The 72,089-nt window shown below is 46.9% G+C and overlaps 1 protein-coding gene across 1 annotated transcript; it reads right to left on the bottom strand.

Moving 5' to 3' along the window:
* Window positions 1-28,336: 28,336 nt before the first annotated feature.
* On the bottom strand, window positions 28,337-54,683 carry KDELR1 (KDEL endoplasmic reticulum protein retention receptor 1). The gene is made up of 5 exons (XM_069741887.1): window positions 54,496-54,683; window positions 40,434-40,534; window positions 40,144-40,302; window positions 30,475-30,727; window positions 28,337-29,058 (listed from the first exon to the last, which is right to left on the bottom strand). The coding sequence occupies exons 1-5, from the start codon at window positions 54,584-54,586 to the stop codon at window positions 29,024-29,026; spliced, it is 639 nt and encodes a 212-aa protein (XP_069597988.1). The 5' UTR covers window positions 54,587-54,683; the 3' UTR covers window positions 28,337-29,023.
* Window positions 54,684-72,089: the final 17,406 nt, after the last annotated feature.

The following is a 72,089-nucleotide window of genomic DNA, read 5'->3' as shown; positions in this document are numbered from 1 at the left end:
GGATTGGTGGACCCATGGATGTCCGGGTTCAACTGAGCTTTATAATAAAGTTTGGGTAGCAGAGCGGTACTGAACTTGATCCTGAACCCCATTCAAGAGAATAGAGGGCCCGAATATCTGGCGGTTCCCACGCATTCCTCTGTGTGACAGAGTGAGAAACACCGGTTCTAACCAGTATTAACCTTAATGAAGTCACCGCCGGTCATAGCCACTGGGTATTTCTCATGCTGTGAGGGGTGACATCATTAAGGCTATCGCAGTTCATCGACTGTGAACGGCGATAACCTTCCTGACGTCAGGAATTCACACAGCTACTTTCATTGTGTTCCAGCTGTTGTACTGAACGATCACATTTCTGATGTCACCGCTCTGCACTGTATATGGAAATAGCAGAGTCGGAGATCGTCATGGGATGGATTTCTGACGACTTTGGATTATTTTATTTTTTAAAAGTAATATATGGGGAAAAGAGGATAATTGTCGGGGAGTGCTTTTTACAATTACAGCACTTTTCTCTGTGTTTTTTTTTAAACTTTTGACTACAGGGTTAGTAATGAGGGTGTCTTAGGCCACATTCACACGTTCCTTTTTATTCTGCGGGTTCTCCCGCAGCGGATTTGATAAATCTGCAGGGCAAACCCGCTGCGGTTATCCCTGCAGATTTATCGCGGTTTGTCCTGCGGGTTCCGCTGCGGGATTTTACCCCTACTATTGATGCTGCATATGCAGCAATATGCAGCATCAATAGTAGTGTTAAAAATAATAAAATCATGGTATACTCACCCTTTGACGTCCCGATCTCCAGGGTGCTGCAGGCGGCAGTCCGGTTCCAAAGATGCTGTGCGACCAGGACCTTCGGTGACGTCACGGTCATGTGACCGCGACGTCACCGAAGGTCCTGGTCGTATAGCAAACCTGAGACCGGACGGCCGCGTGCAGCACTGAGACTTCAGAGGTGAGTATATCATGATTTTTTATTTTAATTCTTTTTTTTAATACAAATATGGTTCCCGGGGCCTGGAGGAGAGTCTCCTCTCCTCCACCCCGGGTATAACCCGCACATTATCCGCATTACTTCCCGCATGGTGGGCACAGCCCCATGCGGGAAGTAAGCGGATCAATGCATTTCTCTGGGTGCAGAATCGCTGCGATTCTGCATAAAGAAGTGACATGGTCCTTCTTTTTTTCCGCAGCAATTCAGCGCGTTTTTTTTCGGGTTTTTCCGCATCATGTGCACTGCGGTTTCTTTTTTCCATAGGGTAACATTGTACTGTACCCTGCATGGAAAACAGCTGCGGACCCGCAGCGGCAAAATCGCCGCGGTTCCGCAGTAAAAACCGCATAGTGTGAACATGGCCTTATAAATGCCTCTCCATTACTAATCACTGGGCTTGGTGTCAGCAGACATTACACAACTGACATCAACCCCAAAATTACACCGCTTGACAATGCACCAGGGCGAGTGGGAAGAACCAGGCAAAGCCCCAGAATTGGCACATCTAATTGATGTTCCTTTTCTGGAGTGGTTGCGGGCTGCTATTTTTAGGCTGGAAAGGGTAAAATATCCATGGACCATCCCAGCCTGAGAATACCAAAACCAGCTGTGTGCTTAACCTTGGCTGGTTATCAAAAATAAGAGGGACCCTCAACATTTTTTTTTTATTATTTATTAAAATAATACAAACTGTGTGGAGGCCCCTGTATTTTTGATAACCAGCCAAGATAAAAAAAAGTCAGCTGTCTGCTTTACCTGCGTTTGTTATGAAAAAGCGAGGGGACCCCACACCTTTTTTTGTTATTATTTATTTACATTTTTTTTTAAACATACTGTGCTGGCCAATCATAGCCATGCCAATACTTGGCATGGCTCTGATGGGACCAGAAGGGCACATACCAGAGAAGCTTTTCGATTGGCTGTGCAGCAGCCTTTCAACAAGCTTTATTCCGGCTGCCAAACTCCATGCTCGAGGTTCGTGCATGGACATTGTTACCGACTCCGAACTTTGCTGTTCAGGTTCACCCATCAGTAATCCTATGTCTTATCGCAAGGCTTGTTAAAAGGTTGGCATTGACTTTTAGGATTGCTGCTTCTAATAGGTGGCATTAGAGTTCTAGTCCTCTTCCTCTTTGCATATTAAATTCTGAGGTAAAAAAAAAATCACCAAATACTCAATGTGTCACGTGGTCTAAATGTGTTTTTTGTTATATGTTGCAGGAAATTACGGCGCCTGCAACATATAAAAAAGTGATGAAAATAATTATATTTTAACTTCTCATTTTGCAAGTACAAACTATATTTGCAGAAAAAAATGCATATTTGGGTCCATTTTATATTATTGCAAAAATGTTGTTTAAATATTGTTTAAAGTGTAAATAATATTTTGTTAATGTAAGTATTATTAATGTTAGCATTCTATCACTAGTTATTGGGACTACCCTTTGGTTCTTTGGATTCTGCTTCCTGGCACATCAGTGGGCTTTGTCAATACCTGATGTCTATCCAGTGGGGGCTGGGAGCGGCCAAACCGCTATCGTCTTCTCCTTTTTTTCTATTCCTTGCTGGGTAAGTTACTTTCATATGTTGCCATGTCTTAATTCCTCACCATCAAATCCCAATTCAGTGCATCTAAATCAGCTTTCTTTTGTTGAAAAAAAGAAGTATTTGGGGGTAAATTGACTTAAATTGTGCCCCAAAAAATCAGTGAGTTTGATTTTAAAGTTACACACTAGCATCAAGTACTTGGTTGGTATGTAAAGTGACCCAGGCGGTAGCCACGACCAAGCTCCTGCTTCACATCAAACCTGCACTTTACAGGAAAATCGAGTCCCAGTCCCCATGTGCTGCCCAGTGTGGGGGAGCATTACACTCATGTGTAGACCGCAGGACTCCGTTGCTTCCAGGCATCCATTTTCCATAGCCGCCGCACATAACTCCGGGTACACACAGTTCATATTAACCAATAAACGTCTACTGGACAGTTCAAGTTCATCAGATTGGAGAACAGAAACCTGCAGTTCCAGCAAAGGTAATCGGTTTTTGACAACTATGAGAGACAATTACCTTTCACAACTGGTTCAGGACCCAACAAGAAGGGGGGCACTGCTAGACCAAATATTAACCCACAGGCCAGATCGCATAGCAAATATAAAGGTTGGGGGTCACTTGGGAAATAGTGATCACAAAATAATAAGTTTTCATGTATCCTTTAATAAAATTTGTGGTAGAGGGCTTACAAGGACACTAAATTTCAGGAGGGCAAATTTCCAACGGATGAGAGAGGATCTTGGTGCAATTAACTGGGACGATATCCTGATACACAAAAATACACAAAGAAAATGGGAGACGTTTATTAGCATCCTGGATAGGACCTGTGCACAGTATATACCGTATGGCAATAAACATACTAGAAATAGGAGGAAACCAATATGGCTAAATAGAGCTGTAAGGGGCGCAATAAGTGACAAAAAGAAAGCATTTAGAGAATTAAAGGAAGTCGGTAGTGAGGAGACATTAAATAAATACAAAAAATTAAATAAATTCTGTAAAAAGCAAATCAAGGCAGCAAAGATTGAGACAGAGAGACTCATTGCCAGAGAGAGTAAAAATAATCCTAAAATATTCTTTAACTACATAAATAGTAAGAAACTAAAAAATGATAGTGTTGGCCCCCTTAAAAATAGTCTGGGTGAAATGGTGGATGAGGATGAGGAAAAAGCCAATATGCTAAATGACTTTTTTTCATCAGTATTTACATAAGAAAATCCCATGGCAGACAAAATGACTAGTGATAAATATTCCCAATTAAATGTCACCGGCTTAACCCAGCAGGAAGTGCGGCGACGTCTAATAATCACTAAAACTGACAAATCTCCGTGCCCGGATGGGATACACCCTCGAGTACTGCAGGAATTAAGTCCAGTTATTGATAGACCATTATTTTTAATCTTTAGAGACTCTATAATAACAGGGTCTGTATCACAGGACTGGCGTATAGCAAATGTGGTGCCAATATTCAAAAAGGGAACAAAAACTGAACTCGGAAATTATCGGCCAGTAAGCTTAACCTCTACTGTGGGTAAAATCCTGGAGGGCATTCTAAGGGACGCTATACTGGAGTATCTGAAGAGGAATAACCTCATGACCCAGTATCAGCACGGGTTTACTAGGGACCGTTCATGTCAGACTAATCTGATCAGCTTCTATGAAGAGGTAAGTTCCGGACTGGACCAAGGGAACCCAGTGGATGTAGTGTATATGGACATTTCAAAAGCTTTTGATACGGTGCCACACAAAAGGTTGATACATAAAATGAGAATAATGGGGATAGGGGAAAATATGTGTAAGTGGGTTGAGAGCTGGCTCAGGGATAGGAAACAAAGGGTGGTTATTAATGGAGCACACTCGGACTGGGTAGCGGTTAGCAGTGGGGTACCACAGGGGTCAGTATTGGGCCCTCTTCTTTTTAACATATTTATTAATGACCTTGTAGGGGGCATTCAGAGTAGAATTTCAATATTTGCAGATGACACTAAACTCTGCAGGGTAATCAATACAGGGGAGGACAATTTTATATTACAGGATGATTTATGTAAACTAGAAGCTTGGGCTGATAAATGGCAAATGAGCTTTAATGGGGATAAATGTAAGGTCATGCACTTGGGTAGAAGTAATAAGATGTATAATTATGTGCTTAATTCTAAAACTCTGGGCAAAACCGTCAATGAAAAAGACCTGGGTGTATGGGTGGATGACAAACTCATATTCAGTGGCCAGTGTCAGGCAGCTGCTACAAAGGCAAATAAAATAATGGGATGCATTAAAAGAGGCATAGATGCTCATAAGGAGAACATAATATTACCTCTATACAAGTCACTTGTTCGACCACACTTAGAATACTGTGCACAGTTCTGGTCTCCGGTGTTTAAGAAAGACATAGCTGAACTGGAGCGGGTGCAGAGAAGAGCGACCAAGGTTATTAGAGGACTGGGGGGTCTGCAATACCAAGATAGGTTATTACACTTGGGGCTATTTAGTTTGGAAAAACGAAGACTAAGGGGTGATCTTATGTTAATGTATAAATATATGAGGGGACAGTACAAAGACCTTTCTGATGATCTTTTTAATCATAGACCTGAAACAGGGACAAGGAGGCATCCTCTGCGTTTGGAGGAAAAAAGGTTTAAGCATAATAACAGACGCGGATTCTTTACTGTAAGAGCAGTGAGACTATGGAACTCTCTGCCGTATGATGTTGTAATGAGTGATTCATTACTTAAATTTAAGAGGGGACTGGATACCTTTCTGGAAAAGTATAATGTTACAGGTTATATATACTAGATTCCTTGATAGGGCGTTGATCCAGGGAACTAGTCTGATTGCCGTATGTGGAGTCGGGAAGGAATTTTTTTCCCCAATGTGGAGCTTACTCTTTGCCACATGGTTTTTTTTTGCCTTCCTCTGGATCAACATGTTAGGGCATGTTAGGGCAATCAGTAGATTTGGCTTCCAGTACCATCTCTATGCTGACGACACCCAACTATACACTTCTTCTCCTGATCTCACGCCTGCCTTATTAGAAAACACCAGTGATTGTCTTACCGCTGTCTCTAGCATCATGTCCTCCCTCTATCTGAAACTAAACCTGTCAAAAACTGAACTCCTCGTGTTTTCTCCCTCTACTAACCTACCTTTGCCTGACATTGCCATCTCCGTTTGCGGTTCCACCATTACTCCAAAGCAACATGCCCGCTGCCTTGGGGTCATCCTTGATTCTGACCTTTCATTCACCCCCCACATCCGATCACTGGCTCGCTCTTCTTACCTGCATCTCAAAAACATTTCTAGAATTCGCCCTTTTCTTACTTTCGACTCTGCAAAAACTCTTACTGTTTCACTTATTCATTCTCGTCTGGACTATTGTAACTCTCTACTAATCGGCCTCCCTCTTACCAAACTCTCCCCGCTCCAATCTGTCCTGAATGCTGCTGCCAGGATCATATTCCTCACCAACCGTTACACCGATGCCTCTACCTTGTGCCAGTCATTACACTGGTTACCCATCCACTCAAGAATCCAGTACAAAACTACTACCCTCATCCACAAAGCACTCCATGGCTCAGCACCACCCTACATCTCCTCTCTGGTCTCAGTCTACCACCCTACCCGTGCCCTCCGCTCCGCTGATGACCTCAGGTTAGCATCCTCAATAATCAGAACCTCCCACTCCCGCCTCCAAGACTTTACACGTGCTGCGCCGATTCTTTGGAATGCACTACCTAGGATAATACGATTAATCCCCAATCCCCACAGTTTTAAGCGTGCCCTAAAAACTCATTTGTTCAGACTGGCCTACCGCCTCAATGCATTAACCTAACGATCCCTGTGTGGCCTATATTAAAAAAAAAAAAAAATTAATTAACTGGTTCATGCAGCTTTACATGAACACCCAAGCCTTACACTATGGCTGGTCCGAATAACTATAGCAATTGTTACCATCCACCTCTCGTGTCTCCCCTTTTCCTCATAGTTTGTAAGCTTACGAGCAGGGCCCTCACTCCTCTTGGTATCTGTTTTGAACTGTATTTCTGTTATGCTGTAATGTCTATTGTATGTACAAGTCCCCTCTATAATTTGTAAAGCGCTGCGGAATATGTTGGCGCTATATAAATAAAAATTATTATTATTATTATTATTATTATTATGTTAGGTTAGGCTATGGGTTGAACTAGATGGACTTATAGTCTTCCTTCGACCTTAATAACTATGTAACTATGTAAGATTGTAACGGGCAGAACACTTTTCGTTCTTTGTTTCTTTAACACAATACGTTTCCTCAACACAGTCCGTTTTTGCCATTTCTACCTGTTCCTCCTAGACTATCCCTATGTTGGCTATTCTTGCTAGTCACCGGGATTTACCATCCAGTCCCACAGGGCACCCGGGATCCGTTACCTTCCCTCCTCACGGTTCCCTTTTCATCGTCCTCTATACGTCAGTGGATAGGTAACTCCTTTTAGTACAGATACTGAGCCCTGAGCTCTGGACATTGCAGAAATATGTGCAAAGGATTCTAGTAAGGCCTCCCACTGCCATGAACAATTGTTCCCCTCTCACTGTGGACTAGTCTCAAACATTAACTGTATCTTATCCCATACCTTCAGCTAACTACAGTTACTGTCCTATAAGAGTATGTACTAAACTTGTCATCCTTATTCCATGTCCTAGATCCTAGTCTGTACTACACTACATAGTTCACATGACACACGCACACACATACACACACACACATATATATATATGTATATATATATATATATACTATATAATTGTCTATGGGTCACTTCCGTCTGTCCTTCTGTCCGTCTGTCACGGATATTCATTTGTCACGGCCTCTGTCTGTCATGGAAGTCCAGCTCGCTGATTGGTCGTGGCGAAACGCCCACGACCATTGCCACGACCAATCAGCGACGGGCACAGACCGGCGGCAACATGGCCGCTCCTTCCTCCCCACAGTCAGTGACCGCTCCATGCTCCCCTCTAGTCAGCCCTCACACAGGGTTAATGGCAGCGTTAATGGACCGCGTTATGCCGCGGTGTAACGCACACCATTAACGCAGCTATTAACCCTGTGTGACCAACTTTTTACTGTTGATGCTGATTATGCAGCATCAATAGTTAAAAGATCTAATGTTACAAATAATAAAAAAAAAAGGTTATTCTCACCCTCTGACGTGCCTGCTGTCCTCGGCAGTGCAAGCGGCGGGTTCCGGTGCCAAGGAGGCTATGCGAGAAGGACCTGCCATGACGTCACGGTCATGTGACCGCGATGTCATCACAGGTCCTGCGCTCATACCAACCCTGGGACCGGAAGCTGCCGCGTGCACCGCACACAGGCACCAGGACTACAAGGGGCCTGCGGAAGGTGAGTATATGTTTATTTTTTATTTTAAGTCTTTTTTAACCACGCATATAGTGCCCACATTGCTATATACTATGTGGGCTGCGTTATATACTACATGGCTGCTATATGCTATGTGGGCAGTGTTATATACTATGTGGGCAATGTTATATACTACGTGGGCTGCGTTATATACTACATGGCTGCTATATACTATGTGGGCAGTGTTATATACTATGTGGGCAATGTTATATACTGCGTGGGCTGCGTTATATACTACATGGCTGCTATATACTATGTGGGCATTGTTATATACTATGTGGGAAATGTTATGTACTGCGTGGGCTGCTATATACTTTGTGGGCATTGTTATATACTATGTGGGCAATGTTATATACTGCGTGGGCTGCATTATATACTACATGGCTGCTATGTACTACGTGGGCAGTGTTATACACTGTGTGGGCAGTGTTATATACTGTGTGGGCAGTGTTATATACTGTGTGGGCTGCGTTATATACTACATGGCTGCTATATACTACGTGGGCAGTGTTATATACTGTGTGGGCTGCGTTATATACTGCATGGCTGCTATATACTACGTGGGCAGTGTTATATACTATGTGGGCAGTGTTATATACTGTGTGGGCTGCGTTATATACTGCATGGCTGCTATACACTACGTGGCCAGTGTTATATACTACTAGATGGTGGCCCGATTCTAACGCATCAGGTATTCTAGAATATGCATATCCACGTAGTATATTGCCCAGCCACGTAGTATATTGCCCAGTCACGTAGTATATTGCCCAGCCACATAGTATGTTGCCCAGCCACGTAGTATATTGCCCAGCGACGTAGTATATTGCCCTGCCACGTAGTATATTGCCCAGCCACGTAGTATATTGCCCAGTCACGTAGTATATTGCCCAGCCACATAGTATATTGCCCAGCGACGTAGTATATTGCCCAGCGACGTAGTATATTGCCCAGCCACGTAGTATATTGCCCAGCCACGTAGTATATTGCCCAGCCACGTAGTATATTGCCCAGCGACGTATATTGCCCAGCGACGTAGTATATTGCCCAGCCACGTAGTATATTGCACAGCCCACGTAGTATATTGCCCAGTCATGTAGTATATTGCACAGCCCACGTAGTATATTGTCCAGCCACGTAGTATATTGCACAGCCCACGTAGTATATTGCCCAGCCACGTAGTATATTGCCCAGCCACGTAGTATATTGCCCAGCCACGTAGTATATTGCCCAGCCACGTAGTATATTGCCCAGCCACGTAGTATATTGCACAGCGACGTAGTATATTGCCCAGCCACGTAGTATATTGCCCAGCCACGTAGTATATTGCCCAGCCACGTAGTATATTGCACAGCCACGTAGTATATTGCCCAGTCATGTAGTATATTGGCCAGCCTTGTAGTATACAGCACAGAGCCATGTAGTATATTGCACAGCGACGTAGTATATTGCACAGCCTTGTAGTATACAGCACAGAGCCATGTAGTATATTGCCCAGTGACGTAGTATATTGCCCAGTCACATAGTATATTGCCCAGCCTTGTAGTATACAGCACAGAGCCACGTAGTATATTGCACAGCGACGTACTATATTACCGAGCCAAGTATGTCACAGGTATAAAAAATAAACATACTCACCTAACGATCCGGGGGCCCTTTGTAGTTGAACATACTCACCATTCTCGTCGCTGCTCCTCAGCGTGCCGTCTCTCCGCTTCCTGGGATCCGCTGTGCAGATGGGCGCGCGGCTGCCGCCATCTTGCGTTCCCCGGATGCTTTGCGAAATTACCCATATGACTTAGCGGTCTCGCGAGACCGCTAGGTGTTTTGGGTAATTTCGCAAAGCATCGCTGGGAAAGGAAGATGGCGGCAGGCGCGAGTGGCTGAGCGGACAACGGAGGGTGAGTATAGCAGGTTTTTTGTTTTTTTTACTATTTTTAACATTACTTTCTTTTACTATTGATGCCGCATAGGCAGCATCAACAGTAAAAGGTTGTGGACACACAGGGTTAATAGCGGCGGTAACGGAGTGCGTTACCCATGCCGCGGTCCGTTACCGCTGGCATTAACCCTGTGTTAGCGGTGACCAGAGGGGAGTATGGAGCGGGCGCCGGGGACACAGACTGCGGGGAGCGGAGCTCTGGGGACACTGACTGCAGGGAGCGGAGCGCTGGGGACACTGACTGCGGGGAGCGGAGCGCCGGGGACACTGACTGCGGGGAGCGGAGCGCTGGGGACACTGACTGCGGGGAGCAGAGCGTCGGGGACACTGACTGCGGGGAGCGGAGAGGCCATTTTCTTCCGGACTGTGCCCGTCGCTGATTGGTCGTGGCTGTTTTGCGGCTGTCAGCGACTTGGATTTCCATGATAGACAGAGGCCACAACCGATGAATATCCGTGACAGAAGGACAGACAGACAGACGGAAGTACCCCTTAGACAATTATGTATATAGATGTGGGCAATGTTATATACTGCATGGGCTGTGTTATATACTGTTTGGCCTGTGTTATATACTGCGTGGCCACTGTTATATACTGCTTGGCCTGTATTAACGCATCGGGTATTCAAGAATATGTCGTGGCCTGTGCTATATACTATGTGGCTGCTATATACATACATATTCTAGAATACCCGATGCGTTAGAATCGGGCCACCATCTAGTCTAATATATAAAGCTGAATGTGTGTATGTGTGTGTGTGTGTGTGTGTGTGTGTGTATGTCCGGGATTGGCATCTGCACTGTCGCAGCTACAGCCACAAAATTTTGCACAGTCACACGTCTGGACCCTGAGAGCGTCATAGGCTATGTTGTGAGGCGAAATTTTAACCCTGCGCGTTCCAATTCACCAAACAATTTTGCCCCTATCTACATAATGGGGAAAAAGTGAAAGGAAAAGTGTTGGAGGCGTCGCAGCTACAGCCACAAAATTTTGCACAGTCGCACGTCTGGACCCCGAGAGCGTCATAGGCTATGTTGTGAGGTGAAATTTTAACCCCGCGCTTTCCAATTCACCAAACAATTTTGCCCCTATCTACATAATGGGGAAAAAGCGAAAGGAAAAGTGTTGGAGGCAAATTGACAGCTGCCAGATGTGGACAAGGGGGACTTAAAGAGTGAAAGCGATGGCGCCAAAGGGTATATACCGTACAGTTGCTAAGGTGGGGCCCCGACATGGGATACTCTCCACACACGGGGATATGAACACACACACAAAATGCGCCACACACTACCACGTGCTTGAACACATATGCCACCCTCAGCACACATTTCACCACACATACACCAACCTCACCACATAAAATTCGAAACAGAAAAGTCGCCGCTCAAAACTCGCCACGCGCAAAACTCGCCACATGCAAAACTAGGCTCACGCAAAACTCGCCACACGTGCAAAACTCACTTCATGGAAAACTCGCCACAGGCAAAACTTGCACACGTGGAACAATTGCCACATGCACAAAAGTTGCCTCACACAAAACTTGCACATACTCAAAACGTACCACACATAAAACTCGCCACGCGCAAAACTCGCCATGCGCAAAACTTGCTGCACACAACTTGCTACACTAACCTGTCACATGCAACTCGACACACAAAAAGTTGCTACACGCATGTCGCCACACAAAACTCATCTCACAAAAGTCGCTACATGCATGTCGCCACACAAAACTCATCTCACATATACTATATATAGGAGGAGATGACATACAGGTATATAGTATATTCAGAAGAGATGACATACAGGTATATAATATATACAGGAGGAGATGACACATGGGTATATACAATATACAGGAGGAGATGACATACAGCAGGTACTGTATATACTATTTACAGGGGAGATGACATACAGGTATAAACTATATACAAGAGAAGACATACAGGTGTATACTATATATAAGGGAGATGACAAACATGTATATACTGAGGTGAAAATGAGGGGTGTGAGGTGAAAATGAAAAGGTGTGAGTGCAAAATGAGGGGAGTGAGGGAAAATAGTGTAGTGATTGGAAAATTACAGATGTGAGGTCGAAATGACAAGTGTTAGTGGGGAATGAGAGGAATGAGGGAGAAAATGAAAGATGTGATTGGGAAAATGAGAGGCGTGATGGGAAAATAAGAGACGTGAGGTGCTATAACTAACCACAGATATTTACTATGCCCTGGCAACGCCGGGCTCTTCAGCTAGTATTATATATAATGCATGACATTATCTACATGACATAACCGGAGTCCTCAGGTCTAGGAATACTGTAGTACTGTCCACCACTCTTTACAGGTACTCCAGGCCATGGCTGGGCACAATTGAGCAGCTGTTTCTTGTGGTCTATCTAGTCACGGCTTTCTTCTTTCACAAAATCTTGACAGGTTATGTCTTTTTTTTCTTGACTGTCTTGTATCAGTTGCAATTCATGAGCGCCTTTGTAATCAGTCTTGCATTTATGGCTCCTTCGGTTAGTTGATTAAAGCCATCCACTCTGACAAAGCCATTTCTGATGGTGATATATGTGACTACTAGATTTTTAGACTAGAGCTGTTCATATTTTATCTGGTTTAAATTACTTTTATAGCTTATTTGATCACCAGTTTTCTATGTTGATAGAATGTGGAAGACATTAATAATGGAGATTTATCAAGCTTAACCCCTTAGTGACCACCATTACGTCTTTTTACTGACCCTAGAGAGACTAAGAGATTCTAAGAGACTAGCTCCCACCGACAGGCACCAGTCCAGGAGCTGAAAGCTGTACACTACAGCTGACAACTTCCTGCATCAGCCAGATCAGTGTTGGTACTGACTATAGTCGTTTAACCCCTTAAATGCTGCTGTCAATAATGACTACAGCATATAGATGGCTAACAAAATGTGGGGGCTTCATCTTTAAACCCATAGTCACACTGAGCTCCTGATCGTGAGGTCCTGATGTCTGCCATGGCACTTCATGGCCAAATAATGGCCTCAAAGTCTGCCTGTTCAGGAGTTATTAACATTTAGATGGTAAAACTATATGGCTATGTGCACACGTTGCAGATTGGGGTGCAGAATTTTCGGCACAAAATCCGCATCTCCTGGCAGAATACACAGGTGTGGATTTTGTGCGTTTTTGTTGCAGATTTTCTGTGTTTTCTACCCCTGCGGATTTCTATAATGGAAGGGTTCAGAAATGCTGCATTTCCGCACAAAAGGCGTGACATGCTACTTCTTGTGATCCGCAGCAGTTTTCATGTGGATTTTTCTGCACCATTAGCACAGCATTTTTTTTTTCTGTTGATTTACATTGTACTGTAAATCACTTTGTGGAACTGCAGCGTTTCTGCGCGGAAAAAAACGCTGCGGATCTGCACTAAATCCGCATCGTGTGCACACAGCCTATATCTTCATTCCTGTTAGGCCACTTTGCATTGATTCCTAAAAACCACCTGAAGGGTTAAGAAACTACTTGATATAAATTTTGAATACATTGAGGAGTGCTGTTTTTAAAATGCTATCACTCTTGGGGTTTTTTCAATATATCGGTCTCCCAAAGTCCCTAAAAAAATAATTTTGTAAATTTCCTTGGAAAAAATTAAAAATTACTGACACTGTTTTAAACCTTCTAAAATGTTAATAAAATAAAACAACATTTTACAAATGATAGGAATGTAAAGCAGACATGAGGGAAATGTTATTTATTAAATATTTTTGTGTGATATGATTACCTGGATTAAAGGGAAAATCATTAAGGCTATGTGCACACCTTGCGGATTTCTGTGCGGATTTTTTCGCTTAGTTTTCGAAAAAATCCGCAGGTAAAACGCAGTGCGTTTACCGCGGATTTCCAGCATTTTTTGTGCGGATTTCACCTGCGTTTTACCCCCTCCAGATTCCTATAAAGGAACAGGTGTAAAACGCTGCGGAATCCGCACAAAGAATTGACATGCTGCAGAAAATCCAACGCAGAGTTTCCGCGCGGTATGTTCTGCACCATGTGCACTGTGGATTTTGTTTTCCATAGGTTTACATGGTACTGTAAACCGGATGGAAAACTGCTGCGAATCCACAGGCAAATCCGCAACGTGTGCCCATACCCTTAAAGTTCAAAAATGGCAAATTATTTGAAAATTTTGTAACATTTCTGATATTTTTATAAATAAACGCAGACAATATAGACATCATAAAGCACAATCTGTCACGGAAAAAAACAATCTCAAAATCAATTGGATACGTTGAAGCGTTCCAGAGTTATTACCACATAAAGTGACACCGGTCAGATTTAAAAAATGTGGCTCAGTCACTAAGGGGTTAATTCTCTGGTATTCTGCATAATTTATGCGAAATTCAGTCTTTCATGACCTAAACCATATTTATTATGTGATTTATACACTTTCTGTGCCCTGTCTGAACAAGGGTGCTTGTGCTCACTAAAAAAAGTGACTTACTGAAAAATGGACGTTTCCTAATGTGTGACATCATGCAACAAACAATGTGACAGAGTAAACAGCGCACATTTCTGGTATTTCTGCGATGTGCCTTAAATGACCAATGAATGGCAATATATTTGGTGGCCAGCGGGCTTCTAACAATGTTTGAACAGATAAACTTCTTTTCAGATGTCCACTGAACGATCATTGTTCTCCACAGTGCGAGAAATGTTTACACAGGACGATGTGCTGTCGAGAACGATGATCTTTTGTGCAGCACAACAGCTAATCAGTTCTTTGCAGACTCTTTAGACTGCAAGATTATCATGAAATGATGCTAGGAACACTCGTTCACGATAACCTTGCAGTGTAAATGCACCTTTAGACTAGACAGTCATAAAATACGCCAGATTTATCAAACAGCATGAACCACGGTGATAAATCTGGAACATTTTAGGACAGTCCAGTCTGTTTGCTCTCTATGAATTAGACAGTATTGATAAGTCTGCACCAGTGTGTGAGCACATGTTTTAGCAGTGATTAACCTTTTGGCTGCCACTGATAATGCTTTGTCATCCAGATACAATATATATGTGATATCATCTTCACTGGATCTCACTGGTCGGAGGAATAATATTAAAGCCTACTATTGTTCTGGCGTAGGTAGCAATTACCGTCAAGACAACCACTCCCAATTATAATTGTATATACCCTTCTTTTTTACTAGGTGGTGTTGTCATACTTGGCTTTCATACGTTTTAGCTCCTCTCCTGCCGAAGAGTATAAACGTTCTGTGGAGGGAGATGCTTTTCCCGTCATTAGGAACCTGTTGTTACTAAATACCAGCCAGGGTGACCCGCTACAGAACAGTAACACTGCGGCTCGTTATGAGACGAGCCCTCAGGAAATGAACAGTTCATTCCAAAATTGACATAAAAGTAAGTTACTATGTGGTAAGTCAGTGTAAATATATTGTTTAATCATTAAATGCACTCACTGCTGACCGCACTTATAGTAATAATGACGTAGAAGAGTCAGAGCACAGCCCGGGTGTCCTTGCCTTCAATATGAAGTATGGAAAATTACGTTATAAACTCTTACTGTAATCATAAAAAGCTACAGAGAAAAGTAAAGTCAGCTCCAGCAATATATCATGAAGTTGTTGTGACTAATGGTAAACGCTGCACCATATACATTTTTAACATCATACATGTTAAAGGGATTTTACAGTCTTTAAGAATTGTGTGCAAAGTGGTTTCCCTGCACCAACCTACTGCTCACAATGTTACAGCCTGACATGTTTCTCTCTCTATCTGCAATACAATGCTGACTGACTATGGTGAACCCATAGCCTGTTTATATGCAGAGCCTAATCAGAGCCTGTAGTGTTAGGATTTAACCTAGCACAATGTGCATGTAGGGAGGTGTGAGTGCATTAATATAGTCACCTACCACCGCTTTCTCCAGCTTCCAGCGCCGCTCTGCTCCTCTTCTCAGTGACCTCACCCTCTTCAGACTCTCCAGTTCACACCTCGCTCTGCCAGACCCGGAAATGGCTTTTGCAATGCTAGTCTATGAAGCGTCAGTAGGAAATTGGAAAAGAGTCTTCCGGCTCATGCATAAAGTGATCGGGCTAATCTGATGAGCAGTGATGATACCGAGAAGAGGATCAGAGCGCTGCTGGACCCCAGAGAAGGCAGCGGTGACTGACTATATTAATACACTCACCATACTCTACATTACATGTACACAGATGTAATGAAACATGAACTTCATGAGAAGGCTTCTTTAACCTGTTGCTGGACGGTGAAGAAAATTACTCCATGCATGGCTGTCAGCTGCTGCGCCTGACTACACGATTATTTAACAGGAGCTGTCAGTGCTGTTCTGCTAATTTTAGTGCTAATTTTTATGGTCTATACCAAGAAGGCATTGCTCATAGTATTCTCTGGGGATATGTCTTTAAGCTTACACTCTGCATTATTACAAAGAACATAAAAAATAGCACCAAATAAAAAGGCCCATATCACATTGATGTTACAGTGTACTACTTGTGCAGTACAGTGCATTATCTAACCTATCAGTGATTGACTGGCATCCTGCCTACTAGACCCTGCCTCCATTGGGATATGATAGGCTGAGGCATGTAGGAGACCAATGTTAGGCCGGCGTCACACTAGCGACGTATGAGCGCAGAAAATACGTCCAGAAAATACGCATTGTACACGGCCCAATGATTCTTTATGGGGCAGCTCCTATCTGCCGTATATTACGCATCCGTAATATACGGTATGTTACGGGCGTAGAAAATCGCAGCATGCTGCGTTTGTCAGTGTATTTCGCAAAAAATATGCCAATGAAAGTCTATGGGGGCGAGAAAATTACGGATTACACACGGACCATGCCTGTGACTTGCGAGAAATACGCAGCGGTGTTCTATAGAAAAGCCGGCAATTCAGTGCTGTGTACAGTAAAATCACACTGACAGGTTAGAATAGAATAGCTTAAATGTCTACACATAGAATAGGGGTATATATATATATTTAATTCAGCGCTAGATAGCAGAAAAGCCAGTAATTCAATTGCCGGCTTTTGCTCTCTCCTTCTCAAACCCGACAGGATATGAGACATGGTTACATACAGTAAACCATCTCATATCCCTTCTTTTATTACATATTCCTCTTTAGTAATGTAAGACGTGTCTTTGTGTCAAATTTGGGGTCTCTAGCTATTAACCCTTTCACAACATGCGCCGTACATGTACTGCGCATGCCGTGAATCCCCCTTTGATGTGGGCTCCGACGGTGAGCCCGCATCAAAGTCGCGACATGTCAGCTGTTTTGTACAGCTGACATGTGCGCGCAATAGCGGCGGGTGAAATCGCTATTCACCCGCCCCTATTTACCTGTTAAATGCCGCTGTCAAACACAGACAGCGGCATTTAAGTACCGCATCCGGCCGGAAATGACGTCATCGCCGACCCCCGTCACATGATCGGGGGTCGGCGATGCATCAGGAAGGTAACCATAGAGGTCCTTGAGACCTCTATGGTTACTGATGCAGGCCTGCTGTGAGCGCCCCCCTGTGGTCGGCGCTCACAGCACACCTGCATTTCAGCTACATAGCAGCTAAAAAGCTTATCAGTGTTTTACTGATAAGTAGCCTATTAGACCCTGCCTATGGTAGGATGTATTTGGCAAACCAGAGGCCATTGTTAGGCCTCCAATTGCCCTAGTGAACCTTTGGTACCCTTGAATCACATTGTGGGGGTGCTGATGGGCTGAGTAAGCCATCTCCCTGTATGAAATTCCTCACCTGCATTGTCGCTATTCACAGCAACATCTAACGCTCTTTCTGAGAAAGACTTTTCCTAATAAAATGCATTGATGTGCGCGAGAAAGTGACCAGGGTCACACAATAAGGAATAGAGTTTCCATGACAATGTTAATCATTTTTGTCAGCTTCCGTTACAGTCCTAGATGGATTATTGTAGTCCAGTTACAAAAGGCAGACCATAATTAGACGGAGGATTTCAGAAATGTATTTACTATACAAACTGCTGATTTATGGAAAATAGACAATCATAGGTATACTTTATTCTTTGCTATTTACAAGCTATGCACCAAGATGTAAATCAATAGGTCAGCTTCATGTAGTAAAGAGGCACCGTCTCTAAATATAACAAGTATGGGATTTTAATTACGGTACTATTCTAAAAGCATAGCTGCTTTCTGAGATTACGGGCTCGTGCAGACGACTGTAAAAATCGCACAAGTTCTGTACATTGTTTTGACAAATAGCTCTCGCCCCCATGTTATTCTACGCGACCATGCACATGTCTTATTTTTTCCTCAGACGAGAGGAACAAATCGCAGCAAGCACGAGTTGCATCTAATCATCAGATTGCACTCAGTTATGCAAGTCTGTGGGACCACACTCCACATTCAAGAAAATCGGATCAAACGCTGATCAGAGTGTGATTTGCATAATCGGACAGATTTTCTAAGATGAGAGTAAAATGGTTTTTTTTTACGTGGATTCTGAAGCCGATCTTTCTTCAAAATCCAAACAGAAAACACTTCAAATATGGTACAGGTTTTGGTAGGACACCGCACACATTGAACACGGTACTGTCTTTTTTTTTTTCCTTTTTTTCACCATGTGGAAAAGGTGACATGACAGTTTTTGGGGTGTTTAAGCTCGAAAAAAAAAACCCTCTCTAGATTGAAACCGAAACAAATGCTGCATACAAAAATCCTTGTATGAATGGGACTGAAAATGCGGTAATTATCGGGGGGTTTTTTGCATAGAGTTTTCAACCTGAAAAAGCTACATTGAAAAATTTTGTGTGGGCTAATCCACATGGCTAGCCACAATAATTAAAGCCTACTGTCCAAATGTCTATCCCAGGGTATAAGGCCGGGATCACACATGCAAGAAATACATCCGAGTCTCGCATGGTAATCCCCGGCCCTGTCGCCTGCACTCCGGAGCGGAGCGTGCTGCCGCATAGCAATACATGGAGCCGCACGCTCCGCTCCTGAGTGTTGGGTGCAGGGCCGGGGATTACCATGCGAGACTCGGACGTATTTCTCGCATGTGTGATCCCGGCCTTAGAGAACCCAGGGTGTTTCAAGAAAACATTCCCCAAGCCATTCATCTGGATTCAGACATCCATGGATTCAGGTCCGAGTATGGATCATGAATCCAGCGACAGGTCTCCTGATCTGAGCTCACCAGCACCACTTGACAGCTGAATTTGGTTCAGGATACTTGCCACCATTCGGTTCTTCATGGTCTGAATTGAGAGGACGAAACACAGATGCCTGGACTACTGAGAGATCATCAATTCATGCTTCTAACTCCAAAGTCTTTCATCAGCAACATTCTCAGAAATCTGTATTCCTTTGATCAGGCAATGTTTTTCCATTTGTCAGTGATCCAGTTTTCACACCACTGGGTTCCTTCAATTCAGTTTTTTTAGAGAGCAATTGCCCCCAACGCCAGATGTTAAAACCGCACAGCTCCTGACTTACGGCTTCATAAAAATGAAGGCATGTCATAAGCCGTGTCCCTGCATTTGATGTGAGCGCACACGCCGAGCCCACATCTTTCCCGGCAGATGATAAGCTGATTAAATCAACTCATCCTGCAAAAAACAAGCCCTCATATGGCTACGTGGACCGAAAAATAAAAAAAGGTATGGCTCTGGGAAGAAGGGGAGGAAAAAAACTAAAGCTAAAAAAAAAACTAAAATGGAAGGGTTAAATGCAACTATATGCAGATGCCAGCCATGTAATATATCCGGGATCTACCATGTCTGGAGAGGCCTTCACGCACAGGTACCCAAACATTGACGTACAGGTATGTCATGTTGCAGTAAGGGGTTCATTAGGTGACCATACAGTGTAGTCCTCTTCAGTATAAAGTAGGATTCACCATTATAATGTCACATCAATACGGGAAAAAAATTTTGAAAGAACAGCGAGAACTGCTCTCACCAGTGCTCGTTACTGGTCGCTGGCCCAGGTCATTGATTGCAGTAGTGATTTATTTTTTATCCTGAAATTAGGAAAACTGGCATCTGGCATCATGCAAGGAAGGTTTAGTTTCTGATGGATCCATATTGCAGGGTATGAAGGGGAGTACACTGAATAAGTAGTTAGTATATTTGGATAAAAAAGTAGCAATAAAAAAAACTAAAGGAGTAAAAGACATGGCTTCTCTTACTTTACATTATTACTGTTTAATATGTATATGTACAGTAGGTTCACACTACCACAAGCCGAGTTCATGTTGATACCCATCCAAGGGAAACTGTCAGCAGGATTTCACCCCTGCCACCCAAAAAAAGGGCTTATGTGTGCATGTAGCGCTCTCAAAGTCAAGTTCAGCAATACTTTTACATGGCCAGTCCATTCCTCCTTTAGGGTATGTTCACACGTTCCTGATTTCCATCCTTTTTTTTTCAGGACTGTTTTTTAAAAAACTGCAGCTCTTGGCAGAAAACGCAGGTCCTTTTTTTGTCCTTTTTTGATCCTTTTTTTTATGCAGTTTTCTATGCAGTTAAAATGGCTGAAAATACCCTAACCCTACCCCTAACCGTACCCCTAACCCTACCCCTAACCCTACCCCTACCCCTACCCCTAACCCTACCCCTAACCCTACCCCTAACCCTACCCCTACCCCTAACCCTACCCCTAACCCTACCCCTAACCCTATTCTAACCTTAGTGGAAAAAAAAAAAAAATCTTAATTTTTTTTTATTGTCCCTACCTATGGGGGTGACAAAGGAGGGGGGGTCATTTACTATTTTTTTTTATTTTGATCACTGAGATAGGTCATATCTCAGTGATCAAAATGCACTTTGGAACGAATCTGCCGGCCAGCAGATTCGGCGGGCGCACTGCGCATGTGCCCGCCATTTTGCAAGATGGCGGCGCCCAGGGAGAAGACGGCCGGACGGACACCGGGACGCCGGGTAAGTATAAGGGGGGGAGATTAGGGCACGGGGGGGGGCATCGGAGCACTGGGGGTGGGCATCGGAGCACGGGGCGGTGGGATTGGAGCACGGGGGGGCGGGATCGGAGCACGGGGGGGCAGCCACACTCCGCCCACGCACTTCCGCCCGCTTCCCCGCACTTCCTGCTGCAGCGGTTCGGCACCACAAACCGCAGTAAAACCCGCAGATATTTTTTTCATCTGCGGGTTTTACTGCGGGTTTGACCTCACAATGGAGGTCAATGGGTGCAGAACCGCTGCGGCTCCGAAAAAAGAAGTGACATGGTCCTTCTTTTTTACCGCGGCTATTCAGCGCGGCTTTTTTTCCCGATTCCCGCATCATGTGCACAGTGGTTCCTGTTTTCCATAGGGTACAGTACACTGTACCCTGCATGGAAAACAGCTGCGGAACCGCAGCGGCAAAAACGCTGCGGTTCCGCAGAAAAAAACGCACTGTGTGGACATGGCCTTACTGAGAAATCTGCATTTAAATTGATACGCAAATGAGAATGAAGGACTACAGTAGATCTAAAGCCTCTGTCACTCCAGCTCTATTCCTCAGTCAGCAATCTTCTCCTGATTGACTGACAGCTCCTTTGCCTGAAGTCACCACACATCATAGAGGTTGTCTGCCAAGGAGGTGAAAGCAACGATGGATGGGAATAGAGCTGGAGTGACATAGGCGTCAGATCTACTGCTTTATTTTCATACCATTTCAAGCGCTGAGTTCTCAGTAATGGAGGAACGGACTGGCCATGTAAAGTTATTGCTGGACTTGTCTTTGAAAAAGCTACATGTGCATATAAAAAGCGTAGGGGGTGAATTCCTGCTGACAGATTCCCTTTATTGCCAACCATTCGGGGACGTTTCTTGTAGATAAATTATGTAATCTTGCAATTCTCTCGTGCTTACATGTAGTGGTAGATGTTCTACAATAATGGGTAGAATAAAAAGCCTGGTTGCTTTATAGTGTGCAATGATAGTAGATATTGATGAAATGTAGGTGACCAGCGTTATTTGGGCTGATGATGCACTGCTCGCGGGTACCACACTGTCCCTGTGGAGCCTGACTGCAGATGATTGCCTCCAACAGCTAATAAAACATCACTGTACCACTAGAAAGCAGAGGCTTTTTTGTAGCCATCATCACCGGAGCCCATTTTATCACTAGATGTAAGCACATGAGAGGAAAGGAATAGTATAGAATGAAGGAGCACTTCCCCAGAAGTAAGCTGATTTTATTTTCTCTCTTTACAGGTTGGGTCACAAGAAATAGAAGGCCAAAGTTCAGAAGAGGCATCACTTGTTTTAGTTTGTGACGTTCACAAGACTTTTATTGTTATTTTTTTTATTTCAATAGAAGTAGTTTTGTTATCATTTAATGCCATGTAATGTTACAGTTGAGGAAGAACATTGAGAGCTCGTGTGGTCTTTTCGCTTAGTTCTTTCACATTGCGTTCTGTGTCCCTGTCGGGGCATACATCCAAAATACCCGGCAAAACGGGGTCCGGATGCGCGATGGGGTCGTAGACTGTAAAGGTGAGCGAACGTGCGCCTTTTTCGGGAGTGTACGCCTACTGGAGATGCAGTGTACTACGTCTGAGTGTCCGCCCCCAGTAGGCGCACACTCCTGAATATGATGCACAGCAGAGCGTCCGTCACCATTGCAGTCTATGGCCCCATAGGCACATGCATCTGGACCCCGATTTTCGGGGAAGTTTGGACGTATGCCCCCACAGGGACACAGAACGCAATGTGAAAGCACCCTTAGGTTCATGTTACATTTGGCTGATGGAGGCCATATGATAAAGCAGCGGTCAGGAATCCTCCGCAGATCTAGGCTCTAAGCTGCACTCTATTCTATTCTCCACAAGTGATTCCACTGCTTCCGGGCCTCATACGGGAACATGTACAATTCAACTAAAGGGTAAATATGAGGGACAGATAATAAAGTATAACATGATGAGCTATAAATACCAGCTTGGTTATAAAACTTTCATATTTGTTCTAGCCTAATTTCTCCTGTGGGTTTGCCTCAATTATCTTGTGATTATACGTATTTATGGTGTGTTACAAAATCATTTCATTGAAGTTAATGGTATTTAAAGAAGTTCCCTGCCATGGAAACAAATATACTGAATAAACCTGAAGTGTTATCTGATGCGTTTCTTGCTCTAATTTCAACACTTTTTTGCTTTTATTATTTTTATTCTTCAGAGTCGTCAGTGACTAAATTTGAAGCTTTGCTTGCAAGCAGTAACATTTCACAAATTGGCATGTAACTTTTTTTACATCACTAAATAGGCGTCTTTTTTTTCCCATATGTTTTTTTGTCAATTCTTGTAAGATTTCTGTTATTTTTTTTCGTACACCTTGGCGTTGTGCAGCTCCTTTGTTATTTCTCCTAGAAGTGAATGAATAACTTGACAATTGGATGTTACCTTTCCTCTTGTATATCAGTATATCATCTGACGGCTTTTTCCACATTAAACTAAACCGAAAAAAATTACCCCAAGTTGGTATGCATGCAAAATAGGAGCATGTTCACATTGGCCATTAAGCAGACAAAACCTAAGACTGAAAAAAATGAACACAAACCCTGCTGTAAGTGAATCAGTAAAAGCAATAGCGCATAGAAGTAAATAGGGTACATAGTAAACACCATTTTTTGATCAAAAAAGTGCAAAAGCTATCCCATCAATTTGGGATGGTCATAACTCCTAGTATTAAAACCTTACCATGTATCAAAGTGACAGCAACGTAACTAAGGCCCAAGCATGACCCGGTCCAGAGCATGGACATGCAGCAAACGAAAAGCTTCTGTCTTAGGTTTTGTCTGCATTATGGGCAATGAGAACATGCTCCTATTTTGCATGCATACCAACTTATTCTCCGCTTCATTTTTTTGGTTCAGTTTAAGGTTTCTGAATTTAATGCAGGTGTGTCGATGTTCGGGACTCGATCCTGCTCGGCCCCTATTCACACTGACACACATGGTAAGGTTTTAATACTAGAGATTAGTATCATCCTGAATTTGGGTACACCTTGACGCTGGTGGGATGGCTTTTACGCTTTTTTTTTATAATAAAGAACGGTGTTTACTAAGTACTCTTATTTATAGGAGCCCCCCTGCATTAATAGAATCTTAGCTAACATATTGTCCCTTTTGCTTTAAGCTGATTTTCTCTATGACCTAACCTTGCTGTGCATGATGCTGCCACAACTGGCTTCAAACCACGGCCAGAAACTTCCCAGAAACCTTTAAGGAAAGTGCCCGACTTATTATCCAGAGGATCTCTAAGCACCCCATGTATGCACCCCATGTAATCAAAGGGCAGGACAAACTTTTTACATGCTTTAGGCTACTTTCACACTAGCATCGGATTCGGCCCGTCGCGGTGCGTCGGGACGAGATTCCGACGCTAGCGGTGAATGCGCCGCACAACGGAGGCAGCGGATGCCTTTTTTCCGGCGCATCCACTGCCCCATTGTGAGGTGCGGGGAGGTGGAGTTCCGGCCGCGCATGCGCGGTCGGAAAAAGCGGTCCGTCGGCAGCAAAAAACGTTACATGTAACGTTTTTTGCTCCCGGCGGTCCACCACAACACGGCGCAACCATCGCACGACGGTTGCGACGTGTGTCAATACGTCGCAATGCGTCGGTAATGTTACTCTATGGGGCAAAAACGCATCCTGCAAACAACTTTGCAGGACGCGTTTTTTTCCCTAAACGACGCATTGCGACGTATTAAAAAAAACGCTAGTGTGAAAGTAGCTTTAGCTGTTGCCACGTCTAGCTTCAGGGCTTTATCTCAGGATGATGAGAATGTATCATCAAAATGATACTTAAGGTACTGTCACACTAGACGATATCGCTAGCGATCCGTGACGTTGCAGCGTCCTCGCTAGCGATATCGTCCAGTGTGACAGGCAGCAGCGATCAGGCCCCTGCTGGGAGATCGCTGGTCGGGGAAGAAAGTCCAGAACTTTATTTCGTCGCTGGACTCCCCGTAGACATCGCTGAATCGGCGTGTGTGACACCGATTCAGCGATGTCTTCACTGGTAACCAGGGTAAACATCGGGTAACTAAGCGCAGGGCCGCGCTTAGTAACCCGATGTTTACCCTGGTTACCAGCGTAAAAAAACAAACAGTACATACTTACATTCAGCTGTCTGTCCCTTGCCGTCTGGTTCCTGCACTGACTGCTGGCCGTAAAGTGAAAGCAGAGCACAGCCACAGCGGTGAGTCACCGCTGTGTGACTCACTGCTGTGCTCTGCTTTCACTTTCACTTTACGGCCAGCAGTCAGTGCAGGAACCAGACGGCAAGGGACAGACAGCTGAATGTAAGTATGTACTGTTTGTTTTTTTACGCTGGTAACCAGGGTAAACATCGGGTTACTAAGCGCGGCCCTGCGCTTAGTTACCCGATGTTTACCCTGGTTACCGGGGACCTCGGGATCGTTGGTCGCTGGAGAGCTGTCTGTGTGACAGCTCTCCAGCGACCAAACAGCGACGCTGCAGCGATCCGGATCGTTGTCGGTATCGCTGCAGCGTCGCTAAGTGTGACGGTACCTTAACTTTAGAAAGATGGGAAAGAAGGACTTTTCCTTTCTGTTTTTCTCCATTCTTTCTTTATCACTACCAGAATTTTTTCATTCAGGAAAGAGGACCAGCGCTTTCTTTGCACTAAACCACCAAACATTATATCCTGTACAGATCTTTCTGGTCTTGGATCTACTATCCCTATTGTTGAACTAAGGCTAGGTTCACATTGCATTAGGGCAATCCATTTAACGGATCCGTTTCTAAGCAGCACTAACACAATGTAATGGATCCGTTAACGCACCAGTACTTTCATTAGCTAACGGATCCTAACGCATGTCAAAATCGGCATGCGTTAGCGATGGTCCGTTATTTTATGACGCACCTTCGAACGTGGACTACGTGTTTTCGGGTACGTCGCGTTCGCTCTGCATAGAACTCTATTGCTAACGCAGGCCGATGCAATTCAACCATGCGTTAACTCATGCTTGGCGCGATCGCAAAAATACAGACAATTTGGGGCTCATCATTAGCGCATCACCCTAACGCGATGTGAACCTAGCCTAGCAGCTTTAATAAGCTTATATTTCCCTTCTACAGGAAAGCCGTGACTCTCTCACATGCCCTCATCTGATGACCAAGGGTGATTCTAAGCCTCTAACTTCACCCTCTTCCTCTGATTCTAGACACCAGTTCCTAGGGTTCTTTTAACCCCTTTCTGCCATCGAACGGAATTGTACGTTCGAGGTCAGAACCCCCGCCAGGACATGTCAGCTGTTTTGAACAGCTGACATGTGCCCGCAATAGGCGCAGGCGGAATTGCGATCCACTCGCACCTATTAACTAGTTAAATGCCGCTGTCAAACTCTGACAGTGGCATTTAACAAGCGCTTCCGGCCATCCCCCCAGAAATACGCGCACCGCTGACCCCTGTCACGTGATCAGGGGTCATCGGTGCGTCGGTATGACAACCAGAGGTCTCCTGAAGACCTCTATGGTTGTTGATGCCAGATTGCTATGAGTGCCACCCTGTGGTCAGCGCTTATAGCAATGCTCTAGTTCTACTACATAGGAGCGATCTGAGCATCACCTCTATGTAGCAGAGGCGATCGAGTTATGGCAGCTTCTAGCCATCAATCAAACCTACACATATTTGGTATCGCCGCATTCAGAATCACCAGATCTATCATTAAAAAAAAGGATTAATCTGATCGCTAAATGGCATAACGAGAGAAAAAAGGTCAAAACGCCATAATTTCGTTTTTTTTGGAGGCCGCAACTTTGCATTAAAATGCAATAACGGGTGATCAAAAGATCGTATCTGCTCCAAAATGGTATCGCTAAAAACGTCATCTTGGCACGCAAAAAATCTCTCACCCAACCCCTGATCACGAAAAATGGAGACTCTACGGGTAACGGAAAATTGCACAATTATTTATTTATTTATTTTTAGCAAAGTTTGGAATTTTTTCACCACTTAGATAAAAAATAACCTAGACATGTTTGGTGTCTGTGAACTCGTAATGACCTGGAGAATTATAATAGCAGGTCAGTTTTAGCATTTAGTGAACCTAGCAACAAAAGCCAAACAAAAAACAAGTGTGGGATTGCACTTTTTTGCAATTTCACCGCACTTGGATTTTTTTTTCTGAATTTCTAGTACACGATATGCTAAAACCAATGGTCTCATTCAAAAGTACAACTCGTCCTGCAAAAAATAAGCCTTCACATGGCCATATTGACGTAAAAATAAAAAAGTTATAGCTCTGGGAAGGAGGGGAGCGAAAAACGAAAACAAAACTGAAAAAAGCTTAAGGTTAAGGGGTTAATCCTTGCTTCCTTCCCCATGGGTGAGGGATTTAATGGAATTCTTACCCTCTGTTCTAATATTAGATTTTAATTCGGAGGGAAAGTTAGGGGTTTCTTCACACATCTGTTCAATACACAACTGACAGCCTTTTCTCCCAGGTACGGCAACTCCTTCCCACAGAGCTCACAATCCCTGTGCTTGGCCTTTGCTACACACTTTCTTCCCTAATAAATGAGAAGAAAGGGGGACCCCTATTAGAAAGTGAGCTTTCACGAAGATCACTTGCAACTCAGAAGCAATCAAGGGTACCAGATTTGGAGAGGGACCTTATCAGCGGATAGATCTGGAGGCCGGAGATTCATTCATCTTGCTGGAACCTCTGCTCTGCTGATTGGACCTGATGCTCCTTCCATCCGAGCATCCACCACCTCTGGGGATTTCCATGCTGCCGCATCTTTCATTGCTCTTGCTCCTGTGGTTTCTGCGACTCCTGGACTTCCATTCTGCCTGGAGGAACTGCTGGAGCTATAGGAATCTACTCTCTTGGTCGTCTAACTGCTTTTTACAGCTGGACAAGCCTACAGCGTGTCCTTCCGGGCTTCCTTCGGCTCCATCTCACGGAAATTACTTCCTGTCACCTGACCCTGGTGCATACGTCATAAGGGAGCGCTACCTGGAGCGTCCCTGCACCTGCACAGTTGGGGACATGCAAAAGCCGGCAAGTGACCAAGTGTGGCACCACAGCTTGTGCTCATGTTGCTCACTCATGAAGGTCCCCTGGACCCAGTGATGGAGTTTCAGGGCTCTGCATGGGCAGAGGCAACCTCACTGCCTGAGTCGACTAGCCAGGCCTGGAATATTTCCAATGTCCATCTTCTTTCTTCAGGAACGCCCACTGAAAGGTTCCCCCATTAAGGACAGGAAACCAACTGATGCGAGGGAGAGGTACCAACCTTTTATTCTGTAGGTTTCCTGTCCTTGAAGTGCGGATCTCCTCTCTCCGTGGTTTTGTCATAAGTGAGAAAAAAAAAATAGAAAAACACTCCAATATTTTATATAAATTACAAATGAAAATGTGTGGCTTCCTGTAGCTGTAAATAAAGTCCCATGTAACCTAGCAGCACAAATAAAAGAGGGGCAGTGAAATTCAACATTATTTAATGAATATAAAACATTGCATAGAAAGACTGTAGTCAAATATGTCAAAAATTCATTCTCGGTGTTGTTCTCGCCAAGATAAAACACACAATATCTGACCATCGAATAACAGCTGAAACTTAATTTACCCATTTTTTACACCTGTAGCTCGCAAATAGGGAAAAGGCAAAAAAAAACCTTCTTATTGGATTTGATTATTAAAAGGAAGAGAAGGCCCCGTCTATACTGGTTAACAAAGCTTTAATCAACATTTAAAAAAGAAAAATAAAACTTTTGGGAACATTTGTTATTTTTTTTTTTTTAAATCCTTACATCTCCAGCAAAAAGACGGGGATGTGAAATAGGAAATGAAAGACTATTAGGAAACGGACAAAAAATAAATTCTTATTTGAAAGTGTCTGATTAGATTTTTAAGGCCCGTACTACAAAATAGCTGACACACTGAAGTCCAGTCTCTTGTGTAGGTATCAGTCAGCTTTACAGTTATTTTCTTCTTCAAGAATCCTGTCTTTAGTATTTCTTGAGGAGTAGTGGAAATGAAAAGCAGCTCCTGTTCAGTTTTGTGTCGTTCCGCCCTGGAGTTTACACTTTAAGTGATACCCATCTTTTTCCCTTAGTGATTCCTCTCGTCACAGCGGATTCTGCGGAGGACAGTGCATGCTTGATCTTCTTATGCTGGTAAGCTGAGCTTCTTTCCCTTTAGGACTAGAATCAGAAGGAAAAAAAAAAAAAGACGAGCTTTAATACTGCCGTCCACAATCACACATCCAAAAAGCAATAACAATCCTCAGATGATAAACTGGCCGACATGTGGGATACATTGTGAGTGACGTAAGACGAGGTGCCGGATAAAGACCTGTGGCGCCCATTGGATCGCACCGTATACAAAAGGTATTGTTTGTGCTACGCAGAGGGAATTCTGGACTTACAGACAGCTTACTAGAACGCAGTAAAAGGTGCCATAAAGGTGGTGGCCATACTTTATATTGGAAAAACCTGGTGACGGGTTTCCTTTAATTAGTTAAAGCCGTCATACAGGCTTGGCGCTCGAGTCTGCAGTCACTCTGAGGCTGCAGACTTGTGAATCCTCACATTACTGCTTTATATTGGGGAAAACCTGGTGACAGGTTCCCTTTAAAGTACTTTAGAAATTAATACTAAGGTCCCGATTCATCATATGTGAATTTTTTTTTTATTAGATCACTTCTTTTTTCCGTGATATTTGTGGCAGCTTTTTTTATTTGGTCCAAATCATTAAGTGGTGCACTGATTCATACATTTTGCACAGTCAAAAATTGGTCTTTATTTGTTTTTTTTTTAGACTTTTTGGGACAAAAATATCTAAAAAAAAAAAAAAAAAAAAGTTCTACTGTATGTAAACACACACTTGGAGGGAAATGAATATATGTAAAAAAAAATTAGGCAACAACTTTTTTGAAAACAAATTTCAAATTTTGAAAACAAATGCATTAAAAAGCGAAGTGGTGTTTCTTTTATGGTCATGGATATCACAAAATAGCAGAAGGATGGGTAGCCGGGGTCTTGTATCGGCATGGCGCGAGGGCGAGATGCAGCTACTTATTACTCTGTGCACAGCACAGCCTCCCACTTTAATATGTTTTCGACAGTGGACAACCCCCTTAAGCCTTTCCCCTCCATATAAACACACCATCTCTAGCTTCTGCTTGGAAAAACGCAGGGGGATCAGGAAAAAAAATTTAATTTGTTTTCTCTTTAAGAGGGAGGTCTAGTTTTAATTCTGTTTGTGATCATTCATTTTTAGATTAAGCGTTGTTTTAATAGGGGTAGTCCCACCTCGTACATTTATGTTGCATCCGCGGGATATGCCCTAAATGATCTGACAATAGGACGCACATCTGTCTCAGGAAAGGGATCATTCCAAGGATAATAATGGCACTGGATCCACTGGCACCGGCTGGCATCTACGTCCATTTCTCGAGATACATGTGGGTCCCATTTGTGGGATCTGCATCTACTATACATTTATGGACATGACATAAATGAAGGATGTAGGTCTCACAACACGGAGTACTCCGGCTGGTTTTAACAGCCATCAGAGACAACAATGGACTTCACATCTTCTGCACAATTCTGGCTCACCTTTGGTAATGTACAGATAAAAGAAGTCGCAATACAAGATGGTCTGTACAATTCCTGCAACTATTGCAATCAGATCAAAAAATCCCTCAAACTGGTAACGCCAAATCCAATTAAACAGATAGAGGGTGCGATAAACTCCCAAAGCGAAGAGATAATGACTGGTAATGGTCTCCGCTTCCCCGGTCTTGCTGACCATAAACAGTTGGGGCAGAATTGCAACAGACTCCAGGTAGATAGAAAATGTCCACAAAATCTGTGAATAAATGACAAATATTAAGTTTTATATAAACAATAAGATTTACGGATCTAATGGTTACATTGTGTGCTGTCCGAAACAGATCATACAACCAGGTGGCCCTCCTTTGGGGACATTATTTTTCTTAAATGCATGTATTTTGGGCTATGAATGATTACAAGTTTTGTCCCATTTTCCTTCTATAGTCCCTGTATTGTACTGTCTTTTGCTGGCTGCAGAATGGGTTATCTGAGGGTCCGTCAGTGAAGGAAAGTTTATATAGGTCCGACCAGTGTCGTTAAAGGGAACCTGTCACCCCCCTTGGCGTTTTTAACTAAAATAGCCACCTTGTGCAGGACTATTGCTGCATTCTGTCAAGGTGGCCCTTTTATTTGGGATCCCTTCCAACACTGCAATACTCATTTTTTTTAATTTGCCCGCCATACCTGTAGTCTATCCAGGGGGCATGTCTTTTCCCCCTGGATACATACGCCTCCCAGCCATCACTTGGCCCCTCCGGGCGCCGCCTCCTGTGCCTTCATTAACGTCCCTGGAGACTGCGCTGTAAGTTCCTTTTTCGGGCATGCACAGTTTGCGCTGCCCTTTGACTCACATCACATGATGGGAACTTACAGCGCAGGCGCCGGGGACATTAATGAAGGCGGCGCACAGAGGGGCCGAGTGATGGCTGGGAGGCGTTTGTGTACGGGGGGAAAAGACATGCCCCCCGGGCAAACTACAGGTATAACGGGCAAATTAAAAAAACAAATATTGCAGCGTTGGAAGAGACCTCAAATAAAAGAGCCTCCTTGACAGAATTGTGGCAAGGCACAGATCTGGCCAAGGTTACAACAGAATTTCTGCACTACTCAAGGTTCCTAAGAGCACAGTGGCCTCCATAATCCTTAAATGGAAGAAGTTTGAGATCACCAGACGTCTTCCTAGACCTGGCCATCCAGCCAAACTGAGCAATCGTGGGAGAAGAGCCTTGGTGAGAGATGTAAGGAAGAACCCCCAAGATCACTGTGGCCGAGCTCCAGAGATGCAGTAGGGAGATGGGAGAAAGTTCCACAAAGTCAGCTATCACTGCAGCCCTCTACTAGTCAGGCCTTTATGGCAGAGTGGCCTGACTGAAGCCTCTCCTCAGTGCAAGACATATGAAAGCCCGCAGAGAGTTTACTAAAAAGCACATGAAGGACTCCCAGATTATGAGAAATAAGATTCTCTGGTCTGATGAGACGAAGATAGACCTATTGGTGATAATTCTAAGCGGTATGTGTGGAGAAAACCAGACACTGCTCATCACCTGCCCAAAACAATGCCAACAGTGAAACATGGTGGTGGCAGCATCATGCTATGGGGGTGTTTTTCAGCTGCAGGGACAGGACGACTGGTTGTCATTGAAGGAAACATGAATGCGGCCAAGTACAGAGATATCCTAGATGAAAACTTCTTCCAGAGTGCTCTGGACCTCAGACTTGGCCTAGGGTTCACCTTCCAACAAGACAATGACCTTAAGCACAAGGCTAAAATAACAAAGGAGTGGCTTCAGAATAACTCTGTGACCATTCTTGACAGGCCCAGCTAGAGCCCTGACCTAAACCCAATTGAGCATCTCTGGGGAGGCCTGAAAATGGCCGTCCACCAGGGTGGATAAAAATCAATGGTTTTTTTAAAAAAAATCGGATTTTTTTTATTTAAATCGGATTTTTTTTAATTTAAATCAGATTTTTTTTATTTAAATCGGATTTTTTTCAATAAACTGCTTTTTGAGGAAAATATTTTACCATCCAAAGGTTCTTCCATCATGAGATAAAGCTGAGTTGTTTAACTCAGTAGAATAAAGGCTGTATATGTGTAACATTCACAATGCCATGCTCTTCCAGAGGTTTCTGTAGGATTAGTGGGCAGTTTCTCTCCTATATTATCACAGACGCTCGCTTTACTTACGCAGTTCTCAAAACTGAATTTGACTCCGCAGAGGTCCCAGCCTCTTCTTCACTGCAAAAATGTTACAACATGGACAGAGTTGAGAAAAAGACCTTAATCCTATTGTTCTACAAACCTATGAATACAGAATCAACCCCTTCAGTGCCAAGTCCAAGAAGTTAGACAATATGTTTCTGATTGTTTGGAGTGGAATAGATCTGCACAACACAAGAAGAATGTGAATCTAAGTGTGAGGAGGAAGGGCAAGCAGACAAGAAAATGAAAGTGAAACTTTGAGCACAATACTGCAGCATAGCCACAGACAGACAAGTCTGGATCTGTTTGTGTGTACGATCTGAGGTTTATTACATTCTTTCCTTATAATGGCAGCAGGCCGTAAAAGAGACCCAGTTTGGGAATATTTTAATGAAGCTCCTTCGCCTATCGGTAAGGCAGGCATGCGTGCAACTCATCTTCATCACCGCACTTCTCATGATGTTGCCTCATTCGCACAACCAAGCCTTGCATCTCTTTGTTGCATCGTTTGCATTTTGCACGCATGCCTGCCTTACCGATAGGCGAAGGAGCTTCATTAAAATATTCCCGAAGGAGCTTCATTAAAATATTCCCAAACTGGGTCTCTTTTACGGCCTGCTGCCATTATAAGGAAAGAATGTAATAAACCTCAGATCGTACACACAAACAGATCCAGACTTGTCTGTCTGTGGCTATGCTGCAGTATTGTGCTCAAAGTTTCACTTTCATTTTCTTGTCTGCTTGCCCTTCCTCCTCCTCACACTTAGATTCACATTCTTCTTGTGTTGCGCAGATCTATTCCACTCCAAACAATCAGAAACATATTGTCTAACTTCTTGGACTTGGCACTGAAGGGGTTGATTCTGTATTCATAGGTTTGTAGAACAATAGGATTAAGGTCTTTTTCTCAACTCTGTTCATGTTGTAACATTTTTGCCGTGAAGAAGAGGCTGGGACCTCTGCGGAGTCAAATTCAGTTAGGTAGAAACTTTGATTTAAATCACTGATTTAAATCAAGCCTTACTGACTAGTGATTTAAATCGTGATTTAAATCGTGATTTAAATCAGTTATATTTAAATCAAATCCACCCTGCCGTCCACCAACGTTCACCATCCAACCTTACGGAACTGGAGAGGATCTGCAAGGAAGAATGGCAGAGGATACCCAAATCCAGGTGTGAAAAACTTGTTGCATCTTTCCCAAGAAGACTCATGGCTGTACCAGCTCAAAAGGTGCTTCTACTCAATACTGAGCAAAGGGTCTGAATACTTATGGCCATGTGATAGTTCAGTTTTCCTTTTTTAATAAATTAGCAAAAATGACTACATTTCTGTTTTTTTTTTACAGTCAAGATGGGGTGCAGAGTGTACATTAATGAGAAAAAAAATGAACTTTTCTTGAATTTACCAAATGGCTGAAATGAAACAAAGAGTGAAAAATTTAAAGAGGTCTGAATACTTTCCGTACCCACTATATATAGACAACTTACTGACGTTTACACACACACCTTTACACTAATGTGCATCAATTCAATGATTATAACAAATATTGTGCTCTTGTAATGTGAATTTTAACAACATTGTTTTTGCAAAAATCATATTGTGAGAAACTGCGTCACAAAATTACTGCAGTTTTGACATTCTTTTTTTATATACCTAACAAGCACACAAAATCTTTTTTAAATTGCTATAAAAGATAAATAAAAAAATCACTCTGAGAATCCAATCTTATACAAGGAAAAGATGGGAATCACAATCATAGATTCTCAGCCTGTCTGCTCCCACGCAGCCCCTTCACCTTAGCTGGTGGCAGAAGGAGGGGCAGGCATCACCTGAATTAGCTTTATCTCAGCCTGTCTGCTCCCACGCAGTCCCTTCACCTTGGCTGGCGGCAGAAGGAGGGGGAGGCATCACCTGAATTAGCTTTATCTCAGCCTGTCTGCTCCCACGCAGTCCCTTCACCTTGGCTGGCGGCAGAAGGAGGGGGAGGCATCACTTGAATTAGCTTTATCTCAGCCTGTCTGCTCCCACGCAGCCCCTTCATCTTGGCTGGCGGCAGAAGGAGGGGGAGGCATCACCTGAATTAGCTTTATCTCAGCCTGTCTGCTCCCACGCAGCCCCTTCACCTTGGCTGGTGGCAGAAGGAGGGGGAGGCATCACCTGAATTAGCTTTATCTCAGCCTGTCTGCTCCCACGCAGCCCCTTCACCTTGGCTGGTGGCAGAAGGAGGGGGAGGCATCACCTGAATTAGCTTTATCTCAGCCTGTCTGCTCACACGCAGCCCCTTCACCTTGGCTGGTGGCAGAAGGAGGGGGAGGCATCACCTGAATTAGCTTTATCTCAGCCTGTCTGCTCCCATGCAGCCCCTTCACCTTGGCTGGTGGCAGAAGGAGGGGGAGGCATCACCTGAATTAGCTTTATCTCAGCCTGTCTGCTCCCACGCAGCCCCTTCACCTTGGCTAGTGGCAGGAGGGGGAGGCATCACCTGAATTAGCTTTATCTCAGCCTGTCTGCTCCCACGCAGCCCCTTCACCTTGGCTGGTGGCAGAAGGAGGGGGGAGGCATCACCTGAATTAGCTTTATCTCAGCCTGTCTGCTCACACGCAGCCCCTTCACCTTGGCTGGTGGCAGAAGGAGGGGGAGGCATCACCTGAATTAGCTTTATCTCAGCCTGTCTGCTCCCACGCAGCCCCTTCTCCTTGGCTGGTGGCAGAAGGAGGAGGAGGCATCACCTGAATTAGCTTTATCTCAGCCTGTCTGCTCCCACGCAGCCCCTTCACCTTGGCTGGTGGCAGGAGTGGGAGGCATCGCCTGAATTAGCTTTATCTCAGCCTGTCTGCTCACACGCAGCCCCTTCACCTTGGCTGGTGGCAGAAGGAGGGGGAGGCATCACCTGAATTAGCTTTATCTCAGCCTGTCTGCTCCCACGCAGCCCCTTCACCTTGGCTGGTGGCAGGAAAGGGAGGCATCACCTGAATTAGCTTTATCTCAGCCTGTCTGCTCACACGCAGCCCCTTCACCTTGGCTGGTGGCAGAAGGAGGGGAGGCATCACCTGAATTAGCTTTATCTCAGCCTGTCTGCTCCCACGCAGCCCCTTCACCTTGGCTGGTGGCAGAAGGAGGGGGAGGCATCGCCTGAATTAGCTTTATCTCAGCCTGTCTGCTCACACGCAGGCCCTTCACCTTGGCTGGTGGCAGAAGGAGGGGGAGGCATCACCTGAATTAGCTTTATCTCAGCCTGTCTGCTCCCACGCAGCCCCTTCTCCTTGGCTGGTGGCAGAAGGAGGAGGAGGCATCACCTGAATTAGCTTTATCTCAGCCTGTCTGCTCCCACGCAGCCCCTTCACCTTGGCTGGTGGCAGAAGAAGGGGGAGGCATCACCTGAATTAGCTTTATCTCAGCCTGTCTGCTCCCACGCAGCCCCTTCACCTTGGCTGGTGGCAGAAGAAGGGGGGAGGCATCACATGAATTAGCTTTATCTCAGCCTGTCTGCTCCCACGCAGCCCCTTCACCTTGGCTGGTGGCAGAAGAAGGGGGAGGCATCACATGAATTAGCTTTATCTCAGCCTGTCTGCTCCCACGCAGCCCCTTCACCTTGGCTGGTGGCAGAAGGAGGGGGAGGCATCGCCTGAATTAGCTTTATCTCAGCCTGTCTGCTCCCACGCAGCCCCTTCACCTTGGCTGGTGGCAGAAGAAGGGGGAGGCATCACATGAATTAGCTTTTTCTCAGCCTGAAACGCAGCGAAAAACAGAGTATTATATCATACAGCTCACCCCAATATATGTATGTTATTCAGCCTGGTTTACTCGGCAATCCACTCCACTATGCATGGATAATAACGCATGTGAGCAGCTTTGTTCAAAGTTGTGAAAAAAGGTTTTTCAATCTAGGAAAGCAAATTAAAAGCAAATATTATTGTGACCATTAAAATAGTAGCGTGGGCATGAAAAATATATCAGACGCGTATCGAGCCTAGCTGACTCTTAATCGTAGATATAGTTAAAAAAATGACAAAACTGCTAGGACTACTACTACTTTTGTCCTATTTGGATCTGCGAATAAGAGCCAGCTAGACTCAAAACACGTCTGATACTTTTTATGCCCATACTACTATTTTAATGAAGTCACAATAACGTATTTCTGTTTTCACCCCTTCACCACCTTGGGGTTTTCCGTTTTTGTTTTTTGCTTCCCTTCTTCCAAGAGACATAACTTTTTCTAGTTTTGCGTCCATATGACCATGTGATGGCTTGTTTTTTGCGGGGAAAGTTGTATTTTTGAATAAAACCATTGATTTTACCATATAAGGTACTGGAAAATGAAAAAAAACTTACAAGTGTGGTGAAATTGAAAAAAAAAAGTGCAATTCCACAACTGTTTACTTGTTTGTTTTTTTTACCATGTTCACTAAATGCTAAAACTGACCTACCATTATGATTCTCCAGGTCATTACGAGTTTATAGACACCAAACATGTCTACGTTCTGTTTTATTGAAGTTGTGAAAACCAAATCTGAAATTTATAAGAAATAAAAAAAAAAAATGGCGCCATTTTCCGAGACCGTAGCGTCTCCATTTTTCGGGATCTGGAGCTGGGTGAGGGCTCATTTTTTGCACGCCGAGCTGATGTTTTAATTAATACCATTTTGGGCTAGATATGATGTTTTGATTGGCTGTTATTGCAATGTTGCGGTGACCCAAAAAAATGCAATTCTGGTGTTTTGATTTTTTTTTCTCGTTACACCGTTTACAGATCAGATAAATTCTTTTCATATTTTGATAGATCTGCATTTCTGTACGCCGCAATACGAAATTTATATTTTTTGCTTTATTTTTTATTGTTTTATTTTGAATGGGGCAAAAAGGGGGATGATTTGAACTTTCATATTTTTTTTAGCATTGATAAAAAAATAATTTTTTCTGCTTTTTACTTATTTCAATTGTCTCCTTAAGAGACTTGAAGCTGTGATCTTCTGATCGCTTGTGCTACACATAGCAGAGCTTCAACCCCGCTAGATGTAGCAGAAATAATCAGTTGCTATGAATGCCAGAGACAGGATGGCGCTCATAGATCGGCAATGACACACACACGAGGGTCTCCTGCAGACCCCAGGTTGTCATGCAAACCCATTGGGCACCCTGCGATCATGTGACGGGGGTGCCGATGGGCGCGGTTACACGTTTCAGGCGTGTACATGTTGAATGCCGCTATCAGAGATTGACAGCGACATCTAACATGTCAACAACAGCAGGTGGATCACGATTCCACCAGCGGCTGTTAGGGGCACATGACAGCTTATCCAATCAGCTGTCATGTGCCTGAAAAGGTGGGAGCTCATCGCCGGAACCCCACCTATGACGTGCTTATATGTCATGAGACGTAAAGGGGTTAATTTGCTTTGCAGATTTGAATAATCTCTTTTCTAATTTTAATTCCAACAGACCATGCTTTATCAGTGATCTAGGCTGAGGTAGCACCCTCAAAAGCTCTGTGTGAAGTGAGAGCTGCCGACAAATGTTCAACTTACATATTCTAACCCAGGAATTCTCAGGTTAGGCTACGTTCACATTTGCGGTGCATCGGGCGCAACCACGGCGATGCATGCGTCCCTATATTTAACATGGGGGTGCATGGACATGCGTTGTCTTGCGTTTTGTGACGCATGCGTCTTTTTTGGCGCAAGCGTTAGGGCGCAGAGGACGCATCAAGTTGCATTTTTTTTGCGTCCAAAATCGGCCAAAAATGGACGCATGCGTCACAAAACAATGCGTTTTTGCATGCGTTTTGCATGCGTTGTGCGTTGCGTCGCCGACGCAACACACAACAACGCAAATGTGAACGTAGCCTTAGACTGCAGCTAGAGCTGCGATCCCAGCCTTGTATTAATGCCGAGTGCAGGGCCTAGATTGCAGCTTTAGCTGTGACCCAGGATGAAATACAGGTATTAGCTGGGACGTATCTCCAGGGACGGTTTTAGACAAAGTGGGGCCCTGGTTAAAAGTTTACATTGGGACCCTAAATACTGACATCTTGCACCATCACACAGAAACATTTACATGAGCTGAGTTCAGGCCATTGAAAAAGCGACAATATTGAAGTCGTTCTGTGCTTGTTTCAGGGCCTCTTTTGGGCACAGAACGATCTCCGGCAGATAAATCTGTTCCCATACACCCATATGATATCATTCTGTCAGCAGCACATCTGCAGTTTGCCCCAGCGACGTCAAAAAGCATTTTGCTTATTCCTTGGGCGATTGCTGATGTTTCCACCTGTGGACTTTTATCTGTGCTACCGACATTTAGAAATTTGGATGCTAAACACACACAGTATGTGACACACATGTATACACAAGCTGCATGTTACACACACACGTAAACACACATGTACATAGAGCACCTACATACAGACACATGCATGGACGGAGCACATACATACAGAGACATAGTATAATTTACCCCACACAGCCCAATAAACAGAATAATGGCCCCCACACAGTATGAGAGACATGGTATGGTATAATGGTCATCATACTGCTTTCCATATAGTATAATGCAACCCCATAGTCCTTCATATAGTAAATACACTCCCTGTAGTCCTCTATATACTATAATGCACCCCATAGCCCTTCATATAATATAATGTACCCCACTTAGCCCTCCATATACTATGATGAAACTTCATAGTCCTATAGCATAATGCACCCCATAGTCCTTCATATAGTATAAAACGCCCCATAGTCCTATATATAGCATTTTGTACACATTATAGTCCTCCATATACTATAAAGCACACTCCATAGTCCTCCATACTGTATAATGCACCCAATAGTCCTCCGTACAGTATTATGGTCCCCACAATGTACTCACTAAGTTTAAACAATAAATACATACTCGCCTATCCCCCCGTCAGCAGTTCCACTGCCTGACACAGCGTGGCGCGATGAAGTGACGTTATCGTGCCCGCTGGTTGAGACATCAGACGACAAGGGAGAATGATTGGGAGGGAGCGGACAAGTTCCCTCCTCCATCATTGCTTTCAACTGTATTGGCATCCTGGTCGCTGATATAGTTGAATGCACAATGCCGGGTGAGGGTGTGCCCAGAGCCAAAGCACCGGGCCCCATGGCGTCACGTACTCTGCTGCTATTAGTGGCATGCCACTGGCTGGGGGCCCGTCCCTGGGGGGTGGAGGCCCAGGGCAATTATCTAGTTTGTCTCCTTGCAAACGAGTCTTTATAGAATTTTAATATTTTCTTTTTGTCAATACAGCAGTAAGTGAGGCCTTAACCAGGGTCACAATTCAGTAGTTCTTGGTATTGGTGGAACCTCACTAATAAGTGTAAAGAAAATGGTACTGTAAAATAGTAAATCACAAGGAAAAGGACAAAGTCACTGGGACGAGATGGAGCTATAAGTGTCACTAAACAGCTAAACCAATGCAGGAATATAAATATCTCACTTGTCTTTACCTCTAGAGGAGTGAAATCGTGATTAACCAGGAAAGCCAATATAGCCGTGGGAACAATAAGGAACTCCACGCGGAAGGTGTCATGGTTTCCATCATAGGTAGCTTTGAATTTGTTGTAGATCATCCAGACTGTGGCATACGAGCTCGCAACATAAACAAGCTGGGAATAAAAATAGGATTAATAGAGCATAGAATAGGAGGTAGGTAAAGAGATTCTATCTTTTATGTATCCATTTTGGAGTATTCAGCAAACATGCACAAGACGGATAATAAATTGTGGTGAAGAATTACCTTCATAGAGGTGTTGTAGAGGGAGATGAAGTTAGTGAACAGGTCTAAGTATCGAGAGGTGAACACAATCGCAAAGAGGATCTGGCTCTTCCCAGAGATGCCTAAAAGAGAGAAACAAAGAAAGTAATGACACATCCTGTCCACATGTGTATGGGGTCCTACAAGGAGGATAAGATACCTTTGTTCTGTTCACCCCATGCAGCCTATTTTATCAGGATGACATTTCTCTGTGCTTTGTGGTTTTTCAAGGAAAAGGAAAAAAAAATCTAAGTGCTCCTGACACTTTCATGTTCTGGAACATTTCTTTAATATCTGAAATAAAATGCAACAACCTGTTCGTCAACATAAATTTCAATTAAGCCTTCTTGAGAAAAGCTCGTAGAATGCGACTGGGGATGGCCTGATCCTCTTCATCAGAGCAGCTTTAGTGTTAGTGTCCCTGGAGCCTCCTTTACTGCTACCTCTCGAATACGACGAGCACGGTTAATGACTCCTGGAAGATCATTATTCCATGCAGGCCATAACTCTCACAATTTCATATACACTGATGTGTAGCCAGGTATGGTAGGGAATGCTTATCGGTGTGATCAATAGTCATACAAGTGCAAAAAGAGGAGTAATGGCGTCACCTGCTGAGGTCTGCAGAGGAGAAAAACAATGGATAATAAACCGGCCGGACGCACATTCATTACAGTTATAACTGCGGCACATTAGATAGGTCCCACATCAGATTATCTTTTACCCTTTACACTAGGCTTAGTTAGCCCTTAAAGTACCACTGCAGTGTTGTTGTTTTTTTATTTCCCCATCTGCTAGCTTTCAGTAATGTGCATGCATTAAATTATGTACCGGGTGCCTGGCTTCTGCCGTTTCCAGCGCCGCTCCGCTCCTCTCCTGCATCATGTGACCGCAGCTCTTTCTGCCGGCTGACACCGCGGACCTTTAGTTCCTTTCTTAATATTCAATGACAGCTTTTTGTGAGTCTCATAGGTTTACATTGACAAAAGTGACTTCTGATCCAACCAATAACACTTTGTGAGCTGGAGATGATGCAGGAGAGGACGGGAGCAGTGCTGGAAACGGCAGGAAACGCGTACACTGGACACACATTACTGGAGGAAAGAAAGCACACAGCTGGAGTGGCACTTTATAGGGAATCGGTCACCATGGACCTACACTGCGACATTTCTCATACATTAATTCTCAGACAAGTGACACGACCAAAAACATTTCTGCAGCCTAGTTCTGTACTACTATTTTAAAGCTATGATTTTGCTGCAAAAAAACAAATTGCAGTAAATTTGCATTAAAGTCTATAGTGAGTCATGGTAAAGTGCAATGAGACACCATAGGAAATCATTAAATGTGATATTACAATGGGACACCACAATCCCAGTGTCACGCACGCCCTAGCCGTGTAGCCTAGCTGTGTAGTAATAGCTGTCTACCCCTTGTCATGTAGCCCTAGCCGTGTAGCCCTAGCTATGTACCTCTAGCCGTGTAGCGCCAGCCGCGTAGCCCTAGCTGTCTACCCCTTGTCATGTAGCCCTAGCTATGTACCTCTAGCCGTGTAGCCATACCTGTCTACCCCTTGTCATGTAGCCCACGCTATGTACCTCTAGCCGTGTAGCCCTAGCCGTGTAGCCCTAGCTGTCTACCCCTTGTCATGTAGCCCTAGCCATGCACCTCTAGCCATGTACCTCTAGCCGTGTAGCCCTAGCTGTCTACCCCTTGTCATGTAGCCCTAGCCATGTACCTCTAGCCGTGTAGCCCTAGCCGTCTACCCCTTGTCATGTAGCCCTAGCCATGCACCTCTAGCCATGTACCTCTAGCCGTGTAGCCCTAGCCGTCTACCCCTTGTCATGTAGCCCTAGCCATGTACCTCTAGCTGTGTAGCCCTAGCCGTCTACCCCTTGTCATGTAGCCTTAGCCATGTACCTCTAGCCGTGTAGCCCTAGCTGTCTACCCCTTGTCATGTAGCCCTAGCCATGTACCTCTAGCCGTGTAGCCCTAGCCGTCTACCCCTTGTCATGTAGCCCTAGCCATGTACCTCTAGCCGTGTAGCCATAGCTGTCTACCCCTTGTCATGTAGCCCTAGCTGTCTACCCCTTGTCATGTAGCCCTAGCCATGTACCTCTAGCCGTGTAGCCATAGCTGTCTACCCCTTGTCATGTAGCCCTAGCTGTCTACCCCTTGTCATGTAGCCCTAGCCATGTACCTCTAGCCGTGTAGCCCTAGCTGTCTACCCCTTGTCATGTAGCCCTAGCTGTGCACCTCTAGCTGTTTAGCCCTAGCTGTCTACCCCATGTCATGTAGCCCTAGCCGTGCACCTCTAGCCATGTACCTCTAGCCGTGTAGCCCTAGCTGTCTACCCCTTGTCATGTAGCCCTAGCCATGTACCTCTAGCCGTGTAGCCATAGCTGTCTACCCCTTGTCATGTAGCCCTAGCTGTGCACCTCTAGCTGTTTAGCCCTAGCTGTCTACCCCATGTCATGTAGCCCTAGCTGTGCACCTCTAGCTGTTTAGCCCTAGCTGTCTACCCCATGTCATGTAGCCCTAGCCGTGCACCTCTAGCCATGTACCTCTAGCCGTGTAGCCCTAGCTGTCTACCCCTTGTCATGTAGCCCTAGCCATGTACCTCTAGCCGTGTAGCCATAGCTGTCTACCCCTTGTCATGTAGCCCTAGCTGTGCACCTCTAGCTGTTTAGCCCTAGCTGTCTACCCCATGTCATGTAGCCCTAGCCGTGCACCTCTAGCCATGTACCTCTAGCCGTGTAACCCTAGCTGTCTACCCCTTGTCATGTAGCCCTAGCCGTACACCTCTAGCCATGTACCTCTAGCCATGAAGCCCTAGCCGTGTAGCCATAGCTGTCTACCCCTTGTCATGGCCATGTAGCCCTAGCCGTGTTACCCTAGCCGTGTAGCCCTAGCTGTCTACCCCTTGTCATGTAGCCCTAGCTGTGCACCTCTAGCCGTGTAGCCCTAGCTGTCTACCCCTTGTCATGTAGCCCTAGCTGTGCACCTCTAGCTGTTTAGCCCTAGCTGTCTACCCCTTGTCATGTAGCCCTAGCCGTACACCTCTAGCCATGTACCTCTAGCCGTGTAGCCCTAGCTGTCTACCCCTTGTCATGTAGCCCTAGCCGTACACCTCTAGCCATGTAGCCCTAGCCGTGCACCTCTAGCCATGAAGCTCTAGCCGTGTAGCCCTAGCTGTCTACCCCTTGTCATGTAGCCCTAGCCGTACACCTCTAGCCATGTAGCCCTAGCCGTGCACCTCTAGCCATGAAGCTCTAGCCGTGTACCCTAGCCATGCCAACTCTGCACATTTTGGCAAAACTGGTATCTACACTGCAAAAGTCGCAAAATTTAGGCACAAGTTCAAGTTGACCTTAAATATTTTGACTATTTAAAGCTTTTACACAAGAATAATCTCAGGAAGGATTTCAAAGGGGTGTCGTAAATCGGAAAAAAAATAAATCATTACTCACCTGAACAAACCTCTGCAGCTTCTGCGCGGCTGTCCTTCTGGTCCAGACTCTCTTCCCTGCTGCGGTGATGTGCCAGATATGGAAGTGACCGCTGCAGGAATCACCGGCCTCAGCTGTCTCCTGTCACATAGGCAATACATCCCTGCTGAGGGCCGTGATTGTCTGCAGCAGTCAAGTGTATAAATGGCGCCTGCAGTGACCTGCACCTCTATGCTAAAGGTTATTATATCCATTATCTATGGTATTAATATACTTCTATAATGATGGATTGTGTATCGCTCAGGGTCAGAGGAAAGCTGGGTAATGACACCTAATCATGGAAGGGAGGAAAACAACTCAGTTTTTTGTATTTCCAGTTACTGCTTTACAGTCCGCTGGTTGGAGAAAACCATGCAGCCTGTCCAGAATATAGTATGCCACGTGCGGTCTATGAGGAGGCGTCCTGCCGTTCTTATATTTATATACCTAGTAAATTAGAGCGATACCATCAGCTGCCACCACTGAAGGCCTCTCATCTGTGAGTAATGGCAGATTACAGAACTTCAGACTTTACGTAGACGACACCGGAGGAAACCTCTCTGGGAAGAACCTCATGCGATTCACAGCAGCAGGGTGCAGCCCGTTCAATGATGTGCTGCGACTGGGCAGGACGTTACACCGCACTCCATCTCTAAGGTACAGACGCTACAGGGAGACATTATAGGGCAGGCGAGCACCTGACTGACAGGTAGGGCTGCCAGGGAAGCGGCTCTGCCGCATTGTCCTAGTGCTGAGCAGCCAGGAGCTCACAGTGTAGTAGGCAGTGCCAGCACTAAAATAAAAGGGAATCTGACAACAAGTTTCAGCCAACTAATCTGAAACCTGCATAATGTAGAGGCAGAGATCCTGATTCCAGCGATGTGTCACTTACTGGGCTGCTAGCTGTAGTTTTGATAAAAATCACACTTTTCTCTGCTGCAGATCTTACACAGTTCTCTGAGTGCTGAACTCTGTATAACCCCGCCCACACCGCTGATTGGCTGCTTTCTGTGTACACTGTGCATAGGCAGAAACTCCACATTGAGAGAACTGGCAGATCCGCAGCAGAGAAAAATTTGATTTTTAGCAAAACTAAAACACGCAGCCTAGTAAGTGATACATCATTGGAATCAGGATCTCGGCCTCTACATTATGCGGATTTCAGATTAGTTCGCTGAAACTTGTAGCCAGATTCACTTTAAATTCCTATCAAACCTGCAGCAAGCGGCCCAGTAAGCGACACATGGCTGGAATCAGGGTCTCTGCACCTACATCATGCTGCTCTAAGACGGGGTAGCAAAAAACCGGATGACCTTTCCTTTAAGCTATAACTTTTATTGTAGATTGTTAAAGGTATTTTCCTACAGGACTTATTCACAGATCCAAATGTAAAAAAAAAAAAACTACTCCAAATATCTTTATGGAAATGTTGCAAATGTCATAAAGGGGACAAAGTGCAGGATTCAGATGTGCAGCGCCGGGGATTTTAGACACGGCGTGTGAGTGAGGTTTCCAAAATGCTATTACTGGAAGATGAAGCGGATTTTCCTCCCCCACAATCCACAGAATATACTGCTGGTAACAAAATGCTAAAAGGCACAATCCGTGAACTCAATATCCGGGGCTAGGTCAATATATTAAAGGGGTTTCAGGTTTTCAGAAAAAAAAAAAAGGTGTCCTAAATCAACCCTCCCCTGGTCCAGCTCGTAGACTCTGGGCTGGACCCAGGGAGGAGGAGGAAAGCTCTGATTGCTTTTAAAATTACCGTACCTGCACCTGGGAACCGATGTTTTCTGAAAATGAAACCCCCCTTTACATAAGAACTGAAGCGGTGTACTCACCGTGTACACGGCATATACAGATCACACGGCCACTAGGATTTTCTTTGTGTGGATTTTTCCTATGTATAAGGCAAATTCACTACAAATCCGCAGGGTCACACGTGTAGGTGTGAACACACCTTTATGGATGCTATATCGGCTCCAGGGTAATGGGAAGATGCAACTAGAATCAGCAATCGGAGGACAGAGCACAGCCATCAGGGATGGAGGACAGAGCACAGCCATCAGGGATGGAGTACAGAGCACAGCCATCAGGGATGGAGGACAGAGCACAGCCATCAGGGATGGAGGACAGAGCACAGCCATCAGGGATGGAGGACAGAGCACAGCCATCGGGGATGGAGTACAGAGCACAGCCATCGGGGATGGAGGACAGAGCACAGCCATCAGGGAGAGATTACAGAGCACAGCCATCGGGGATGGAGTACAGGGCACAGCCATCGGGGATGGAGTACAGAGCACAGCCATCGGGGATGGAGGACAGAGCACAGCCATCAGGGATGTGGAGTACAGAGCACAGCCATCGGCGATAGATTACAGAACACAGCCATCAGGGATGGAGTACAGAGCACAGCCATCAGGGATCGATTACAGAGCACAGCCATCAGGGATGGAGGACAGGGCACAGCCATCAGGGATGAGGACAGAGCACAGCCATCAGGGATGGAGGACAGAGCACAGCCATCAGGGATAGATTACAGAGCACAGCCATCAGGGATGGAGGACAGGGCACAGCCATCAGGGATGTGGAGCACAGAGCACAGCCATCAGGGATGAGGACAGAGCACAGCCATCAGGGATGGAGGACAGGGCACAGCCATCAGGGATGAGGACAGAGCACAGCCATCAGGGATGAGGACAGAGCACAGCCATCAGGGATGAGGACAGAGCACAGCCATCAGGGATGGAGGACAGAGCACAGCCATCAGGGATGGAGGACAGAGCACAGCCATCAGGGATGGAGGACAGAGCACAGCCATCAGGGATGGAGGACAGAGCACAGCCATCAGGGATATATTTCAGACCACAGCCATCAGGGATAGATTACAGAGCACAGCCATCAGGGATATGGAGCACAGAGCACAGCCATCAGGGATGAGGACAGAGCACAACCATCAGGGATGAGGACAGAGCACAGCCATCAGGGATGGAGGACAGAGCACAGCCATCAGGGATATATTTCAGACCACAGCCATCAGGGATAGATTACAGAACACAGCCATCAGGGATGTGGAGCACAGAGCACAGCCATCAGGGAAGGAGGACAGAGCATAGCCATCAGGGAAGGAGGACAGAGCACAGCCATCAGGGAAGGAGGACAGAGCACAGCCATCGGGGATGGAGTACAGAGCACAGCCATCGGGGATGGAGGACAGAGCACAGCCATCAGGGAGAGATTACAGAGCACAGCCATCAGGAATGAGGACAGAGCACAGCCATCGGGGATGGAGTACAGAGCACAGCCATCAGGGATGGAGGACAGAGCACAGCCATCGGGGATGGAGGACAGAGCACAGCCATCAGGGAAGGAGGACAGAGCATAGCCATCAGGGAAGGAGGACAGAGCACAGCCATCAGGGAAGGAGGACAGAGCACAGCCATCGGGGATGGAGTACAGAGCACAGCCATCGGGGATGGAGGACAGAGCACAGCCATCAGGGAGAGATTACAGAGCACAGCCATCAGGAATGAGGACAGAGCACAGCCATCGGGGATGGAGTACAGAGCACAGCCATCGGGGATGGAGGACAGAGCACAGCCATCGGGGATGGAGGACAGAGCACAGCCATCGGGGATGGAGGACAGAGCACAGCCATCGGGGATGGAGGACAGAGCACAGCCATCGGGGATGGAGGACAGAGCACAGCCATCGGGGATGGAGGACAGAGCACAGCCATCGGGGATGGAGGACAGAGCACAGCCATCGGGGATGGAGGACAGAGCACAGCCATCGGGGATGGAGGACAGAGCACAGCCATCGGGGATGGAGGACAGAGCACAGCCATCGGGGATGGAGGACAGAGCACAGCCATCGGGGAAGGAGGAAAGAGCACAGCCATCGGGGATGGAGGACAGAGCACAGCCATCGGGGAAGGAGGACAGAGCACAGCCATCGGGGATGGAGGACAGAGCACAGCCATCGGGGATGGAGTACAGAGCACAGCCATCGGGGATGGAGGACAGAGCACAGCCATCGGGGAAGGAGTACAGAGCACAGCCATCGGGGATGGAGTACAGGGCACAGCCATCGGGGATGGAGTACAGAGCACAGCCATCGGGGATGGAGGACAGAGCACAGCCATCGGGGATGGAGGACAGAGCACAGCCATCGGGGATGGAGGACAGAGCACAGCCATCGGGGATGGAGTACAGAGCACAGCCATCGGGGATGGAGTACAGGGCACAGCCATCGGGGAAGGAGTACAGAGCACAGCCATCGGGGATGGAGGACAGAGTACAGCCATCAGGGATGTGGAGTACAGAGCACAGCCATCAGGGATAGATTACAGAGCACAGCCATCAGGGATGGATGACAGGGCACAGCCATCAGGGATGAGGACAGAGCACAGCCATCAGGGATGGAGGACAGAGCACAGCCATCAGGGATAGATTACAGAGCACAGCCATCAGGGAAGGAGAACAGGGCACAGCCATCAGGGATGAGGACAGAGCACAACCATCAGGGATGAGGACAGAGCACAGCCATCAGGGATGAGGACAGAGCACAGCCATCAGGGATGGAGGACAGAGCACAGCCATCAGGGATATATTTCAGACCACAGCCATCAGGGATAGATTACAGAACACAGCCATCAGGGATGTGGAGCACAGAGCACAGCCATCAGGGATGAGGACAGAGCACAGCCATTAGGGATGGAGGACAGGGCACAGCCATCAGGGATGTGGAGCACAGAGCACAGCCATCAGGGATGAGGACAGAGCACAGCCATCAGGGATGAGGACAGAGCACAGCCATCAGGGATGAGGACAGAGCACAGCCATCAGGGATGAGGACAGAGCACAGCCATCAGGGATGAGGACAGAGCACAGCCATCAGGGATGAGGACAGAGCACAGCCATCAGGGATGAGGACAGAGCACAGCCATCAGGGATGAGGACAGAGCACAGCCATCAGGGATGAGGACAGAGCACAGCCATCAGGGATGAGGACAGAGCACAGCCATCAGGGATGAGGACAGCGCACAGCCATCAGGGATGAGGACAGAGCACAGCCATCAGGGATGAGGACAGAGCACAGCCATCAGGGATGAGGACAGAGCACAGCCATCAGGGATGAGGACAGAGCACAGCCATCAGGGATGAGGACAGAGCACAGCCATCAGGGATGAGGACAGAGCACAGCCATCAGGGATGAGGACAGAGCACAGCCATCAGGGATGAGGACAGAGCACAACCATCAGGGATGAGGACAGAGCACAGCCATCGGGGATATATTTCAGACCACAGCCATCAGGGATGGAGGACAGGGCACAGCCATCGGGGATGGAGGACAGAGCACAGCCATCGGGGATGGAGGACAGAGCACAGCCATCGGGGATGGAGGACAGAGCACAGCCATCGGGGAAGGAGGACAGAGCACAGCCATCGGGTATGGAGGACAGAGCACAGCCATCGGGGAAGGAGGACAGAGCACAGCCATCGGGGATGGAGGACAGAGCACAGCCATCGGGGAAGGAGGACAGAGCACAGCCATCAGGGATAGATTACAGAGCACAGCCATCGGGGATGGAGTACAGAGCACAGCCATCGGGGATGGAGTACAGAGCACAGCCATCGGGGATGGAGGACAGAGCACAGCCATCAGGGATAGATTACAGAGCACAGCCATCGGGGATGGAGTAAAGAGCACAGCCATCGGGGATGGAGGACAGAGCACAGCCATCGGGGATGGAGGACAGAGCACAGCCATCGGGGATGGAGGACAGAGCACAGCCATCGGGGATGGAGGACAGAGCACAGCCATCAGGGATAGATTACAGAGCACAGCCATCAGGGATGAGGACAGAGCACAGCCATCGGGGATGGAGTACAGAGCACAGCCATCGGGATGGAGGACAGAGCACAGCCATCAGGGATAGATTACAGAGCACAGCCATCAGGGATGAGGACAGAGCACAGCCATCGGGGATGGAGTACAGAGCACAGCCATCGAGGATGGAGGACAGAGCACAGCCATCGGGGATGGAGGACAGAGCACAGCCATCAGGGATGGAGGACAGGGCACAGCCATCAGGGATGTGGAGCACAGAGCACAGCCATCAGGGATGAGGACAGAGCACAGCCATCAGGGATGGAGGACAGGGCACAGCCATCAGGGATGTGGAGCACAGAGCACAGCCATCAGGGATGAGGACAGAGCACAGCCATCAGGGATGAGGACAGAGCACAGCCATCAGGGATGAGGACAGAGCACAGCCATCAGGGATGAGGACAGAGCACAGCCATCAGGGATGAGGACAGAGCACAGCCATCAGGGATGAGGACAGAGCACAGCCATCAGGGATGAGGACAGAGCACAGCCATCAGGGATGAGGACAGAGCACAGCCATCAGGGATGAGGACAGAGCACAGCCATCAGGGATGAGGACAGAGCACAGCCATCAGGGATGAGGACAGAGCACAGCCATCAGGGATGAGGACAGAGCACAGCCATCAGGGATGAGGACAGAGCACAACCATCAGGGATGAGGACAGAGCACAGCCATCAGGGATGAGGACAGAGCACAGCCATCAGGGATGAGGACAGAGCACAGCCATCAGGGATGAGGACAGAGCACAGCCATCAGGGATGGAGGACAGGGCACAGCCATCAGGGATGTGGAGCACAGAGCACAGCCATCAGGGATGAGGACAGAGCACAGCCATCAGGGATGGAGGACAGAGCACAGCCATCAGGGATATATTTCAGACCACAGCCATCAGGGATGGACGACAGGGCACAGCCATCAGGGATGAGGACAGAGCACAGCCATCGGGGATGGAGGACAGAGCACAGCCATCGGGGATGGAGGACAGAGCACAGCCATCGGGGAAGGAGGACAGAGCACAGCCATCGGGGATGGAGGACAGAGCACAGCCATCGGGGAAGGAGGACAGAGCACAGCCATCGGGGATGGAGGACAGAGCACAGCCATCGGGGATGGAGGACAGAGCACAGCCATCAGGGATATATTTCAGACCACAGCCATCAGGGATAGATTACAGAACACAGCCATCAGGGATGTGGAGCACAGAGCACAGCCATCAGGGATGAGGACAGAGCACAGCCATTAGGGATGGAGGACAGGGCACAGCCATCAGGGATGTGGAGCACAGAGCACAGCCATCAGGGATGAGGACAGAGCACAGCCATCAGGGATGAGGACAGAGCACAGCCATCGGGGATGGAGGACAAAGCACAGCCATCAGGGATGGAGGACAGGGCACAGCCATCAGGGATGAGGACAGAGCACAGCCATCAGGGATAGATTACAGAGCACAGCCATCAGGGATGGAGAACAGGGCACAGCCATCAGGGATCGATTACAGAGCACAGCCATCAGGGATGGAGGACAGGGCACAGCCATCAGGGATGAGGACAGAGCACAGCCATCAGGGATGGAGGACAGAGCACAGCCATCAGGGATAGATTACAGAGCACAGCCATCAGGGATGGAGGACAGGGCACAGCCATCAGGGATAGATTACAGAGCACAGCCATCAGGGATGGAGAACAGGGCACAGCCATCAGGGATGGAGAACAGGGCACAGCCATCAGGGATGAGGACAGAGCACAGCCATCAGGGATGAGGACAGAGTACAGCCATCAGGGATGGAGGACAGGGCACAGCCATCAGGGATGTGGAGCACAGAGCACAGCCATCAGGGATGGAGGACAGGGCACAGCCATCAGGGAAGGAGGACAGAGCACAGCCATCAGGGAAGGAGGACAGAGCACAGCCATCGGGGATGGAGTACAGAGCACAGCCATCGGGGATGGAGTACAGAGCACAGCCATCGGGGATGGAGGACAGAGCACAGCCATCAGGGATGGAGTACAGAGCACAGCCATCAGGGATAGATTACAGAGCACAGCCATCAGGGATGAGGACAGAGCACAGCCATCGGGGATGGAGTACAGAGCACAGCCATCGGGGATGGAGGACAGAGCACAGCCATCGGGGATGGAGGACAGAGCACAGCCATCGGGGATGGAGGACAGAGCACAACCATCGGGGATGGAGTACAGAGCACAGCCATCGGGGATGGAGGACAGAGCACAGCCATCAGGGATGGAGTACAGAGCACAGCCATCAGGGATAGATTACAGAGCACAGCCATCAGGGATGGAGGACAGGGCACAGCCATCAGGGATAGATTACAGAGCACAGCCATCAGGGATGGAAAACAGGGCACAGCTATCGGGGATGGAGGACAGAGCACAGCCATCGGGGATGGAGGACAGAGCACAGCCATCGGGGAAGGAGGACAGAGCACAGCTATCGGGGATGGAGGACAGAGCACAACCATCAGGGATGGAGTACAGAGCACAGCCATCGGGGAAGGAGGACAGAGCACAGCTATCGGGGATGGAGTACAGAGCACAGCCATCGGGGAAAGAGGACAGAGCACAGCTATCGGGGATGGAGTACAGAGCACAGCCATCGGGGATGGAGTACAGAGCACAGCCATCGGGGATGGAGGACAGAGCACAGCCATCAGGGATGGAGTACAGAGCACAGCCATCAGGGATAGATTACAGAGCACAGCCATCAGGGATGAGGACAGAGCACAGCCATCGGGGATGGAGTACAGAGCACAGCCATCGGGGATGGAGGACAGAGCACAGCCATCGGGGATGGAGGACAGAGCACAGCCATCGGGGATGGAGGACAGAGCACAACCATCGGGGATGGAGTACAGAGCACAGCCATCGGGGATGGAGGACAGAGCACAGCCATCAGGGATGGAGGACAGAGCACAGCCATCAGGGATAGATTACAGAGCACAGCCATCAGGGATGGAGGACAGGGCACAGCCATCAGGGATAGATTACAGAGCACAGCCATCAGGGATGGAAAACAGGGCACAGCTATCGGGGATGGAGGACAGAGCACAGCTATCGGGGATGTAGGACAGAGCACAGCCATCGGGGAAGGAGGACAGAGCACAGCTATCGGGGATGGAGGACAGAGCACAACCATCAGGGATGGAGTACAGAGCACAGCCATCGGGGAAGGAGGACAGAGCACAGCTATCGGGGATGGAGTACAGAGCACAGCCATCGGGGAAGGAGGACAGAGCACAGCTATCGGGGATGGAGTACAGAGCACAGCCATCAGGGATGAGGACAGAGCACAGCCATCAGGGATGGAGGACAGAGCACAGCCATCGGGGAAGGAGGACAGAGCACAGCTATCGGGGATGGAGTACAGAGCACAGCCATCAGGGATGAGGACAGAGCACAGCCATCGGGGATGGAGGACAGAGCACAGCCATCGGGGATGGAGGACAGAGCACAGCCATCAGGGATGGAGGACAGAGCACAGCCATCAGGGATAGATTACAGAGCACAGCCATCAGGGATGGAGGACAGGGCACAGCCATCAGGGATAGATTACAGAGCACAGCCATCAGGGATGGAAAACAGGGCACAGCTATCGGGGATGGAGGACAGAGCACAGCTATCGGGGATGTAGGACAGAGCACAGCCATCGGGGAAGGAGGACAGAGCACAGCTATCGGGGATGGAGGACAGAGCACAACCATCAGGGATGGAGTACAGAGCACAGCCATCGGGGAAGGAGGACAGAGCACAGCTATCGGGGATGGAGTACAGAGCACAGCCATCGGGGAAGGAGGACAGAGCACAGCTATCGGGGATGGAGTACAGAGCACAGCCATCAGGGATGAGGACAGAGCACAGCCATCAGGGATGGAGGACAGAGCACAGCCATCGGGGAAGGAGGACAGAGCACAGCTATCGGGGATGGAGTACAGAGCACAGCCATCAGGGATGAGGACAGAGCACAGCCATCGGGGATGGAGGACAGAGCACAGCCATCGGGGATGGAGGACAGAGCACAGCCATCGGGGATGGAGGACAGAGCACAGCCATCGGGGATGGAGTACAGAGCACAGCCATCGGGGATGGAGGACAGAGCACAGCCATCGGGGATGGAGGACAGAGCACAGCCATCGGGGATGGAGGACAGAGCACAGCCATCGGGGATGGAGGACAGAGCACAGCCATCGGGGATGGAGTACAGAGCACAGCCATCGGGGATGGAGGACAGAGCACAGCCATCGGGGATGGAGGACAGAGCACAGCCATCGGGGATGGAGGACAGAGCACAGCCATCGGGGATGGAGGACAGAGCACAGCCATCGGGGATGGAGTACAGGGCACAGCCATCGGGGATAGATTACAGAGCACAGCCATCGGGGATGGAGGACAGAGCACAGCCATCAGGGAAGGAGGACAGAGCACAGCCATCGGGGAAGGAGGACAGAGCACAGCCATCGGGGATAGATTACAGAGCACAGCCATCAGGATGTGCAGCACTGTGATTTCCGCTCCGGATGAGGTGCAGTGCCGGCAGCCAACACACCGTAGTGGAGCTTCCACGTCACCAGCCCCGACGTCCTGTGATCCGGCACATACTGAGCGAGTACCGGCATCTCCGGCCGGCGGAGGCGGCTGTGTGCACTTACCGGCACAGGAGCGGGTCTTCCAGATCTTCAGCAGCAGGATGATGATGGCGGACAGATGGGAGATGTCCCCCAGGAACCTGAAGATGTTCATGCTGACCGGGGCCGCGCAGTGTCGGTGACAGGTCGCACTGGAGGCCGCAGGAGGCTGTGTGTGCTAGGCCGGGAGTGGGAGGAGGGCAGGATTCCGGAGGGAGGAGGAGGCGGGAGCCGGCGGCGCCACGGGAGGAACCAGGAACTGCGCGGCCACACACAGAAACAACACGGTACAGGGCAGGGGGACACGGTGCACTGCAGACACCCGGTCCGGTGACGGCGGAGGACACGGTGCACTGCACACACCCGGTCCGGTGACGGCGGAGGACACGGTGCAGACACGGCCGGGCTCCGCTCACATAGACGGATGGACACGGTGCAGACACGGCCGGGCTCCGCTCACATAGACGGTGGACACGGTGCAGACACGGCCGGGCTCCGCTCACATAGACGGTGGACACGGTGCAGACACGGCCGGGCTCCGCTCACATAGACGGATGGACACGGTGCAGACACGGCCGGGCTCCGCTCACATAGACGGATGGACACGGTGCAGACACGGCCGGGCTCCGCTCACATAGACGGATGGACACGGTGCAGACACGGCCGGGCTCCGCTCACATAGACGGATGGACACGGTGCAGACACGGCCGGGCTCTGCTCACATAGACGGATGGACACGGTGCAGACACGGCCGGGCTCCGCTCACATAGACGGGTGGACTGGGTGCAGACACGGCCGGGCTCCGCTCACATAGACGGGTGGACACGGTGCAGACATGGCCAGGCTCCGCTCACATAGACGGGTGGACACGGTGCAGACACGGCCGGGCTCCGCTCACATAGACGGTGGACACGGTGCAGACACGGCCGGGCTCCGCTCACATAGACGGATGGACACGGTGCAGACACGGCCGGGCTCCGCTCACATAGACGGTGGACACGGTGCAGACACGGCCGGGCTCCGCTCACATAGACGGATGGACACGGTGCAGACACGGCCGGGCTCCGCTCACATAGACGGATGGACACGGTGCAGACACGGCCGGGCTCCGCTCACATAGACGGTGGACACGGTGCAGACACGGCCGGGCTCCGCTCACATAGACGGTGGACACGGTGCAGACACGGCCGGGCTCCGCTCACATAGACGGATGGACACGGTGCAGACACGGCCGGGCTCCGCTCACATAGACGGATGGACACGGTGCAGACACGGCCGGGCTCCGCTCACATAGACGGGTGGACACGGTGCAGACACGGCCGGGCTCCGCTCATATAGACGGATGGACTGGGTGCAGACACGGCCGGGCTCCGCTCATATAGACGGGTGGACACGGTGCAGACATGGCCGGGCTCCGCTCACATAGACGGGTGGACACGGTGCAGACACAGCCGGGCTCCGCTCACATAGACGGGTGGACACGGTGCAGACGCTGCCGGGCTCCGCTCACATAGACGGTGGACACGGTGCAGACACGGCCGGGCTCCGCTCACATAGACGGGTGGACACGGTGCAGACACAGCCGGGCTCCGCTCACATAGACGGGTGGACTGGGTGCAGACACGGCCGGGCTCCGCTCACATAGACGGGTGGACTGGGTGCAGACACGGCCGGGCTCCGCTCACATAGACGGGTAGACACGGTGCAGACGCTGCCGGGCTCCGCTCACATAGACGACGAATAAGAAACCAACTTCAGCCTCGTTGGGTGGACACGGTGCAGACACGGCCGGGCTCCGCTCACATAGACGGGTGGACACGGTGCAGACACAGCCGGGCTCCGCTCACATAGACGGGTGGACACGGTGCAGACACGGCCGGGCTCCGCTCACATAGACGACGAATAAGAAACCAACTTCAGCCTCGTTGGGTGGACACGGTGCAGACACAGCCGGGCTCCGCTCACATAGATGGGTGGACTGGGTGCAGACACGGCCGGGCTCCGCTCACATAGACGGGTGGACACGGTGCAGACACGGCCGGGCTCCGCTCACATAGACGGGTGGACTGGGTGCAGACACGGCCGGGCTCCGCTCACATAGACGGGTGGACACGGTGCAGACACGGCCGGGCTCCGCTCACATAGACGGGTGGACACGGTGCAGACACGGCCGGGCTCCGCTCACATACCGTGTTTCCCCGAAAGTAAGACCCTGTCTTACATTTATTTTACCCCAAAAAGTCCCACCCTGTCTTACTTTCGGGGGAGGTCTTACATTAGCCGAAAAAAAAAATGACAATTTTCAAATTCAGTACAGTACTTAACGTTACACCATTCAACTGGAAAGCAGACAACAAATCAAAGTATGGTAACAGTAACACACTACGGTACGGTACTGTACGGTAATTGCCGTACACCCTCTGCCTGCATACCATAACAGTGCCGTATCCCACTGCACACAGCCCCATACCCCATAACAGTGCCGTATCCCACTGCACACAGCCCCATACCCAATACAGTACATGTTTCCCTACTTGGTTTTTAAATGCTGGACGTTTTCCTCTGCGGTGCGGCTGTGGGTGCGGAAGGCCTGTGCTGCAGGGAACGCTGTGCCAATCAGCAGGGAAACAGTGGTTACGTGGGGCTGGGGCGGCCAATTACAGCCCGAGCTGCTGGGCCAATCAGCACTCGAGCTGATTGGCCAATCAGCGCTCGAGCCGGGGGCCGGCGGTGACGTGGGGAGCAGGGGCGGCCAATGAGCTGTTGAGCTGGGCGGATTGCGGGGTTAACACGGCGAGTTAACCCCATGAGCGCTGGACCCGCCCAGCTGCACCTGAGGACACCTCTGGAGCCTGGGGACCCAATGGGGGACAGCGGCGGCCCAAAGGTAAGGGCCTTACATTTCACAGCGGCCCCCCCCCAACCCTGCCTTACATTCGGGGGAGGCCTTACATTGGAAGACCCCCCCGAAACCCCCACCCTGTCTTATTTTCAGGGGGGTCCTACTTTCGGGGAAACAGGGTAGATGGGTGGACTGGGTGCAGACACGGCCGGGCTCCGCTCACATAGACGGGTGGACTGGGTGCAGACACGGCCGGGCTCCGCTCACATAGACGGATGGACACGGTGCAGACACGGCCGGGCTCCGCTCACATAGACGGATGGACACGGTGCAGACACGGCCGGGCTCCGCTCACATAGACGGGTGGACTGGGTGCAGACACGGCCGGGCTCCGCTCACATAGACGGGTGGACACGGTGCAGACACAGCCGGGCTCCGCTCACATAGACGGGTGGACACGGTGCAGACGCTGCCGGGCTCCGCTCACATAGACGACGAATAAGAAACCAACTTCAGCCTCGTTGGGTGGACACGGTGCAGACACGGCCGGGCTCCGCTCATATAGACGGGTGGACACGGTGCAGACACAGCCGGGCTCCGCTCACATACACGGTGCAGACACGGCCGGGCTCCGCTCACATAGACGGGTGGACTGGGTGCAGACACAGCCGGCTCCGCTCACATAGACGGGTGGACACGGTGCAGACACGGCCGGGCTCCGCTCACATAGATGGGTGGACTGGGTGCAGACACGGCCGGGCTCCGCTCACATAGACGGGTGGACACGGTGCAGACACGGCCGGGCTCCGCTCACATAGACGGGTGGACTGGGTGCAGACGCTGCCGGGCTCCGTTCACATAGACGACGAATAAGAAACCAACTTCAGCCTCGTTGGGTGGACACGGTGCAGACACGGCCGGGCTCCGCTCATATAGACGGGTGGACACGGTGCAGACACGGCCGGGTTCCGCTCATATAGACGGGTGGACTGGGTGCAGACACGGCCGGGTTCCGCTCATATAGACGGGTGGATACGGTGCAGACACGGCCGGGCTCCGCTCATATAGACGGGTGGACTGGGTGCAGACACGGCCGGGTTCCGCTCATATAGACGGGTGGACTTGGTGCAGACACGGCCGGGCTCCGCTTGCTGCACATTTTGGAGCATATCTTGGACAGGATCCCCAGCGTTTCCTTGAGCGGCTCCCACAGCTCCATTAGGGTGTGTGCACACTCTGCGGATTACTCTGCAGATTTTTCCGGACTGATTTTGGTAAATCCGCAGGTAATCCGCACTGTGGATTTACCGCTTTATTTGTGTATTTCACCTGCGGTTTTACACCTGCGGAATCCGTACAAAGAATTGACATGCTGCTGAATAAACAACGCTTCGTTTCCACACGTTTTTTCCGCAGTATGTGTACTGCGGATTTTGTTTTCCATATGTTTACATGGTACTGTAAAACTCATCGCAGCAAAATCCGAAACGTGTGCACATAACCTAACAGACACGGATTTGCAATCTCTTTGCTTTCCCGCTTATCCCCTCGAGCTGTGGTGGTCACACCGCCGGTGCAGGACGTGTAATGTGAGGGGCTGTGGAGCAGAGACCGCTCTAATCTTCCTGTGATGTTCCTGCCACTGACAGCCCGGGGCAGTGGGAGTGTGACAGTGTGGAGTCCATTCCCCCCTGCATGGTAGCCTGAGCCTGCGCTCCCTCCATGAGGTTTTGGTGCATTTTTGACCTTGCGTATTTCTGCTATATCTTAGGCGGAGTGTAGATGATCCAGAAGTAGAAGAGCTGATCCGCTGCGTCCAAAGCGCTGACGTCCACTGAGCGTAGGCGAGTCCACATGTGTTCACTGAAATGTGCGGAATGACCTCATCCAATACATTGTATGGGTGACTTTTATCTTGCGGAATTGTGTCTCGTCAAGATAAGTAGACATGCTGGGGTCTGGAGTGACGCTCCGTATGTCTTGTCTCCGCATGTGATCTGCAGGCGTCTCTGAATGCATAGTGGCCATTGGATTTCTTGAAATCCCATCCACTGTGCTGTAACATCTGTCTGCTTCATAAATACCCAGCGTCAAACCCGCAGCAACTCCCGTATCGTGGGCACTTACCCTTGGGGTACGTGCACATGTTGCAGATTTGCCTGTGGAATTTTCTGCGCAGATTCTGCATCTCTTGGCTGAAAACACAGGTAATAATCTGCATATTTGATGTGTTTTTGATGCAGATTTTCATGCCTTTTTTTCATGCGGATTTGTATGTGTTTTTGTAGGCTAAATAAAGATCTATTATTTAACAAAAAAAAATTGTGATGTCATTTCTTGTCCAACCTCTTCATTTACATACTCCATTGAAGAATACTGTTTACACACACAGAAAGATAGATAATGCCAAGCCTGATGTTTAGCAATAAACATAATAAAATGGTACATAAACGGTTAAATAAAGACACACCCACACACACAAAATCTGCATTAGGTCAGGGTCACACTTGCGAGAAACTCACACGAGTCTCACACCTCAGTACCCGGCGCTGCTGCCGGCACTCGGACCGGAGCGTTCAGCTGTATAAGAATACATGCAGCTGCACACTCTGGTTTCGAGTACCGGTGGTAGTGCCGGGTAATGAGGTGCGAGTTTCTCGCAAGTGTGACCCCAGCCTTAAACACAATATCTGTTTAATTTAAAAAAGGCGTGGGCTCCAGCGCAATTTTCTGCGCCAGAGAAGGAAAGCCAGCGACTGGGCCGATGTTTATAGCCTAAGAAGGGGTTAATACCCATGGATCTTCCCAGGCTATGAATATCAGCCTACAGCTATATATTTAACCTTTACTGGCTACAAATATAAGGGGACCCCCCAAAAAAAACAACGTGGGGTCCCCCCTATAATTTATAGCCAGAAAAGGCTATGCAGACAGCTGCGGGCTGATATCCATAGCCTAGGAAGGGACCATAGATATTGCCCCCTCTCCCCCCTGGCTACAAACACCAGCACCCAGCCAACCCAGAAATGGCACATCTGTAAGATGCACCAATTCTGGCACTTAGCCCCTCTTTTCCCACTGCTCTGTAGCAGTGCCATAGGGGGTTAATGTCACCTTTGTATTGTAAGGTGACATCAAGCCAGCTTAGTAATGGAGAGGTGTCATTAAGACACCTATCCATTACTAATCCTATAGTTGTTACATGTTAAATAAACACAGGCAGAATAAAGTATTTTAATGAAATAAAACACTAAACACATTTTTTCCATCTTTATTACACAGCTAATCCATGTGACGCCCTCGATCTGTAAAAAAAAAAAAAACTATTCTCCCTGTTCCGACGCAGTCCATTTAATAACGAGTGTCCCACAACGATCTCCCCTATAGAGCAGTCAGATCACGAGATGTGACTGCTCTATAAGCCTCCAGTGGCACACTGACAGAAAATAATGGCTCCTGCAGTGCATCACTGAAGAGGTTACTGGAGTTTGTGTTCTCACTTTACGGCAACACTGCGTGAGAATTTTCCCACGCAGCGTTGCCGGTGACCGCGACCTCTTATGATGCTGTGATACACTGCGGAAGGATACCTTCCATCATTGTATCACCGTAGCCCCTGGAGAGCGGTCACATATCCCGATGTGACAGTTCTCCACGAGAGATCATTGTGGGACACTCGTTATTAAATGGATTACATCGGAACAGGGATTATACTGTTTGTTTATTTTTTTTACAGGTGAACGAGGGCGTCAAGGATTAGCTGTGTGGTGAGTATATACTGTGTATGTGTTTTTTTTACACTTGAACACAGTAGCCGGATGATGGGACTACTACTCTCCCATCATCGGCTAGCTGTCACTGTAGCAGGCATAGTAGTCCCATCAGGCAATACCTGCCAGTGTAAGGGGGCCGACGAGACCGCGGGTACCTGCGTGTCGGGTCCGGAACTGAAAGGGCTGCATCCTCTGTTTCCGGGGGGAAGCTTTTGAGAGGCGGACCGTCCCCTGTCCACGGGGGGAAGCGTGAGTGAGCCGGACCAACCCTTGAACCCAGGAGAGTTGGAGGAGACAGAAAAAGGTGAGCAGCAACAGAGGCATAAAAAGAAAAAGCATGCAAAGCAAGTCAGGTGGCGAGCGTGGGCTCTGTTTCCCCCACCAGAGAGTGTCATTGTGGCGACGAGCTGTATAGAAGGAGCCCCCGTCGCCTGCAGAGAGCAGAGCTGTGTGGAGTAGAGTTGTGTACATGGAGCAGGGCCGAGCCGGGTGTTACAATGGCCACAGATTAGTGCTCCGGCCGGGAGTACTGGTGCCAGACAGATCAGTGTCACCCGCCACCAGCGGCGGGGACCAGGGAGAGCGAGTTGTGCGGCGTGTGTCCAGTGACTGCCAGAGAGAACCAGGTGCCGTACACTACGTGACCGTGAGTACCGCACATGCACTGCCCCAGGAGGGACCACACACGGGACTGACACTCCCTGACTTGGGCAGAGAATAGTTGTCCTGACCCTTCTTACCTGACTGCCCTAGTTAAGAGCCACGTTGGGCTGGCACAGGACTGTGGCCCATGCTTTTGTTGGCCACATCAGTAGATGAACTAGGGGCAGAGGAAGGTACCGGAGACTGACCACTGCTGCCAGAAGACTGACCATTGACTACAGTACCATCCTGGAAAAGGCACTGCGCCCTCTGTTGCCGGCGCTATTGAGTTCGCTGCCAGGAGCCAAGACTTCATCTTTGCCAGGACTACGCTGGACCACGTGGAATCACCGTCGCCACCGGGATCCAGGACGCCATCTTCTCTAGGACCATGGAAAAAAGGAGAAGACAGAGCAAATAGGTTTACATGATAATAAAACAAGTCTTTTTATTAGTGACAATAGTATATATGTAAACACAAGTGATGATTAGAAATTACACATGATAAAATCACAGGATAGAGACAGAAAAACCCAAATGCTCCATATTTGCACAAGCCCGAGTAAACAGGTTTTATATAAAGTGTCAGTGCCTATGTACTCAGAAAAGTGGTAAGGTCGCCATTCCAAACATATTCTAATAAGAGTGGCAAAACAGTCACAGGGAGGGCAGAACTTACCAGGGGCAAAGCAAGAGAAGACCCTGGGCCAGGTGTAGAAATCCCCGACGCGCATTTCGCGTGTTAAATATACCGCTTTATCAAGGGGAATGTGAGTTATAGGAAGAACAGGACCTTTTATGGCCATGTGACCAGACATGTGACGTCCGTACGGCCAATAGTAGTGGATATTGCAGCGCATGCGCACCGCACCGATCAGGTCCCGGCAGTTGCATCAGAGCGTCAGACATTCCCGCACACAAATGGGGACAAGAAAGAGGCCCCAGGTATGTCAGAAAGGCATGATAGACGCGCCGATGCACGCCGGAGACGGCTGGCATGTTGAATGGGCAGATCTAATGGTGAGTTTGAAAGTTGAATCAGTCAATCAGACAAGCATTAGTCATTCTGTGATGACTAGGCCAGTTTATTTTTGAATCAGACAAATCAGAGATAATTTCTGTAAAGATGGTGAATTAATAGCACTATATGAGAAAAAGCATAAGAAATAGGAAAAGTCATTACATCACAGAAGAAAAATATTTATAAAACACCCCATGGTTGGATTTGAGTATTAGAAGGTAATGGTGCGACCACTGGCGGACACAGCAGGCGCGGGCCACTGAGGAAGAACACTCTATGGGCCCTGTGCAGCCCAAGAGCTCTTAAAATGCAAAATTGGAGGTAGAAATGGACCCCTCACCTCTTGGGCCCCTGTGCGGTCACACAGGTTGCTCCAATGATATCTCCGCTTCTCGGTGCTATTCCCTCCTGTTTCAGATCGCATAGTTATATTTGATGTGAAAAAAATATACAAATAACGGACTGTGCTGCTAGTGACATCAAGGATGAAACGCTATAAATAAATAGTACATCCGTACAGTACTTTACATGAACAAAAGTATCTTCAATTTTTGTTGTGACCGGCCTTTTCCTTCAAAACAGCATCCGTTCTTCTAGGTACTTGTGCACAATTTTGAAGGAACTCAGCAGGAGCTTGCCCCAATCATCTTGGAGGACTAACCACTAGAGATGAGCGAATTTGTTCGAATTTGGTTCCAAATACGATCGGATTCTAATATTGTTTTTGCAATAATCGTCGAACACAGCCGAACTTCATTAGAGTTAATGGGAGTAGAAATAACTGAATATGTTCGTAACTGATCATCAAACATACATTCGGCCCGAATAGTGTTCGATTTTTCCCCGAATATGTGAAAATCAGATTTGAGGCCAAAATCCAAAGACATTCGCTCATCTCTACTAACGACTTATCTTCTGTGGATGTCACTTGTGCAAATCCTTCTGTCTCTTCATATAATCCCAGTCAGACTGAATGATGATGAGATCAGGGCTCTGTGGGGTCGGATCATCACTACCAGGACTCCATGTTCTTCTTTATGCTGAAGACAGTTTGTAAAGGGAATCTGTCAGTAGGAATCTCAGGGTTGTGGAGTCGGTGTCCATTTTGGTGGAGTCGGTGTAAAATGTACCGACTCCTAAAATGTATAATAAATTGGGTATAGTACAAAGCAGGTTGTGCTGTAATTTTTTTCATAATTTGGGAAAGTTCTGAAACGTCCTGTAAATGTCTGTTCTGTTCCTGATCTAAGGATCCAGCAAAATATAAGCTCTTTGAAAGTCAAATGGTGCTTTGTTTCCTCCTGATTCCTGCCGTATGGCTAAACAGAACATTCTAACTACATGTAGGATTGCACCGCTTTCAAGAAGAAATAAATCTTGCAGATTGGAGAAAAAAATAATTTGAGCCAGCAAGATTTATTTCTTCTCATGTCACAGCCCTGCTCCAGGCAGCACATTGTGGTTTGTGTGCTAGCAATATTGTTCCTCTGACATTTGAGACACAGGTCTCGGGAGCAGCTCTTCCTTAGACTGCAATCCATCCTGACACATGACAGGCTGCAGTTTTAGTTATGAAACGGGGCACATTTTATTACTTCTTGGAGAACCCCTTTAAGTGGAGAAAAAATTCAGTAGTTTGTAAAAAAAAATTGGTTTGTGTCTTCATTTTCCAAGATCCCTGATGTTTTATTTTTTTCTATTGACTGAGCCATGTGAGACTTGTTCTTTATTGCACTTTTTTCGGAAAGTATTGCCGGAAAAAGCGCAATTTCATTTTTTTTCTCTTTACGGCACTTACATTTGGATTATTTATCTTTGATACTAATATACTTCCTACAATACAAATCTATATCGGTAATATGAAAACACTGTGGTGTAGAAATGGCCACTCTACTGACATATAACTCAAAGAACCGTGGAGTCTATGCTAAATATAATTTACCATTTTATTTAAAAATAATTGAAAAACAGGTATAACTTCAACGTACAACTACTCGCAATAGACTGTATAGGAAAACTAAGTAGGAAATATACACTTGCCGGAACATCCACCTACTGTCGTGGCTGGAAGTCGTCATGATAGTCCAGGCTTGGTGGAAATTATGGGAGCACATTAAGATGCAAAGGGTCCTTCCCTCAACATCCTGAGACTACAAAGAAGAATCTATGAAGGGAACAATCAGCAGTGTGGTATGTCGGGGCCCTCTGCCCCTTGGGCCCCTGTGATCCTAAATTGACTTCATATGTAGTTTGTCCACGCCTAGTGTACACCGTGCCATCCCCTCCTCAATATATAGTATATGTATAAACATGCCACACATTTTACTTATATGTCTCCCACCTATGCATAGTATTTTCAGCAAAGCCCCCCTCAACAATGATTTACAAAGACACCCATGTCCTTTTACACATAATATTTATGGTCTCCCATCCACATACAGCTCATGAATTAGTAAAATGGGTAAAACTACCAGACTCCTGAGCTCTCGGATTACATCCACAGAGGAGTGAAGACATCCCGACATGCTGTGCACTGACATCGCACCAACTGTAGCCCAGTTTCCAACTCTAAAGTGCTGGAGATGAGTGATGATACATGGTTGTGACAGCATGCTTTGTCCACATCCACGGATTTGTGGTCTTTTTCTGCCATCCACTGTGTAATGGATAGGGCAAGGCTAAACCTCTTTAGGGTCCTGTTTTACATAATGAACCCATGTAGCTCCTTTACATGTTTTTGACTAGGCCCCTAAACACACTCCCAGCTGTACCGCTCTGAAGAGAGTCCTGATTTTTTTTTTTATCACCACAGATGCAAGCCCTTAGACAATCATTTTTTCCAGATTCTACCCTGAAGAATGGTTCTTCAAATTTCAAAGAATGGCTCTGAAGTAGACCAACCCTTGGATTGTAGGGAGGGATGTTGTAGACACGTTAGGTAACAGAACAACTGTCTCCTTTCTCCGTTACTAGCGTTTTAAGGGGAACAAGATCTGTGTCTCTGTTGACCAAGATGGAAAGAACTCTGAATTTTACAGAGATTAATCTTCCCTCTCTGTCCATCATCTGAAAAGATCAGAAAACACTGTTTTTGCAGCCACCACCAGTTAAATCGGAATAGGTTTCTCTGATCTGGGAAGTTTTCTAGCAGATTGTTGGCTTGCGTGGTCTTTGAGAAATAGATATTTTTGCTGCCATGGAAAACCATCAAGTATAAGCCATTTTTTCCTCCAAAATTGGGATTTCGATCTGCTTATGCTTTTCATTTTTCTTTATGATTCCATAAATGTTGTGGAAAATCTAGGAGAAGAAAGACAGTCATATTGAACTCCATTTTAGTCCCCGTATGGCATGGTTTACGTGGATAAGAATATCTATCTCAAACCCATGGGTACTACCAGAGCAATTATATTTCTTGTCCCATGGCCCAGTCTCTATCCTGAAATTCACAGCTTTCACCTGACAGCTTAGAAATTGAGAGGTCACTACAATTGTCAAAGGGTTTTTCTCAAGAGCTAGCATCAACCCTATTTAAGCGTAGAAGCTGGACACTTCTGAAACTTTGCAAAATTCTGGAATAGGTTTGTGAAATTTTCTAGTCTAGCCTACGATGTTCCTCGGCAAAGTTTATTCCCCTTTTGTTCTGTATTGAAACTTCTTCAGAAAAGTTAGAAATCCATCTCTCCACTAGTATCCTTAGGGCTCACATTTTTGCTTTGGGTGCTTTATGTGACCAAAATATTGCTGATCTTCATTGGATAGTGAGGTCCGTGAAAGCTTCCTTTAGATTTAAAACAATTATAGGGTCAGGAGTGGCTCCTTGAGATCTAAATCTAGTTCTTAGTGCTTTCACTCTGGCCCCATTTGATTCCATCTCAAAGGCCTTGGCTTTGTTGGTGTCTCTTACCTCGGTGCACCTCCTACTTTTTTTTTTTCCCTCCAAAGTTTATTTTAAAGTTCATAGCTCTCATATTGTTCTTCCTTTCTTCAGGAGTGACCCCAAGTCTCAGAAAGAGGAAGAGTTTCATTTTTTCTATGTTAGAAGATGCCTTCTCCAATAATTGGAGTTGAGTCTTCTTGGATGAAGTCTTAGTTCATTCTTTTTCATATCCCAAGTAAGTGACCCAAAAAAAGCTTTTTTTTATTGGCTAGATGGTCAGAACCAGCTTATAGTTGCTTATCTTGCTTATAGTTGTTTACGCCAGTTTCCTCCAAGGATCTTAAAACCTATTCTTCTAAGGCTATGGACATTTATTGGTCTGAGAGGGCCAATGCATCTATTGAGCAAATTTGTAAAACTGTTACCTGTTACTGACCTAACTTTTTAAACACTAAAGGTTGAATTTGGAGCATTCAAATTTCTCCTTTCGTAGAAAAGTTCTTCAAACAGTGATCCCTCAATCTTATTTTGCTATCTTATCTTTCTGGTAAATGCTTACAGGTAACTTTGACACCACCATTTTCATATTTCCTCCCTGTTTTGCTTCCTTTTCTTCTGGTGGATGTAACTAATTCTTCCCTCCACTGGGTCTAGAATAAAAAGAAAACATAGAAACAACATAAATGTTAGGAAGCATTTTTTTATTCAGACGTGTATGGAGAGGTTCCAACTTTTTATTCTGTAGGATTCCTATTCATGGGGTTGGATCCTCTCTCCTTGCGGTGCTGTCATGGCTTGTGAAAATCATATTATCGGTAAGTAATTATCATTCAGGAAATTCACTGATCAAGAGATGACCATTAATGTTTGTAAAATTCTATGTAGAGGAGGTAGACATACTAGAGAGAGAAAGAGGCATACACAGACATGTTCAGTGGTACCGACCCAACCTGGTGATCTTGGTGGGACTGACCAACATTTTTATGTGGAATGGACGGTTGAATTTTAATGTTCAAACCTTTTGTTCTAGGAGCTAAAGCACGAAAAGGTGTCTTACAGTGTCCAACGGTGTGGAGGAATTCATAGATGAGAGATGAATGAAAGAGCAGATACTCAAAGAAGTCAAAAGTCTCTGGTCCGGGGTGCTGTTCCTTTGGGGCAGCGATGGTGTTTACTGTGACAGAAAGCTGTCTGATCTGCCCTAGAGGAACAAAACCCTTTAGAAAGAGTTCAGCTCTTTCTAAAGTGTTTTCATGGGGATTACCCAGGCAGCCTTCACCTGAAACATCTGTTCTTGGAGAATTCTTCTGCCTACACCCCATGTTTTTCTTATTTAATATGTTAGTGCCCTTCTACTTGCTGTGGTGGACACGTAGATCTAAGCCAAAGCATGGAGATACAGATTTGTCATCCGCTGGCTCCGTCTTGCTTCAGAGTTTCCCACTTCACTGTTTCGTGGCTTTGCCCATTTAAGGCTGTCATGACATCTCTCCTTGGCTGAATGGATAACTACATTTTTTACATTGGCAGGCATCAGGGGATTTGCAGCTCGGTAGGAATAAAATGGAGCTCTGACATATTATGTAATTAATCAGCACAAATTGCCTCGTTATAATACAAAAAATACATTAAACCTTCTCGGTTCATGAAACCTCTTTCAATCAGGTTATCAATTATCTAATTATTGAGCTTATTTATGATCTGTAGAACAGTTATGGTGGGGTTTCCTATGTGTTTCTCTATTTTACTATATCAGATTGTTGGAAAAACGTTCATTTACTACACTTAGGTCTAAGTCAAAATTTGCTTTGAATCCATGATCAAAAGACAGATTCAAGGGCCGGCTCTAGGGACCATGTGTGCCCTGAGCTAGGAGGACTTATGCGTTTTCAGGGCAGATTTAGATCCCAGTGCACAACTAATGATTGCCTTCCCTCAGGTTATCATGTTTTACAGGATACTGCTTATTTACAGAGGGTCAAACCTGAAATATAATCCTCTGTGGGTCATCTAAAAATAATAAGGGGTTGCATTAATGAAAAAAAAAATCCCATTATTGGATTGAATTCTTAAATTGTCAGGAGATTGGAATATCTCTAAAATATAATGTTAAAAGGAATCTGTCACCCCCCGGGCGTATATGACCTATTAATATGGGCATACAGGTAATAGAAATATTACACTAGTCCTACCTGTCTGCCTATTAAAGGTCTTGTTGTTGAGAAGTGTTATATTCTCGCCTTACGCTAATGATTTCTTCCAGGCTTTGGGGCGTGCAGTTCCTGGAAGAAATCTCTGCATCCTGTCATCATTATAACACTATCCCCCCCATCAGCGTTAATTACGGCCCTGGAATCCTGCGCCTGCGCCCTGCACTCCCTCCATAATACGTACCTTTTCCTCTCTTCTGTGGGCACAGCATTCAGGCATCCTCTGCACGGGTGCCCGCGAGTTACTGTGACCTCCGGTGCCTGGCGCAGAAGATCTTTGAATGCAGTGCCCATAGAAGGGAGGAAGAGGTACTTATTGTGGAGGGAGTGCAGGGCGCAGGCGCGGGATTCCAGGCCCGTAACTGACACTGATGGGATGGGTTAAGTATTACAATGAGGACAGGAGGCAGGGATTTCTCTCCGGCACCGCGTGTCCCAGAGCCTGGAAGAAATCATTAGCATAAAGACAGAATATAACATGGGACCTGCATCTATATGAAGAATGGGGCTTTGATGCAATTGTAAGAGGAAAGGAGGTCATTTGCATGGGAATTTCTACCACCTCTCCAATGAAATCAGTGATAGATGTAAGTCGCATTGGCGAGACGCCATCATCTATATAATTCATGCATATCCTATGGATATGCCATGAATGTATGAGATGGAAAAACCCATTTAACCACTTTTTATTCGTTGGAATCGGTTCCACCGGTTAGTCTTGTAGAACTGTTTGTAGATCTGTGCATACAGTTTCTCAGAGCTAAGCTTATTCCTCACCTCGCTCTCGTCATACCCTCTTCGTTTTTTGATTTCTCCACTCTTTCATTCCTTAATTAATAACCATATTGTTTTTCTACCACCTTTCCCAGGCTGAGGGTCATGCCTTTGACTGTTCTGGTTTATTATCTCACCCATTTTTCCCATTTTGGACTGAAATGTTTATCCTTAACACTTTTCTCCTGTTTATAGTATTACATTGTGCTATCATAGTGCTAGTGTCAATTTATCAATACTTTATCATTTTTAGGCAACGCAAATATTGACTATTGACTAGACTTGCACCAGATTTATCACTGTGGTTCACACTGCCTGAAAAATCTGTCTCATCTGTAGACTGTCTGGTCCAAGTTGACAGAATCTATTAGTTTGGTATATTTTTGTTGCAAGGCTTGCACATTAGATCACACCGTTTCACTAAGCCACACTTTTTTCAGCAAAGTTACACCCCTTTGAACATCAAAGCACAGAAAGTTTCTAAAATACACATATGGTTAAAGTCATAACAGTCACTTTTTGGGCAGATTTACTTGATAAATCTCCCCCTATGTCTCCTAAAATTGAGCATAAAAGCTGTATTTCTTACATTTGTCTAAGTTCTTGACAAAAATCAAGTCATGTTGACTTTTCACTTCACTTTTACAAATTGACGTGCATGGTACAGATGCTGATTAAAATAAATTAAAACATATTTTGGAGTAAAATGTGCAAAAATCTTAATCAATGTGGGCTACAGTCTATAAATGTTGTTGCCCTTGTACTAATTTTTTGGGTACTTGCCATTCCACATTGTTAATTCTTTTTCTTATGCTCACCATATTTATTTAATTCATTCTTTGGGGTTTGAAGAAAAAAGGAAGGACTTTTCTCAGCATTGACAGCAGAGCCTCCCTTCTTTCCTCCAGCAGTGTTTTCCCCTGGTAGACATACCAGTGCCCTTATGTCACAGTGGTCACAGAAAGCCCCATTAGCCTTCATTGATTGAGCAATGGCATTTCTCATGCCCATGGTAATCAAAGCAGTGGACCTAGCTGTTCTAGTAACCAATGCAGTGCCGGTGTCTCTTCTCATCATTGCAGCAGTGACTATTACCCAGTAGTCATGGTATTGTCTTCCTTTCTCCAAATGTGCTGGGCAGCCCCTTGTCTTTAGCTCATAAAGCAGTTTTCCCATCACTGAGTAGTACCAAAAGACCATTAGTACCAGAAGATCATTAATACCAAAAGACCATTAGTACCAGAAGAACATTCGTACCAGAAGACCATTTGTACCAGAAGACCTCTGGTACCAGAAGACCATTAGTACCAGAAGACCATTAGTACCAGAAAACCATTATTACCAGAAGACCATTCGTACCAGAAGACCATTCGTACCAGAAGACTATTGGTACCAGAAGACCATTAGTACCAGATGACCATTAGTACCAGAAAACCATTATTACCAGAAGACCATTCGTACCAGAAGATCATTAGTACCAGAAGATCATTGATACCAGAAGACTATTGGTACCAGAAGACCATTAGTACCAGAAGACCATTAGTACCAGAAAACCATTATTACCAGAAGACCATTGGTACCAGAAGACTATTGGTACCAGAAGACCATTAGTACCAGAAGACCATTAGTACCAGAAAACCATTATTACCAGAAGACCATTAGCACCAGAAGACCATTCGTACCAGAAAACCATTATTACCAGAAGACCATTAGCACCAGAAGATCATTAGTACCAGAAGACCATTGGTACCAGAAGACCATTAGTACCAGAAGACCATTGGTACCAGAAGACTATTGGTAGCAGAAGACCATTAGTACCAGAAGACCATTAGTACCAGAAGACCATTGGTACCAGAAGCCCATTAGTACCAGAAGACGATTGGTACCAGAAGACTATTGGTACCAGAAGACCATTAGTACCAGAAGACCATTAGTACCAGAAAACCATTATTACCAGAAGACCATTGGTACCAGAAGACTATTGGTACCAGAAGACTATTAGTACCAGAAAACCATTATTACCAGAAGACCATTAGCACCAGAAGACCATTCGTACCAGAAGATCATTAGTGCCAGAAGATCATAAGTACCAGAAGATCATTAATACCAAAATACCATTAGTAGTCACAGCAGGAGTGTACTAGATTGAGCAATTGGAATGCAACATAGCCAGATATGGATGCAGAAAGGGGGGGAGGAAATAAATCCAAAAAAGGTAACCTTTTGTCTTTATAATAAGATTGCTTTATTAAAGTGCAAGGCAAGAAGACAGTGATGACAACAGAGTCATCCAATAGTGCATAAAAATAATTGGTACGTACGGGACACTAAGAACTCTGCCTGCCGACCCATAATAAAGAAATTACGATAATTAGCATATAAGGTCAAAGTTATGAGACCAATAGGGGGCATAGCCTATGTCACAATAGATATAGTTATGCCCCCTATTGTTTCTGTTTCAGGAAAGCATCCACTA

Source organism: Ranitomeya imitator, chromosome 10 (assembly GCF_032444005.1).
Source record: "Ranitomeya imitator isolate aRanImi1 chromosome 10, aRanImi1.pri, whole genome shotgun sequence".
NCBI lineage: Eukaryota > Metazoa > Chordata > Amphibia > Anura > Dendrobatidae > Ranitomeya > Ranitomeya imitator.
This window is presented reverse-complemented; position numbering and strand designations above follow the sequence as displayed.

What these genes read in the sequence shown, in the direction of transcription:
- KDELR1 (XM_069741887.1), bottom strand. Translation starts at nt 54,586, where the DNA reads ATGAACATCTTCAGGTTCCTGGGGGACATCTCCCATCTGTCCGCCATC. An exon ending in TCTACAACACCTCTATGAAG is followed by an intron (nt 40,303 to 40,433) that starts GTAATTCTTCAC and finishes TTTTATTCCCAG; the next exon opens with CTTGTTTATGTTGCGAGCTC. An exon ending in ACGATTTCACTCCTCTAGAG is followed by an intron (nt 30,728 to 40,143) that starts GTAAAGACAAGT and finishes ATTTATTCACAG; the next exon opens with ATTTTGTGGACATTTTCTAT.